Source organism: Triticum aestivum, chromosome 6B, assembly GCF_018294505.1.
Source record: "Triticum aestivum cultivar Chinese Spring chromosome 6B, IWGSC CS RefSeq v2.1, whole genome shotgun sequence".
NCBI classification, from domain to species: Eukaryota; Viridiplantae; Streptophyta; class Magnoliopsida; order Poales; family Poaceae; genus Triticum; species Triticum aestivum.
The window spans coordinates 495,671,179-495,743,120 of record NC_057810.1 but is presented as its reverse complement, the minus strand read 5'-3'; the positions used below and the strand labels follow the sequence as shown (position 1 = coordinate 495,743,120).

The window sequence follows — 71,942 nt, the reverse complement described above, 5'->3', positions numbered from 1 at the left end:
TGTTCATCTCCACCATCGACCTCCTCCATCCTCCACGGGCTACCGTCGACCTCCTCCAGCCTCCACGGGCTCCTGTTCATCCAGCCTCCACCGCGCGCTACTCCACCGGCTACTGTTCAACCACCCCTCCACGGGCACCCCTCCACCATCTACTGTTCATCCAACCCTCCACACCACGGGGTCCTGTTCAACCACCCCTCCACGGCCACCCCTCCACTGTCTACTGTTCATCCAGCCCTCCACACCACGGGGTCCTGTTCATCCAGAGGCAACGCCACCGCTCACTTTTCATCCAAACCCCCCCGCAACGCTCACTGTTCATCCAATTGATCGGCTTCAGTTAGCAGCAGTAGTGAAGGAGTCGCTCCATCGGGTTCAGTTAACAGCCATCGATCGATCGCTCAGGTTTAGTAATGCGTAGCCTGCAGTGAAATCACTCGGGTTCAGTTAGAGCCCAACGCCTCGCTCGGGTTCAGTTAGAGCCAACGCCTCGCACACACGCGTGTACGTGTACGAGAGAAACGCGCATCGCTCGGCCCCCGACCTCCCACCGTAAACGGCAACTCCCCGAAATTTTCCTCCCCCTCGCTTCTACCATGGTTTTTTCCGGCATGGACGGCCCAAAGAATGTCATGCAGCTGCGTCTCCGGCCCGCCCAGGACGAAAAGCCCATTTTCTGTCATGATTTTTTGTCATAGAAGTAGGAGCCCACCACATCTATGATGATACCGGGTTTTGTCACAATTATCGTCATAGAAGTGTCATATGTATGACAGAAAAAATTTCGTTCGGCCCAAAATGTCACGGATGTGTCTTTTTTGTAGTGGCCCCAAGTAGGATTCCTCCTACTTGGGCGCCCCCTTGGTTTCCCCCTCTCCCTCCCACCTATATATATGAGGGGGGAGGCGCCTAGAACACACACCAACGATTGTTAGCCGTGTGCGGCACCCCCCTCCATAGTTTATGCCTCCGGTCATATTCACGTAGTGCTTAGGCGAAACCCTACGCGGATAACTTCACCATCGCCGTCACCACTCCGTCATGCTGACGGAACTCTTCTACTTCCTCGACACTCTGCTGGAATAAGAGTTCGAGGGACGTCATCGAGATGAACGTGTGCAGAACTTGGAGGTGTCGTACGTTCGGTCCTTGATCGGTCGGAACAAGAAGAATTTTGACTACATCAACCGCATTGGCAAACGCTTCCACTTTCGGTCTATGGGGGTACGTGGACACGCTCTCCCCCTCTCATTTATATGCATATCCTAGATAGATCTTGCGTGAGCGTAGGATTTTTTTTTTGAAATTGCATGCTCCGTTTCCCAACAGAATTATTATATGAACGATGCGGTATGAATGCACCAGACAGTCTTATTCCACATCAAACCCCATGAAGATACGCCTAAGGGGTCTACTCCATTCTGGTAAGGACCTCGTATCAAGGCAACCCGCTCAGTCAATAGTATATGCTCAGAACTGTCAGCATTGAATACCTAAGTCTGTCAAGTCAAACCGCAGGACGGCTCGACATTTTGACCTCAACAACCGTGCTAAAGCATCGCACGGCCCATTTTTCCCATGCATATTCCGGCAGAAAGAAGAATCATAGTATTAAATCACAAGCCTCAAAGCATGTGCTCTCACATATGGGAATTGATTAAAGAATAGCCTCCCATGAACGGGATTCCTTGCCAAGATCACCGCCGGTCTAGTCTGAAAATGTTATCATCAGGAGATGGTGCATTTTTCTATCAGTCACGTCAAGCGATAGTTAAACCTTTGGTACAGGTTGGATACTCAAGATAGTGATGTCAGTCAAGATAAGTCAGAAACTCCTGTGAGACATCAGGATCTGTTAGAAGAACATGTATGATTCACATCACTGTTTTGAACCCAGACGGCATGCATATATTCGAGGAACCCGATGCCTGGATAGAAGAGAGTCCTTGTTCCACGAGAAGATGTGTTCCCAACTCCATGGAATATTCTTGGTACTCGATACGAGAATAACATCTCCAGCTCGGATCCATATCGAGAAGAACGCGTATGTCAGTGATGAAAGTCTGCCAGACCTCAGCTATGCCGGCAAATATGGAAGCAGATTTGAGCCAATTTAAAGACATTATAACTGTACACCTTAGGAGCTCTCTCAAGCCATTAGCACTCACAGCCGTCAGATCTTCAATTTTAGATGTTTTCAGCCGTCCGATAAAAATCTCACGCGACACTTCCCGCGACTGAACTTGGCAGCCGCTCCAGCAACAAAATTGGAGCCACCTGGTTGATTGGACCCTCGCCTGCACGAAGGCCTTCGTGGGCCGGAAGCGAAGAGTCGAGGACCCCTCAAGAAAAAAAAAAGTGAAGCAAGGAAAACCACCTCCTCCCCTCCCCTTCCCCACCTTCGCGTCTCTCTCCCAGTCTCCCACGATGCGTCCCATCGTGCGCTGCAAAATTCCAGTAGTGGGAAGGAAGGAGAGTATGCAATTCGGCAGCGCATCTAGTTATCCTGTCGTTGCCCCCTTACTTACGCTCTCGCGGAGACGATGAAGTGAGGCGCATGCGGCCTGGGCGGGCGCTCTCCTCGACGAGACCTCCTCCCTGATCTCTCCTCTCCACCGACCGGTGTACATGTGGTGCGCTGCCGCCGTCGCGGCGATTAGGCCAGAGAGATCCACGTCTTACCTCCCTACGCGGCCCCGATTCCTTGTGCCGCCACAGACGACCAGCACCTCCTCCGGGTCTTCATGCCACACACAAGCTGGGTGGTCCCCCTCGAGGCCTGGAAGCCCCCTTGGATGGTTGGATCCCATCGTCTCGACTCTACTCCACGACCACATCACTGTTGGATTAGAGGCTTAAGGTCAGATTGGATTTTATGGATTACTTTGGAAACTAATGTATAGTCGTGTATACTTTCATCCTAGAGGTAGATCGAGTGCCTCAAGCTGCACATTGATAATGATGGACATCTTATCATGTTATTTAGAAATATTGTCACACATCAAAGAGATTTTGAGGGTTAGTCAGTACATCAAAGAGATTTTGTATTCTCTTGTACACCATATAGCAAATTTCATAATGTGTACTGGCTGTAAGAAGGCTTGAATTTCTTAATTTGTCCTGGCTGCAGGATGGCTTCTTGATGATGGTCTAACTGAAAGTTATGCCCTTTCAAGATGAAAAGGATACTGGAAGGCTGACGCATTTTCATCTGTAGGAACAATGCCATACAAGGTGAAATCATCACCCCTACTTCCTTTATTTAGAAGAGGTCATCTCGGTTGCTGCTACCTAAGATGTATTAATTGCACCTCCATCGTCAAAGAACCACATGCTCACTCTCATTTATAGCATTCATTCATGTAAATGCAGATGAAAGGCAAAGTCAAGGACCCTTCCACGAGTGCCATAGATCAGCTGAGCTTCATTTCTTTAAATAATTATGACGGTCACTATTGTGTAACAATGACACTGATCAGGCGTCATCCATTCTGACTTTGAGGTAGGGAAGCAAAAAGAAAAAAAACCTATGCCAAGAGGTGTAAGATGGATCATGGTGAGAAGAACATTTCCTCACTAAAGCCAAAGGTGGATAAAGGACGGGGAACATGAGAATGCAGCGAACCTTTTACATAAGGAGCAGGTAATATTCTAAGCATATGGTCAATCATGATAGAGACCAAGATACTACTTTTTAGTAACTTGACTTTTACCTTCGATTTGTGACTGGATTTGAGAGGCTTCGGCAGTTGCCGCTGGTGTGATACAAGAATAAAGTTTGTAGTTGATGAGCAAGGAGCGACACTTTGTCTCTGCTTTGCCGAGGTGTCGGTGTATCTACTTCAGTATGTATCTAATTACATTTGTCGTGGATTTGTTAGTGTACTTGTACAACTTGGTTCATGATTATTTTGTTCTCTATGTTGTTGACATGGCATGTTTGTTCGTAGGTTTTAATGCTTTATGCAGATTAGAGCCTAAATAATATGGTTGGAAGTGCTTATTATGTTAGCACTTTGATATGTTGCCCCTGGATTTCTCCATAGATGCTAGCACAGAAGCTAATCCCTGGAGTATATATGTAACTGTACATATCCTCCGTTGCGTGGTAGCATCGTTTTTTGCGCACATGAGGACTCAGGCACCCTGTTCTGTTCTCAAAGCTGACCCCAGTTATAAGGAATAACATTGCCCTTCTCTGACAGAAGCAGTGGATTTTGTAAGTGCTTTCTATGCAAAGATTCACATAGAAGGATGCCCGCAGCTTAAACTTTAAATGAGTTTCGATCTATCTATATGGATCTAGCTTAAACTTATGGCGTTATTAGTATCACATATGTTCTTTAGGTCACCCATGGATCAGAAATATAATAACTTAAAAATGCCATTGGTTATATTCTGTCTTATCAAAGCTTAAACTCCTTCATCATTATGTAAAGATGCTTTGATGGTTTGGAATGATGAAATTTGTTCTATTTTTTCTTCTGTTGTTCCACAGAGAAGATATATGATGTTGCTTCTTCAAGTTTGAAATTGCATCCTTTTATCTGGCAATATTTGTCTCTACTGGCGAATGGTTGTGCCATAACCTTCCTATTTTCATAAATGGTTAATTAGTTTCATTTCCATGTGTCTCATAGAACACTTGATCAAAATTATTGCATATGCTTACAATCTTCATAACTATTTATTTGGGAGCCTACGTTTTTGTACCTTTGATTATAAGTATCCAAACAGAATGCTTAGACAGCTCTCAAACTCTGATCTATCTAGGAATCAATTTATTTGCACTTCAAAGTGGCACCCTCAAATATTTCTTTTGACATATGTGAGTGATTACTTTAGTTCTTATTATCTGCAAGTTGCAGCTATTGATGTATGATATTTTTTTGATAGGCTTTGTTGATCTAGACTGTTGGGCCTTTTTTATCTGAAAATGCAACATTCTACATTGGAACTTGATAGAAATGGATGTATATTTGGTGCATTAAGACGGTGTGGCTGTTGATGTATGATATTTCTTGATAGGATTTGTTGACCTGGACTGTTTATAAGCCTTTTTATCTGAAAATGTAGTGTGCTTCATTGGAAATTGATAGAAATGGATGTATATTTGCTGCATTGAGAACGTGTGGCCATAAGTTAACAGGAATCTGCATAGACTGCCCCTGTGGAGCCAACTTTTTACACAACACGACACACATCATGTGTTCCGTTTTACCTTGAAATAAGTTTGTGCAAATTTAACATATATGTTTCATGTCTCCAAATGTCAATTGTCAAATAGATGGGTGCAGCAACGCACGCCTTCAATGATCTAGTATGAACATGACCATATGAGGTAAGTCCTGTCATAATGTCAGGTACGGTGAAGCAAACCACCCCAGATCAAGGCAGGCAGTCAGATCCAATTTAGTGGGAACATTATATGAGAGTAAATAAGAGAAACCCGAGTTGGAAACGGTTTCTTCAAGTCAGAATATTTACTAGTTCCCTGAGCCACCAAATCTCGAGGATGAGATTTCTTTAAGGGGGGAAGGTTTGTAACACCCTGGATTTTGCCCTTTTCTTTTTGTGATGATTTTCTTGGATTTACTGAGTTGAATTGTTTTTCTGTTGCTATGTGGTTCTGAGACTTGGGAAGATCATGTCTTCCTAGGTTTTATAGTGGCTTGTCATCCTCATCATCATCCCAGGATCATGTCACCTTCATCCTTGTCCAAATCAAATATTCTTTTTCTAGGTAATATTCCTTTTCTGTTAAAGGAATAACCCTTTAAACCCTAGGTTGTGAAGCAACCTATCTTTCTGCCACTCCATAAATCCCCAAACAATTCTCATAAATTGTTTGGGTCATATCTTCTCAAATATGGAAAACCCCTTCATTTCCATGTTCAAAGATCATCCACCAATAATTCTTTTCCTATTCTGCCCTAAATGGCACTTTGCAAAGCAAGTGCTATTTATCTTTGCATGATTGCCTCCAAACTTTTTAGACATCTTTTCCTGTCCATATCATGGCCTCGTGCAAATTTTCATACTCATTTGCCTAGTAATTATTTTTCAGCAATTTTTCAAAGTTTTTGTCCAGAAAGGAACTTTGTGAAGGAGGTATATTCTAGGCATGTCCAAATGAGTTGAAACTTTGCCACATCCTTCATTTGATCAAATCATGACTCTGGACCAAATTTGAGCTCATGTAACCTTTCCATGTGAGCCCAGCTCGAAATCATGGTTTATGGTCAGATTTTCAGTTTGTGAAGCAACCATATTTCATATTGCTTTATTTAAGCTAAAATTTTACCAGGACATTCTCCTATCTATATCAACTCTCTCCACCAAGTTTTGGCTCAATTCATCAAACCATTTGCCATGTGCAATTTTTCCAAGATTATGTCCAAAGAGATGCTTTATGAAGCAAGTGTTGTTTTGGCAAGTCCAAATGGCATGCAACTTTTTGAGCATCTTCATTTCTCAAAACCATTGGGCCATGCTACTTCATAATTCCCTAATCTAGCCATCATGGCACTTTCTACAGCAAGTATCATTTTTATCCATCCTAATGAGCTGCAAATTCTCAGAGAGGATCATCTTAGTGATTGATCATGTTGTGCCAAAGCCCTGAGTCTAGATCCACTCATGTGAACCACAGCAGGCATCAAACAGGTTGTTGTGCAACTACAAACCTGCTACCTGGGATCAGATCCATGGCCATTGTGCTTGTTTCTCTCCTCCTTGGCACTCAGCGTTGAATGGTGTACCTCCCAGACATGATGTGGCCGATCACCTGGCACCGCGTATGCCAGTTCACCGATGACCACTGGGTGAATCAGCCAAAACTCATGCTCTAGCACGTTGTCGCCCCTGTTGTCGTCGTTTCTCTCTGCCTCTCATCGCCTCACCTTGTCTAGGAGCTCCCCCATGCTCGTCTGCACCGCCCTGCATCGTTGCCCACCCTGAATCACTGTGGTGTGGTCGCCATCGCCGCGCTCATGCCACAAGAGGCTCATGTCCTCCATTAGAGCCATGTTGGAGCTCGCCCGTGAGCTCTAGAGGCTTCCTCCTCGGCTATAAGTAGCTGCCCCGGATCCTTCCACACCTGACCCACTCCTCCTTCGCCTCATTTGCTCACTAGAAGTGCCCAATCCTGCTGTTTCTTCGCCGCTCCTCCTCGGCCATCGTCGTAGTCAAGATAGTCCAGCCGCCTCTGGCCTCCTCTCGCATCCCCTCCACCTCCACTGAGTCCCCCTCCTCCTCGCGGCTCGCCCCGCTCCTTTCCCCTCGCTGGAGTGGCCTGCATTGTCGGCAACCACCATCGCCTACCAGCCTCTGTCTTTGGTCGCTGCACTCACCCCGCTCCTCCCTGGCGCCCTCTTCCCTCTTGGACGAGCGCCGGAGACCTCCACGAGCCCGCCGGTGGTCTCCACCTAGCCGGAGATCGCCAGAGTCGCCTGCTCCATCGCCGGCCGGCCTCCTCTGTTCCTTCCCTGCTTCCCATCGGGGGGGACAAGAAGAGGAAGACGACGTCGTGCCTGCCCCTGGGTCCTGATACGTCTCCAATGTATCTATAATTTTTGATTGTTCCATGCTATTATATTACCCCTTTTGGATGTTTATGGGTTTTATTTTACACATTTATATCATTTTTGGGACTAACCTACTAACCAGAGGCCCAGCCCATATTGTTGTTTTATTGCCTGTTTCGGTATTTCGAGGAAAAGGAATATCAAACGGAGTCCAAACGCAATGAAACCTTCGGCAGCGTTATTTTTGGGAAGAATATGATCCTGGAGACTTGGAGATCAAGTCAGAAGATCCTCGAGGACTCCACGAGATAGGAGGGCGCCCCCCTGTAGGGTGCACCCCCTGTCTCGTGGGCCCCTCGAGCACCTCCCGACCGACTTCTTTCACCTATATATACCTACGTACCCTAAAACCATCAGATCTCAAGATAGATCGGGAGTTCCGCCACCGCAAGCCTCTGTAGCCACCAAAAACCTCTCGGGAGCCCATTCCGGCACCCTGCCGGAGGGGGAATCCATCACCGGTGGCCATCTTCATCATCCCGGCGCTCTCCATGACAAGGAGGGAGTAGTTAACCCTCGGGGCTGAGGGTATGTACCAGTAGCTATGTGTTTGATCTCTCTCTCTCGTGTTCTCTCTCATGTTCCCTCTATGGCACGATCTTGATGTACCCCGAGCTTTGCTATTGTAGTTGGATTTTATGATGTTCCTCCCCCTCTACTCTCTTATGATGAATTGAGTTTCCCCTTTGAAGTTATCTTATTGGATTGAGTCTTTATGATGAGAACACTTGATGTATGTCTTGCCGTGCTTATCTGTGGTGACAATGGGATTTCACGTGCCACTTGATGTATGTTTTGGTGACCAACTTGCGGGTTCTGCCCATGAACCTATGCATAGGGGTTGGCACACGTTCTTGACTCTCCGGTAGAAACTTTGGGGCACTCTTTGAAGTACTTTTATGTTGGTTGGATGAATCTGAGATTGTGTGATGCATATCATATAATCATGCCCACGGATACTAGAGGTGACAATGGAGTATCTAGGTGACATTAGGGTTTTGGTTGATTTGTGTCTTAAGGTGTTATTCTAGTACGAACTCTTTTATAGATCGATTCGAAAGAATAACTTTGTTCTCCGCTATTAGTGGCTTTGGAGTGACTCTTTGTTGCATGTTGAGGGCTTGTTATATGATCTATCTATGTTATTATTGTTGAGAGAACTTGCACTAGTGAAAGTATGTACCCTAGGCCTTGTTTCCTATCATTGCAATACCGTTTACGCTCACTTTTATCGTTAGTTACCTTGCTGTTTTTATTATTTCTCAGATTACAAAAACCTATATCTACTATCTATTTTGCACTTGTATCACTATCTCTTCGCCGAACTAGTGCACCTATACAATTTACCATTGTATTGGGTGTGTTGGGGACACAAGAGACTCTTTGTTATTTGGTTGCAGGGTTGTTTGAGAGATACCATCTTCATCCTACGCCTCCCACGGATTGATAAACCTTAGGTCATCCACTTGAGGGAAATTTGCTACTATCCTACAAACCTGTGCACTTGCAGGTCCAACAACGTCTACAAGAAGAAGGTTGGGTAGTAGACATCAGGTCCCGCCTGTAAGTGGCCTAAGGCCCTACCAACTCAGCGTAAGTGGAAGCATATTCCCAGGAATACGTATTCCCTTCTCTGAAAACACATTTCTCTTTAATACGTTTCTGTCATATCCACTCAGGGACTGTTTTGGTGGATATTACACCTCGTATCTCCGCGACCGTAACTCCGTTTGAGATGAAACCAACGCCCACTTATTCTTCTCCTCGAGATCTTCCTGTTGGTTCCATTTTCACTAGGTGGTCCCACTATGAATGACCTTTATACCCTTGCTTCTAATCAGCCCCCTTCGAGAGAGAAGAACGTTCGGCAAATCATTCCGCGGCTTCACCGCACTTCTTCCCGGAGTCTCCATCACCCCCAGGCAAGCCACAACAGCCACTTGCATGATAGCCATGCAGTAGCCATGGTTTATACTTGAATATTTAATAAATGTTTGCCCGTTTACTACCTGCTTATTTGCTGCCACTGTCGTTGTTTCGGTTATGCTCGTGGATTCATGTTCGCCTTCATGCTATGTTCCGATGTCTCTTATTATCTTGTACTACTTGCTAGTATTATTGTCACATGTTATGCTTGGTGGTAGTAGTACATGCTGGTAGTAGTGGTGTTAATCCTGATGGATGCTCACCGTCTGTTATCCAGTACCGTTGTTGTGCATGTTCCTTTGCATCTAGTGGTCACATGTTTACTTGGTAGTATTCTAGTTATGTTCTTGCAGGGTATTTGTTTCTTATGCTAGTGGTCATGCTATGCTCATGTGTAGTGTTATGATTATGCTCATTAGTATGCCATGCTCCTTTGGATAAATGATTCATTGTTGTTATGCATGATGATTATGTTGCACCTACATGCTTATGATTTTATCATGCTCATGCATTGTAGTTGCATCATGTTAATCTGTTATGGCTCGGCTTATTGCATTCAATTATAACCGGATAATAATCAAACTTGAACAATTGTTATCTGAGTCATGGTGCCACCAAATCGAGATAACCAGTGCAGCCGCATTTTCCTTTTATGGGAAGGCCCTAATGCGGCCTATTGTCATGCCTCTTGCTGGTGCCTCCAACGAGGGAAGGTCATCTGCGCGCGGTACCCTGATAAGGTAAGCGACCATAAGCCTTGTGTGCCCATTGTTGTTATAAGGTACCTTGTCCCCATTTGGGACCGTTTATGTTTGCTGCGACAATGGCCATTGGGTGTCACGAGGTGACACGGGGCCACCCATGACTTAGCCCAAAGCGGAGTTTGTCGGAGTGGCTGGGAGAGTGTGATGGCAATAGACCGTTTTTGTCGAAACACCGTTGGTCCACCCTAATGGGAGTTCGAGGCCATGGGTTCTGTGGTGTGGGGACAATGTACTAACCTCTGCAGAGTGTGTGTTAAATCTATCGATAGTCGCGCCCATGGATATGGGTCCAGTTTGTAGTAGGTCACACTATGAGCCAACTATAATAATAACTTGATTAATAATAACCTCGTTTCGATGATGAGAAATAGGTTGGTTGTGATCGAGAGAGGATCACTGAGGTATTGTGGATACCGAAGGTTGTTGATTTTTATGTGATCATAAGAGGATCACGACGGTATCATGGATACCGAGGTTGGTAAGTTGATGCATGAGATGGTTACGAGGTAACCGCCGAGCAAGAGTAAGTTGGTGCATTAGAATGTTAACCTGTTGCATGTAGTATCATCATTTTCATATGCTCATGCCATGCTAATGTTAATCTAGTCGTATCATGTTCACCTTGTGCATGCCATGTTATCCTAATAGTATCATGTCCATGATTGCTTTAACCTATTAATGCCATGTTGTTGTTTGTCTTGACTGCTTTTGGTTATTCTGAGCTTGCAAGTACATTCAATATATTGACCTGGCGTGTCATGCCAGTCTGCAGGTCGTGCCTGGATTGCTTGCTTGTTTGGTGTGGTTCTCGTGTTTGCGAGCTAGGATAGACGTTCCAGCCAGAGTCCCTTTGGATTAGAGTCAATCATCGTCGTTCATTGTTCCGCTGCCAGTAGAGGTTCCGCTGCCTTGAGTTGTTGTGCCGCTTGCATCAAAACAGATAGCGCGAGGACGGGCGGGATGCGCGCCCTTGTCCTCCCCTGGCCCTCCCGTCGGGTACACAACACGCCCACTTTCCCTCCCTTTCCAAAAACTCTCCCGCGCCCTCCGCCCCCATCCCTCCTCCATGGCCGGCGACGTGAAGGAACCCGACCACCACCACGCTCCCCATGGCAAAGAAAAAGGGCCTGAAAGGCCCGAAGAAGCCGTGGTTGGAGTTCACGTCGACGGAGCTCGTGCATCTCGACCATGAATCGGCCAAGAGGAGGGTCCGGCGGATCATTGCGGCGGAGAAGAAAGACGCTGCCGACTTCACCGTCGAGGCCGCCGCACCCACACAGCACAAGGCCGACTTCGAGGACAAGCAGGCCACCGTCGCCAAGGCACACGCCCTCCTCATGCTAGGGCTGTGCTGACCTGCGTCGCTGGCCATTCTCTTGGTCGCTGTCATGGTCGCGGCTAGCATAGGCTCATCGGTCATTCTCTCTCTGAAGTGCCCATCGCCCAGCTCCTCCATAACACCGGAGACGGTCGGTTTTCATCCGCCAAGGTACCATGCTCAGACCCGGATCTCCACGTGGTCGGACGGCAACGTGATCGCGTTGGTCACCCAACGGCGTCGTGCCTGTCATCGAACTCATCGTCACGCCAAGGTCCAGTGGCGTCGGCCAGTCATCCGCCGGGGAGCAAAGGAAGTAGCCCCGGCCGACTCCTACGACCAACCTTCCCGAGGGCCGCGACCTGTTCGACGAAATGCCAATCCTTACACCGATGGCCGACGAACCCGACTAAATCGCGTTCATGGAGAACGTCATCTACGAGGGATGTGGCAAGGCCTTCCACACCGAGGGCCAAGACCAAGGCTACGATCCTGACGCGACACAAAGCCAAGAAGGCCGCGGCCAAGATGGTGTCAACGAAGTAGAAGAGGCCGACGACCATGGCATGAAGATGAGCACATCTATTGCGAAGATGAGCAAGAAGAGGGCGTCGACATTGCGGAGGAGCCATTGTTCATTGATGATCTCACCGAAAGAGCCGACGCACAAAGGAGAAGGCAAAGCATTCGCACAGGCTCATACACCAAAGATGAGGACATGTTGATTTGCGAGAGTTGGATGGAGATAGGGCAAGATCCCAAGACCGGCACCGTGCAGAAAAGGATATATTTTTTGGATAAGAGTTCATAAAACCTTTCATGAACGAAGGAAGTCTGCTCCCTACAAGTTTGCGAGCAACCGTGGCATCATTTCAATCCAAAAGAGATGGGGGTTCATTCAACAAGAATGCAATAAGTATTGTGCCGCACTTGAGAACTTTGAAGCACGTCTCGTGAGTGGCCTAGGCTTGGGAGACTTGGTATGATCTCTCATTTTTCGTTGTTGCGACATGTTTATGTTTGTTGTATCTTTTGTCCTTGGCTATTTCATTTGTCGCCACCTCTTTGATTGTGTAGGCATTCTGATCTTTGGAAGCCTTCAAGGTCCGGCATAAGAACAAGTCATTCACTCTCACACATTATTGGTCTCTCATCAAAGATTGCCGCAAGTTCAAAGGTCAATATGCCGCTCTAAAGAAGAAAGGAGGGAAGGCGGCCATGGATGTCGATGGAGGTATGGTGAAGAGGCCGAGGAGCAAGACCAATTCGAAGATTGATGAGAAGCGTGATGCGGCATCTTTCGCGTTGCAATCAACTTTGCAAGACATGATGACACAAAAGGATGTGAAGGACGAGAGGAAGCGCCTAGGAAAGAAGGAGCAAATGAAGATATGTTTGGGTCTCCAAACTAAGAAGCTCGGAGAAGAGGAAGCTCGACATGAAGGAGACAGCCAAGATGAGGAAGCTCGACATTGAGGAGGCCGCCCAAGCGAAGAAGCTCGCGATCGGGGCCACCAATGCTGACACCAAAGCAAAAGAGGTGGCGCTAGTAATCATGAGCGTGGACTTGACCAACATGTCGCCGAAGAGAAGAAGTTGGTTCGAGAGCCGGCAAAAGTAGATGTTCGATTGAGATGGCATGAACTAGGGCGGGCTTAGCCGTGGACTATGTCCGTTCTTTTTGAAGGCTAGCAAGTGTGTCTGTCGATGGATGTGTCGCCGGCGAGAAAACTTGGGTCTGCATTTTGAAGGCTGTCAAGGGTGCCGGCTGCTGGCTTTGTTGCTGGCGAGAGACTTGGGGGGTTGATCTTTCTGTAGGCTGGCATATGTATGTCGGCCACTGGTTTTGTTGTCGGCGTGAATGACGGTGGTGGTGATAATTTTTTCTAGACAATTCTAGACGGCGGACAAGATGCGTTCGCGTGTTGTGAGCACTGTCAACACATCCAAAAAAACGGCCGGACGCCGCCCCATTGCACTACCAAAGTTGGAGTCGGCCTAACCAGCCTCTAGCCTCATGCTGTCCTACTCGCGCTCTACAGAACCAAAGAAATAGTACGAGCTACAGTAGTACTCCACCCTGGCCCGTGAGCTAGACGCCTCGACCTCTGTCTTCGCCCTCCATTTTACGGTACTCGATACAACCTGGCCCTTGCACAGGTGTAGTAGTAACTCTCTGCAGTCTGCACCACGCGTTGCTTCTGCCGGTAGCCAAACCGTAGGTAGGCAGGCAGCGGAAGCCAGTACGGCAGGTAGAAAAGAAAAGAAAAGAGTGGGCTATGGCTTTGCAGCGGGTCTCGTTTTGCTCGGCGCCCCTGCTGCGTGCGCGCCGATCGGCCTCCGCCTACCCATTCGAGCCCCAACTCTGTCTCCTCGCCATGTCTTGTTCATCCTGCTACGGATATCTCTAGCAGAGCCGAGTTATGCATATGCATGCATGCATGCTACGTGCGCTTTGTCCTCCTGCGCGAGCGTGTTGCATGCATGACCTTCAGCTTCAGGGGGCATTTAGTAAAAAAGAGACCTGCGCGAGCTTGTTGCGACCATCGACGAGCAAGCATACAGACAGAGGTGCACTCCATCAAGGGAGTATCTCACAGCGCGCGCGCACACAGACACACTGCTATACTGGGCAATGCTACAGTACATATATGTGACCTATGCATGGAGTAGAAAGTAGTTTGTTTCCTTTGTTAGTTCGATATAATCCTGGCCGGTTGATAGCTTTGTTAATTCAAAGCCGGGCTCTTCTTGAGTCTTCGTTCTAAAAAAAAAGAAAGTAAACTAGCACGTAGTATCTCTGTTGGCATTCGATTCAAATGCCAAGCAGCGTGCAGATCTTTCTAGGAGCTTGTAGAAAGGCCAACGCTAGGCGCCGGTCGACCGGCCCAATTTCAGCCGTCGCCACGCGTACGTTGGATTAAACGGCTTTGCATCGTCAGATTTTCTTCGCGTGTTTCCTCCGCATCTATTTGGTATGAACCTTCGATCTAAACGCACGCATATAAAGGATACTCCGCGCAGCTCGCCGGCACTGGCCCGCCACCGGCGTCCGTCCAGAACCACCCAAGCCACCCATGTAGCATGCGCACGCGCATGCGCCTATGTGCAAAGCTAACTTGCTAGCAGGCAAGCAGCTTAATTGATCTAGAGTAGTTAACTTGCAAGCAAGCAGAAAAGCATCTTAATTGATTTACAACCATACGTACGTGCACACGCTGAACTTGATGACCTGAGCTAGCTTAAACTTAGTCGACCTCGACAGAAATTCCCATAGAGTTGCCGTCGGCGAGCTATGGTAAACAGGCCTGGACTAGCTGCATCAAAATCACCAATTCCAGCAAATCGATTCTCTGGTTAAAAATTTTCTTCTCACCGGTTCCAGCAAAAAAAGCAAATATGCAGCTTCTTCATCTGGGCCACGCCCTGGTCGACGGTCGCAAGCTTTTTCTGTCGCCGGCCGGTTGCTGGTTGAAGCTTTTTCCATATAAGTTTGAAGCTTTCTCTGTCAATAGTTGCAACCTTTCTCTGGTTGTGGTTGCACAGTGTCTGGTTGAAGCTTTCTCTCTCGTTGGTTGAAGCTTTCTCTGTCAACAGTTGTAACCTTTCTCTGGTTGTGGTTGCACAGTGTCTGGTTAGAGCTTTCTCTCTCGTTGGTTGAAGCTTTTTCTATCTACAGTCGAAGCTTTTTAATAAACAGTTGCAACTTTTTTCATTTGAGCAGCACTGGTTAAAGCTTTCTCTATCGTCTTGTTGAAGCTTTATTCATCTAAGGTTGGAGCATTTTCTGTCAACGGTTGTAACTTTTGGCAGTGCCGGTTGAAGCTTTCTCAAAAGTCAGTTGAAGCTTTTCCATCTAGGGTTGAAGCTATTTTTTACAGTAGTTGCAACACTGGGGTATGCAGTGGTTCCAGCCTTGCCTCTGTCTAGCCGCACACCAATGCTCGCGCCATCTATATTTGCCGCTTCCTCCTCGGAGGTTGCAGCATCGTCGTCTGGTCGCGCCCTTCAACTCCGGCCGTCGCCGATTGCCGTATCCATCATCTTCCAGTTCCAGCTCCCGGTGCGGATGGTTCAAGCAAGCCGTGGTGCTGGTCGTAGCACGCAACACCGACGGGTTGCATCATTTGGCCTTCGAGCTCCGACTAAATATGCCGCCGGTGGCCGCCCTAGCCTGTTGCATCTCGTTGTGCCAGTTGTAGCAGTACTGCTTATACTGGTTCCAACAAAAAAAACTCGCCACAGCGAAATCGCAGCACCACCGTGCCACTGCCATAGCACGTCCATCACAGCACCACTATGCCACCGGCCGCATCTCTCAGTGTCACCACACACCCGTTGAAGCTCTTTTCGCATCAGTTGAAGCTTTTTCCCATGCTGGTCGAAACTTTTTTCCATCGTTGACGCTCGCTGCACAGGGTTGCATGATCGAGGGCCACCAGCAATCACCATTAAAATGGATGTATCAAAAAAACTCGTTGGTTGTAGCAAAAGACAATGGCGGTTGCAGCAAAAACAATCGTCGCCGTTGTCCCGGGTTGCATCACTGCCATGAATTTTATGTAGCAAATTTTCTCGTCGGTTGTAGCAAAATCCAACAACAGTTGCAACAAAAATCGTTGTCCTCGCTGTAGCGTTGTAGCTCCACTTTGAGTCGATGCAGCAAAAATTGTCACTGGTTCCAGCACGCCGCGACGTTGGTTGCAGCACACAATCGCCGTGGCCGCAACATGCAGCACCCCCGCCGACCCTCGAGCTCACAGCGCCGTGATGGTGTGGGCATGGTCATGGTCGGCACGATCACAACATAGCCGACAAACGGATGTGGCTTCATCGGCTGCGGTTGCAGCTCGTTCCCCAACCCGCCTCTGAGCTTCAGCAAGCAGTTGGTGAAGGTAAAGCTTTGAAGACAACCTGGGTGCGCTCCTCGTGTGAAGAAGAAGATAAAAGGAAGGCCGCTAAAAAAAAGAGATAAGAGCAAGGCTGAACGAGCGGCCGTGGTGGGCCAAGAGCACGTGATGGGCCAAGTAACGGAAAACCAACGATGCAAACGTGGATTGCTTTTTTTTTTTTTTTTTGAGAATCAAACGTGGATTGCTGAGGGGTGGAATCAAGCGAAATCAAGGCCGGTCCGTCGGTACGCAACGTTTCCCTTGTAGAAATGTAGCGTCCACATTTGTACAAGAGAAAACAAGCCTGTCACTCTGCAGCCCAATAATAAAGGAGGAGCTGTCACCCGCGTGTAAAGACCGTGGAGCAAACCGAAGACACTGCTGTTTATTCTGCCGAGGTAGGATTCGCGATCAGCGTATCCGCAGAGAACTAAAGTTTGCAGTAAATGGGGATGATACAACATACTCCAATTCGCAGAGAACTAAAGGTATGCATGGAGTACAAGCACACGGCAAGAGTTTGGACTTTGGCCTTTATGTGTCTTTTAGTTAACGATGAACTTTGGGCTTTGTTTAGAAAAAAAGAGCAGAACCAATTCGATGATAGTCTTCTTCTCTTTAATTACTGCAAAAATGTTGATCAGGCCGAACGGGTTGGACAAGTGCTATAAGTAGATGATTTCCAACTCAAAGGTTCTTTTGTTGGCCAAAAAAAGCCTCAAAATACGAACATTTCGAACCCGCTGCATGGAAACGGATGGAACCGCAAAGTGCTGTCGATCAGCGCGCATGTCATCATGACTTGATCTGCACGAGACGACGACGGACAACGCGTCTCCATGCATGCATGCACACACGTACGCACGCAGCGGCATATACTCCGACTTGCACTACGTACTACTCCACGCAATGATGTCGAATCCACACAGCACAGGCGCGCCGCGCCGTCCACGGACAAGACGTGCAGTGCGTTTCTTGTCCCCGCTAGCTTTCGACATCATCGGCGGCTACTCCTCCGCCCGAGCCTACCAGATTCTGTTTCTGCTACTTGATCGCATGCGCTGCTCGGCATCGATCTCCCTACTCTACTTCGCAATGCGCGCGGTAGGCCAATAGCTCTGCTCCCCTGGCCGTAGTCACGCGGCGCGCGCCCTGCGATATATAACACGAGCCGGCAAGGGCAAGCCAGCCACAGCCAACACCCCACAGGCCACAGCAACTTCACCCAGGATTCGAGCGAGCAAGAGATGGCGAGGAAGGAGGCATGGAGGAGGAGCGGCTTGGTGAGGCAATACACCAGGTCCAGCGTGCCGAGGATGAGGTGGACGGCCGAGCTCGAGAGCAGCTTCATGGGAGCCGTCGAGCGCCTCGGCGGCCGAGACAGCGCCAGTACGTTCTCGGCTCCCCTTCGACTCCCTTCCCTCCCCTCTCTATCGCTTTTGCCCCCTGCCTTTCGTGATCTTGGTGTGATGCCAAACTGCAGAGGTGACTCCGAAGCGCATTCTTGAGCTGATGGATGTCCCAGGGCTCACCATATCCCACGTCAAGAGCCACCTTCAGGTCAGTTTCAGTTTTCCTCCTTCCTAGTACTAGCTTCGATGCTTCTGGGTTCTCTTGCTTGATGCTTCAGTTCACACCGTAGCAAGCTAGCTGGTCGATCTCTGGGATAATCATGGCTTGATTGCCTCTGTCGTATGTTCTCTTCAAACTAATCAAGAAAGTGCCGAGTATGTATGCAATGTAACTCTTTTTTGTTGTTGTTGTTGTTTACACAGATGTACAGATGCACACCGCATGGCAATGGAAAGAAAGGTGACGGAGGTGCCAAAAATCCCTCTGCCTTTCTTCCTGGTATGTACAGTTTCTTAGTGAAATCTTCTTGTAATCCTTCAGTTTCTTAGTTGGTAGTAGTACTTTCTTTCTTGGGAACTAGTAGTGAGTACTATAATAAGACTGAAATTTGTTGATGATGATTGACTGTAATGTAAGACAGCCCTGCCTTGTGGTTTTGGGTTAGCTCGCTTTGCGGCCGCGGGGGGTTCTGATTCTGCCTGCACATGCACGTACACATGATGCTAAAGCAAAGCCAAACCGCTTTCTCCTTTCCTCCTTTTGCATGTTCCCGCCAGAGACGCAGCCACAACTTGGCCTCGAGAATCATCCGTTTGCCACCGACGAGCGAGGCTCCGAAGGACTCACATTCCTACCCATGAAAAGGTTTTTTACTCCAACTTTCCTACGCCCAAAACTACTCGACTTTCATGTAAAAAACAGACACTGATAACACATTTTTCACGTCCATTTTTCTCCCTCTCTTTTCTTGGGTTCTCGGGTGAACAGGGCCAAGGCAGGGACAGAGGTTGCAGCCTCATGCAAGAGCATGCAAGGGAACAGTGGTATGAGGATGGTGATGATTCCTGGCAACCGGTGCTGCATTGATGATTACGTGCAACTGCAAGCAAGGTCGTTCATGGACAGGATGAGGACCGTAAACGAGGGCCTCCGACGGCACAGCGCTGCTGCTGCAAGCCTCCAGGAATTACGACCTTGGGTGGAAGGCCCAGAGGCCTCTAAGTCTAAGGTACGCCATGTAAAAGAAACGCTTAAAAAAACGTCGTGCAAAAGCTTATGAAAAGAAGATATATCCCTCTTGTCTTAACTGCTTTCCCGCCACTGGATCCTTCCTTTCACATGCCTCTCTAGTCTTGTAGGAGTAGTATAGTTAGTTACTACTCCCTCCGTTCCTAAATATTTGTCTTTTTAGATATTTCAAATGGACTATCACATACGGATGTATGTAGACATATTTTAGAGTGTAGATTCACTCATTTTGCTCCGTTGTAATCACTTGTTAAAATGTCTAGAAAGACAAATATTTAGGAACGGAGGGAGTACTATCAAGACTAGCTTACACTCCTGCTGGCCCTGGCATGCATATGGTTGAGGTAACATTGATTGAACCCACATCGTTTCTGATGATGTTCTTGGTAATAGAATTCTACTACTAGCATACTACTGTCCACTATACTCCAGATGTGCTCCCACCATCGTATCTTTCGGTAATTGTCTTTGGCTCCTAGGTGCATATGCACTCATTGTCGAAATACACATTTCAAAAAGTTGAAAAATTCGGAACAAAAATTCCGCGTGTATATCCGGACATTTTATGTGCGTGCACAAGGTTTCAGTGAAAAACGACGCTTTTTGTGGCTTGTGTAAAAAAGACAATTTCTGATGCTTCATTCTAACTATTCACGAGGCATTTCTTTATTTTTTTACACAAGCTACAAAAAACATCGTTTTTCACCGAAACCTCGTGAACGCACATAAAATATCCGCATATACACGTGGGATTTTTGTTTCAAATTTTTCAACTTTTCAAAATGTGTATTTAGACAATGGGTGCATATGCACCTAGGAGCCAAAATGCCGCTCTCCGTGTCTTTGACCTATGTTTCTCAGTTTGCGCCATGCCATGAATCAGCATGGGGGAACCTCTAGTGATCTGACTGGCAGGGTCTGATACTGGCTTTAAATGGGCATGCAAGTCCCAGCTAGCTATCAATGGCTGTCGTATTTCAAAACAACAATGTGGCGTGGTGTGGTGTATGTAGACTGGTAATGGTACGTACTACTACTAGACTAGACTGGTAGTAGTGCTGCACGCTAGTATAAGACGCTGCCAGAAATGGCTCTCGAAAACCCTCCCTATCCTATACGGTGTAGCTTTGCCCCAGGCAGGCACATGCCTCAGCTCGTCGACAATGATGTGCCAAAAGGAGCGGCTTTTGCAGCGCTCGCTCGGCTTCAACCCTCGCCGCAGTCGAAGCAGCAGTTTTCATCATGGCCATGGGATCCATCGAATTCGAAACTAAGGCCAACTCCAGCGCACGACCCCAAACGGACGTCCGTTTGTGTCCATTGAACGTCCCCGCTTGGGATGTGATTTGGCGGATGTCTGAGGGACGGACAGGCGCCTGGAGCAACCGCGCCCAACGCGCACGAGCTGTCCCAACCCTAAACAGACGCACGCCGCCCCGATCTCCTCCGTCACGTTCGGGAGGCAGTCTCATTGATTCATGGGCCAGCGGGTGGACGCAGCGGACGATGAGACCGTCCGCCTGTGTCTGCCGAGACTCATTTGTTGCGCAAAGTTGGGCCAGGTTTGGGGTTGAGCCGGATTTAAGACGGACATGTGCGGACGATTTTGTCTGTTTGCGGGTTAGCGTTGGACCAAGTTTTATCCCAAACGGACGTCTCCGGACGATTTGGGGTCCCGCGGTGGAGTTGGCCTAAGAACACCTCTCATGCTGTGGCTATGCTAGCTCCGGTTGCACACAAAAGTTGACCAGCAGTAGTATCTAGCTCTATGTGATCTTTTTTCTTCGGATGCACGTCAATACTGTACCTTCCTATCCTGCCATAACACCGGCTAGGACCAAGCTGATAGTACATGCAGTTCATCTCCTCACGTAGTAGTATCACATCTCACCCGATTCTCTATCTTGCCACGCATAAGGTAGAAAGCTACAGTACCCTGCCTTTGCCCCACAGCCGTTGGATCAGGGGGACGGTTCAGATCGGATGAAACGGTGTAGCACGCTACTGTAGCACATGTATTGTTCCATCAAATCTGGTCGGTCCATTCGCAATCCAACGAACGAAAGAGGGGAAAGGCATGGTTACTGTAGCTCTCTACCTTGCCCCATGGCAAGGTAGAGATTCTGCAGCCCTCACCCACACGAGCTAGCTGCGTCCCAAAGAAAATTAATCAGGCACTAACGGCAGGAGAATCAATACTACTCCCTCCATTCACAAATATATGTTTTGATTATTTCAATATGGACTATACTGAAATGAGTGAATAATAAACACACTAAAACATGTCTGTACATGCGAACCAACCTGTGGTTGAGATGGTTAGGTAGACAGTGGTATCCCAACCTACCAGGGTTCAAATCCTGGTGCTCGCATTATTCCTGGATTTATTTCAGGATTTTCGGCGATGCGCTTTCAGTGGGAGGAGACGTTCCCGTCGACGTGCCTACGGTTGCTTTGTAAATCTCAAGATGATATGCCGGGGTAGGGTGTGCGTGTGTGCCTTCATAAGGATGAGTGTATGCGCGTGTATATGAGCGCTTGTGTTTGTACTGATGCTTGAAAAAAAAAACATGTCTATACATATCCGATTTTAGAAAAAAAAAATCAGAACATCCTATATTTGTGAACGGTGAAAGTACCTTTTTGCTATGCTTTTTTCAGTTAATAAATTGGAATTTCTTCAGCAAGTTGATAAATTCGCTATAGAAGTTTGATCTTTCTGTTTTTTTTTATAAATAAAGTTCTAACGTCTCCTGCATATATTGGTTTCACAGGAAAGCAAGCCGGAAGCAGTCCGTCGTCTGAACCATACGGCGAGGCAGTTATCTTCCATCGAGAGCTATGAGCGTGGGTGCTTCCTATTCGGCAGTGCAACGAGCGGAGAATATGAGCCGGCGGCTTACTTGGGGGCCAGCGGATGCTCGCCGTCGCCATGGTTCGCCGGGGAGCAGAGAGCCGTGAAAGATGTCTCTTCCTGGCCCAGCCAGAGCAGCTGTGCGCTCTCGCCGTCTTCGAGGAGCTTCAGCGACTGCTCGGGGCCTCCGGGCTGCAGCTTTTCTGGGCAGGGGATTAACCTGGAACTTTCCCTGTCGATACCTGGATTGTAGTTTAGAAGTTACGCATGCTAGCTGTTTTTGTAGACCGGTTTCAGCGTTGGGTTCTCATGTTTGTTTCAGCTGATCATGTTGTTTTTGTTGGTGTGGTTCTCCAAGAATGCCGCAAATGGGTAGTGATTAGGCGCTTTTTCGATTTTCCGAAAAGGAGGGAAGACCCCTGGACTCTGCTAGTTTTTTCGAAACGGAGGCAAAATATTTGCCTCACCGATTAATTAAAAAGAAAAAGATTGTGCAGTTAATTTAAAAAAAAACGGGGGAAAACCGTCTGGACTCTGCTAGTGAGTAGTCGCTTTAAGAGACACCTTGAATATAAGGCAGTATGACAAGGGATGTAATTATTTGAGTATTAACAGTCTTGGTAAACTATGAAGGGTCTTAGGACTGTTAATTTCCCTTTTGTCTGTGGCAAGGCTATCAGTAATATTAGGATCACAAATTGACATAAAACCTACATAACTGGATCAGTATCAGGTATTCGGAAGTACTTTTACCATTGTGATTATGGTTTATAACTATTGAGAAAATATCGTAAACTAAATCTATATATTTTTTCCGAAACGGAGGCAAAAGATTTGCCTCATCAATTAATTAAGAAGAAGAGAGTTGCCCAGTTAATTAATGGAAAACCGGCAAAAACCAATACAAACAAATCACATGCGGACTACTCCCAAAGTCTAAAACCCCAAGATCGCACTGTCGACCCTACAGACATTTCCAGCAAGCAACAGACCCAAGCCCACACGCATCTACATCGCAAAGGAATCCCCAAAAAGAACACATCGGATGTAGACAAATGACCCCCCAAAAAGTCAGTCTGGCTAGACCCCTAGCAAGCCCATCTCCTTCGGAATCGCCACCGAAAGAGGTGGAGTGGACTCCTCACATAGCACTGTCAACTCAGGCATAATCTGTAGAATTGGAGCCACAACCTCAACAATCACTTCACCCCCAACGTCAGTCGACACCATAGAGCAGGGCCTAGCACGAGGAGAGAACCCTCCATAGAGGTCGACTTCCTCTCCATCTGCAGAACCAACCTGAAGCTCGGGAAGTAGAGACCCAATCGGCACAACCTGAAGTTTACCAAGAGCAACCTCCGCCCTTGCCAAGACACTCTCATCACGCACAAGACATTCGCGAAGCTCAACGCAAAGTAGCTCAGCCTGCTGCTCAAGGACTGGTTGTAATGGCACATCAGCTTGAATGACGGATGCAGGCGGTGGAGCAACACATGGTTGCGGCATAGCCTCGTCGACGGGTTGCTTCGCACGACAAAAGCGAGCAATGTGGCCGAAACGGAGGCAATTCCTGCAACGGATTGGATCCCTGCAAGAGTGTGCTCGATGACCCCGACACAAACACTGGAAACATCTATCTCTCAGCCATGTCGGAGGAGACAGCCGTGCATTGAAGGTAGGGCGATGAAAAGCCGGAGGAGGCGCCGAACGACGCCCCTTCGAGACGAGCTGCCAGCCCCCCAGCTCATCCCCGCGCGGAGCGGCCGCACAACACCCAACGGTAGGTGCGTCATCCCGACGAAAGCATCCACGCCAATCCCCCCAACCAGGGCGCACAGGCGGGATGAATCGGTCGCCTCCAGCAATGATCTGCGACGCAGGAGCAGTGGGCGCAGCGTCCGAGGATGTCGTTGCCTTCCGCCCCCCAATGGTCGGGTCTGACCTGCGGGAAGCAAGGGCAGTCGCAGCCAGCACAGCAGCGATGGGTGGCAGTGCCGAAGAATCCGCAGTCGCAAGCTCGGGGGAGAGCGAGTGTGGCGGCGACGGACGCGGGATTTGTGGCGCAGATTGTTGGAGAAGGGCCGGTGCCATCGCCGGGACGACGTTGCCAACGGCAGTCGCGTGGACACACGGAAGAGACTCTGACGTGGACTCCAGTTCCAGAATGGATGCTTCACTTGATGGAATGCTGCTGGAGAAGCCGAACGGGGTCGAACCTCGGGGGACGACGGCGGGCGGCGGCCGCAGCTTCACCATGAGCTTGGAGGTGGCTGGAGGGGCGGTGTCCGACGGGGCCGCAGGGGCTGTTGCCGGCGCGGGGGACCGCCTGGTCGCGGGCATCGGCTTGGCCAAGGAAGCATCCTCTGCCCATTGGTATCCGCGCCCAGCGCGGCCGGAGCAGCAGCCGGTGCCGGTGACGACGGGGGTGCCGAGCATGGTGGAGCGCAGGAGGCCGGGAGGGAGGCGGATGGGGCTGGGGAGGCCGCGGCTGCCGCCGCCGACGGTGGCGCAGAAGCCGGCTTCGGGCGTGGAGGAGGAGCCATAGCGGAGGGAGCCACCGCGGGAGAAGAGCAGCCGCCAAGAGAGGACGTAGAGGGGATCCCGGATCTGGTCGCAGCTGCTGAAGGGGAGGTCGGAGAAGGGAGATCGGGGCAGCGCCGCCGCGCGCTCGCCCGTCTTCCGCGAGGTCGCCCGCCATTCACCTGGGTGGAATCGAGATATGACTAAAGGTAAACTAAATATATGGTCATAGATAAACTTGGACAATCAAAATCCATCTTACATATCAGAACGGTGAAGTACTTACAAAGAAAAGTAGCATATTTTTCACAAGTGCCCTTTGCATTTAATTCATTTTGCTCTGGTTTCATTGTGTTAGCGTCAAAGGAAATGTACTATCCGCTAGAGATGTATTTCATCAATAGCAGCTTTGATACCCCAGTCGCTAGAAGAAAAGGTTGCTCTCCTCCTTCTTTTACGATCGGATTCCCTCACCTCCGCTCTGGTGGCCTATGTGGCGCCGGGAGGTGGATAAATCTGGATCTCTTGCTAGCCTAGGCCTCTTTTCTAAAGAAAGCCTCGGGACACTCAGAGACTTTTGAAGATGAACAAAGCACGTGTTTTCAAGTATGCTCGGCTCAACTGATTGCATGCACTAGAGATGCAAGAACTGTCCTACAACATGGCATAGACAGTACGAAGGACGTAAGAAGGCCACCATCATTTTTGAAGTTGTGACCGATTAGGAGACATAAATTTGGCATGCCTAGATCTTGCAATGATATCAATGTGCTCCAGCGAACACCACCCTTTTCACGGTTAGCCAATGAGGAATCACCATCGGTGCAGTTTCAAGCAAATTCAAAACAGACTGCCAACTGCCGATAGACTCCGCGACTGGGGCAGCCAGCATGATGACAAATGCTCCCTCCGTGATCAGATTATAGAATCCGCGGCTCACCTCTTCTGTCAATGCCGTTTCGCTGCTGAAGTGTGGTACAACCTTGGTACTTCGATTCCTGCTACCCGCCATGTAACCATCAACTCCTTCCACTCCATTGACAAATGGTGGCAACACCTCGCCGACGGGCCAAAGCAGACGGCTGTTATGGGAGCATACTTCGCGTGGCACATTTTGAATGAGAGGAACAGGCGAATCACTAATACGGCATCTTGCCCAGCCTCTGTTGTAGGTGGCTTGATCAATGACCTGCAGCTGATTAGACTGAATGCAGGAGAACCTTAGTTGATCAAGCATGTATATGCAGCGCCTAGGGTGACTGCACCTTGTTTTTCGTTTGACCCTTCCTCATGTTCTCTCTCCAACTTGTTTCTCCTTGTACAACCCTAATCTATAATGCAAAGTCAGAGCACCTGCATTTTACCCTAAAAGCAAAATGGGCTACTACCTGGCAGATGGGATATATCTGAAGTGGACTACTTTTGTGAAACCAATTTAAAGCCCCCAAAGTAAGAAAGAACTTTAATTCCATAATGCTCAAGCAACTGCTAGGAAAGATGTGATGAGGGCATTTGAGATTTTATATAAGGCCGTTTTGCTACTGTGCAGGATCAGCTAGGTTTTAGGATCATGACAACCGCCGTGACCATGCACAACATGATCATGGAGTATGAACGTGGGCAAGATTTGGGTTACTCCTATGAATTGATGAGAAAGCCGGTGGAGTCGCGTAGAAGAGAAGGCCGCATCCGAAACTTTCTTGAGCTTTACCATGACTTCTGATATTCAGATACTCACGAAGATCTTCAAAGAGACCTCATCGAGGAGTGGTGGACATGGAATGGGTGAAGACCGCTAGTTTTATCTCTATGTTTCATTTCATGTGTGATGCACCATGTGTTATGTCTGATGAACAAATTGTCTTGAATTTGATGTTGTCAATTGATGAACTATGTAATAAGTACTACTCCCTCCATTCGCTTTTGTAAGTCATTTCAGACAACTTAATATAGGTTGTTTTGCACATCATCTGAAATGTCTTCGAGGTCTTATAAAAGTGAATAGAGGGAGTATTTCCGTTCCATTTGTTTTGATATTATCTCTCTCTCTCTCTCCCTCTCCCTCCCTCCCCCTCTCTCTCTCCCTCTCTCCCTCCCTCCCTCCCTCCCTCCTATTTTAGGGCATCAACTTCTTACACCGTTTGTTGGACATGCTCTAAGGCCAACTCCACCGCATGACCCATTTCGACCCCAAACGGACGTCCTCTTCTGTCCGTTTTGGGTGTGATTTGGCGGACGTCCGAGGGCGGACAGACGGACGAAAGTCTCTGTGCCCAACGCGCAGGATGCATCCTGACCCCAAACGGGCATGCCCCGCCCGCGCCGAGCTCCTCCACCTTGCCGTCGCGCCCTGCCTCGCCGGAGCACGCCCGCCCCGAGCTCCTGGGCTACCCCACGCTTGGCGGAGCGCGCCCGCCGTGCAGCCCCACCCCGAGCTCCCGGGCCGCCCCGTGCTCGCCGAAGCGCGCCAGCCCCGCCCCGAGCTCCCCACCCGCCGCAACGCCGCCAGAGCGCGCCGCCCCGAGCTCCCCAGCACGTGCGCCTGCCCTTTCCTCTGCCGTCGCCGCCGCGGCCCAGGGAGCACGCGCCGCCCTGTGCGGCGGGGGCGCGTCGGCGCAGTGCGCGCGCGGGCGGGCTCGCGTGGCGGGCAGGCGGCCGGCACGTGGCGGGCGGCGGAGCGCGCGTGCTGAGCAGCGGCAGGGGCGCGGACGGGGAGGGGGGGCAGGCGGCGGGCGGGCGGGCGACGGGCGGGGGCGCGACAGGCGGCGGACGGCGGAGCGTGCGCGCGGAGCAGCGGCGGGGCTGGCGAGCAGCGGGGCGGCGGCGGGGCCCGTCCAGCTTCTCGGTCTCACTGATTTGTGGGCTAGAGGTAAGACACAGGCGGACAGGAGCGGACGAGAGGGACGAGAAGAGTGTCCATTTTCTGTCCGTTCGGGGGCATTCTTGGACCAAGTTTGCTCCAGGTTTGGGGTTGGGCCGGACAAAAAAGGCGTCCATAGAACAACTCTGTCCGTTTGGGTATTACCGCTGGGTCATGTTTTACCCCAAACGGTACGCGCGGTGGAGTTGGCCTAACACCAAAGAAAAAGAGGTATCTGATCCCATCATGTTAACTCACATGGTGCACAGTACATGTGCAGGCGTCGGCCTCAGCATGCAGCAGGTCAAACAGTAGAGATGCTGCTTAAATTCAGGTCGGTATTCACCAAGCCATGGTGTTACTCTCTCTCCCTCCCTCTCTCTCCAAGAACAGAAACAGAATGATGAAAACATCAGTCACCTCGTGTTCGTGTGCGTGCGCGTGTTGTCTGTTTCGAGCTAGCGGTTGGTCACACAAAAAACGCACGAGAGCCTTCACTTCACACCTGTCACGCTGATTTTTGCTGGCTAAAAGATTGACAGATCAAATCCCTCGCTTCCCCAGAGCCAGAGGCCCGAAGAAAAACGGTCTAAAAAGCTGGTTAGAATATACTCCTAGTCGTCAGTTTCTGTGTTTGCCTTTGACGCTGCCGATGGCATCATCTTTTGTCAAAATCAGAGCGTATGATACCCCACACACATCACACATCTCATCCAAGAGGGCCTCGTCAAGATACACCGGCATTATTGTCATCACTTCTCCCCAATAGGCAAGTATACATTGTTAGTTTACTGAATTGCCCATAATAATAATACTACATAAAGTCTAGAGAAACAGTACAATACAATCATATCCAGCAAGTTGGTTAAGCTTTGACGCTGTAGCACGCTAGAAAAACGATAAGATGCTAACCTCAAAGAACGGGACGAGCACTGCAGCTTACAAATTGACATACTCAGAGCCAGGCAAGACAGCTGCGATGCCGTTTCTTTGTTTGTGGAATGCTCAAGCTGCGGCATGGCTGACATGAGCATGCCCAACAAGATCGTTTCCTCCATATATTGCCGTTACAGGTGCTCTGACTGGTTGCAGCCGAATTGGCGCATCACTTGTTCTTTGTTTTTGTATCAGACACCAAAGCCTTGACACAAAGACGGGGTTTAGCCGAGACGAGTTCAGCTGGGAGAACAGACACCCCGGCGACTGAAGATCCAACAGGCACCCCAGAAATGGGGAGCACCTCCACTAGTACTGCCACCTGGACATTAGAAATACAGTCCTACTGTAAGCAGTGAGCAAGATTAATGAAGGACGTCGTTACAAACAAACTTTCAACTTGGCATACTCTGCAGATTACCTTAAATATAATATAGTGTTCTACTTGACATATCGCGATAAATTATCGTAAAGTCTAATTGTCCTCCATATATGTAAGATGTTTGATAACAATATTAGTTCGCTATAGTCAAAAGGAAGTGAAACATGGTGAAATTAAACGTGCTCAAACTACTGTGTCAGGTAAGGTACCAATACCTGACCAGACCTATATCAATTGTCATCATGATGGAATGGAAGACAAGGCCTTACTTCCACTAGTCAACATTCAACGCAGCTGTTCTAAAATTTTCAGTCCTTGGATTATGCTGCTTTGAGTTTCTACTTTAGATAGCTGACCAGTAAATTCGCTAAACTATAACAAATTACTGAAGGATTTGTTCAAAGATACCTCAGGAGACTTGAGATCCACAATTGCGTCCTTAGCAACTGACTTGACAGCAGCAGCAACAACCTTGAAACATTGTTGCCTATCCATTAAACCTTGTTGAATTGAGCTGTTATTGTCATTCTTCTGCGTCTTATTCACCGTTTCATCAATGCCTCTCCTACTGTACCCAACTGCGAACTTTATCATAGGTTAAATGTATACTCAACTCAATAAGAACAATGAAATACGGATAATCTTGTGGTCAATATATTTCCATGAGATATTATTGCTGGTAATGAAGTAACTTCATTCTTCAAAATAAATGCAAGATTTAGTCAGCCCCTATGTTATGTGGGTTACTTGTAACAGCGCCATCCACAACATGGCCAGATGCCAGATGGCGAAGTCCTCAAGAAGTAGCAGAAGAAGTCTAGCAATGCCTTAGCTCACTACGTATCTTAGTTAGCAGCAGATTGGTATCTAATCCAGTACATACCCTAGTTAGCAGAAGATTTCCATCTAATCTAATACATGTCCTAGTTCCAAGAGGTCAATAGAAGTCCGGCATGTTTGGACTGGTTGATGATGACTCCTATATACAACAGGAATGGCAAGTTACTGAGTAACCTATCAACCCAGAAGATAGTCTTCCCTAACATCCTCTCTTCGCCGCCGATAACCGCTTATGAGGCTGAGAGCTCCCACGCCACGGCTTAGCCCTAAGATCACAGAGCTCTACCATGGTACCACCCAAGGATGTAATTATTTTTTATGGCTAATAACTAAGGATGACGGGCATGGGGAACAGAACAATTGTAAATTGCACACACCATCATACCATAAAACTAAATAAAATGCAGGGATCAATTTTAATCAGCATATCCAATCAGTATACAAGACCAGCAATACTAAATATATTTTAAAAAGGGCTAGATAAAATACTGGAACAAACTATTCGATGAATTTAACTGAAGTTGCAATTTAATCTCACAGTACAACTGGTATGAACCTCTCTATATAAGGAGAGGAGATGTATCAATCTAATCAAGCAAGAAGCAATAATATTTGCTCGGCTTCCTTAGGGAGCCGGGAGACCTAACCCTAGACGCCGCCCTGCTCTCTCTCTCTCTCGCGCGCGCAAGCAACGACGGCGCCACAGCGCCGGCGACCATGCCTTCCTCCACGCCATCCCTCCTTCTCCTTATATAGAGAGGTTTACTTGACTCCCAAGCAAGCGACCCTTATCTCTAATTAACCCTAAGACTAACGGGCTATACCGCCAGCCCAGGCCCATTAGGCCATTACGTACTCTAACACTACACCCCACCTGGACATGCAGCTTGTCCCCAAGTCGGAAGCGGTGACGGCGACGGCGGGAACTTGATCTGCTGGATGGGGACGCCCTAGGACGGCGGCGGCGCTGATGGGAACGAGGTCGTCGCAGTCCCGTCGTAGGGCATCCCATACTGGTACGAGATGACCGGCACCGTGGTCGCCGCCGAGGGCGGCGGCGGCAGGGGGTAGCCGTTGTTGGTGTGGCGGTGGAGGAGGTGGCTGCTGGGGATGCGGCTGGGGCGCATAGGGCCCGACGAGGAAGGCCCTGATGCCCGCCACCGCCTGTCGTAATTCCAAGATTGCGGCTGTCATCTGCTCCAGGGTGAGGACGAGGGCGGACGGCGCCGGGGCAGAGGGTGCAATCGCCCTTGAGGACGCCAGCACACCCACTGCCGGCGCGCCTGCTGTGTGGGGCAGCAGCGCTGACAAAGACGCTGGTGGCGGCGGGTAGGTGTGCGGCAGCGGCGGGTGGGAAGAACTCGATGGAGGGCTGGACATGATCGAACCCGGGAAAGCTGATACCAAATTGTTATGAACCGGATCCCTACCAGGGCGTTGTCTCAGGCTGTAGAGGTGACGTGGAGGAAGGTGTGGTCGGCGGCGCCATCGGAGAGAGAGAGAGAGAGAGAGAGAGAGAGAGAGAGAGAGAGAGAGAGAGGGAGGGAGGGAGGGAGGGAGGGAGGGAGGGAGGGAGGGAGGGAGAGAGAGAGAGAGAGAGAGAGAGAGCCCTAAGACTAACGGGCTATACCGCCAGCCCAGGCCCATTAGGCCATTACGTACTCCAACAACAACAGTATAAGTAGTGCAATTTTATCCACCTTGATAGGCTCATCTTGATCTTTCTTATTGCTGAAGAAGTCCAGGAACAACTTTGACACAGTGGCATGTAGTTCGGTTTCTGACAGAACACAAGTTTCCTGAATAGGGAATATGCGATGACACCACCTGTCCATTCAGAGTAATGATTTAGAAAAAGGTGCAACCTTAGATTTTCAGGACAAGATTACTGGGAGATATTACATCAGTTAAAGAAAATAGTACTGCAAGTCTGCAACTAGAGCTTAACTATATGAAACGACCTAGGAACATTAGCTTCACTGTATGACATACTCACTACTACCTCCATTTCTTGAATAAAATAGTGGCAGAAAGGTTGTATTTATATAAAATATAATCTACGATTACATCTAGCAAAGAGGAGATGGTGCATTATGCCTTTCTAATGCTCTGGCCCACACTACAGATATGTTTATGTATGAAAGTACAAGCCAGCTCCCAGTTATAGAATAACATCCCAACTCTCTCACTAGTTTATCTTTCAAATTAGGAAGGTATCTTTCAGCTTCGGCTTTAAGACAATTAGAAATAAGATCTGTGATTGTTACCAGGATTGGATAGGTAGGCCTCTATATAAAGAGGGCCCCTTTTGAGGAATCAAGCAAGAATTACTTGCCTTCAGGGGCAAGAGCCTCTCCCTGACCCTAGTACGCAATGTATTATACAGCATATATACAGAAGAGGCAAGCAAACAGGGATATGATACACAGCCACTACACAGGATTGAGATTAAAAAAATGATGAGGTATAAGACTGAATCAAGGTTGTCAATACTGTCAAGAAAATAGTATAGAAGAATTGTCATAAGCATTTTTCCATCATACTCTGGTCCACAGTGCATATCATTCAGCATATAGCCGGAAGAGGCAGGGGATGAGGGTATAGTACTCATAATAACAAAATAGGAATGAAATCAATAATATTTCAGTATAAAACTGAATAAGGCTGTCAATACTGTAGAAGAAGTATCATAAGCTAGCATTTCTTCAGTTCATCAGTGAACAAAATGCAAAGCTTTCACATTTGCCAAGAAAAAACATTTCTTTGGTTCAAGGGAATCTAAAAAAAGATGAGTAGGTGGAATCATTGATCCACTAGCTAAAATGACGTCTTCGTTCTAGCAGTATGACTAAATAGATGAGTTCATTCAATGAAGTTGAAAACTTACTGTGGAGATTTAAGCTTCCCAGATTTCAGTGAACGAAAAACTTCGGTAAGCATCTGAACAACATGAACGCCTCCAGTAGGGAAAGAGAAGAAAAGCAAACCACTCATTGATAGCTTAATCAATGAGAGATTTGAAGTCCTGTCAGGATTTCCACTTGTATCGGAGTGAAGTGAATTTGTTTCTACCTCAATGCTGCCTATTATGATGCAAGAAATGCACAAAATCAGAAAAATACAGTTAAGTGAACCACCCACAATGATAATTGACATTGACACCTCTAGATCTAGCATGGCCAAAAAGTTATCAAGCAGAATTTATACTAACCAGTGGGTTCTGGCGCATCACCCTTCCCATTTGTTACTGCATCTTCTGAATGTTCAATTTTGGATGCCTCGGAGAATATTTTTCTTTTCTTTGATGCCACTTCCATAACACATGATTCCAAGTTTTCAGAACTATGGCTGCTTGCATCGCTAATATACTGTAAAAAATGCTTTTATGTCAACATATTTCCATATAAGTTGCAGAAATGTAGAGTATGTCCTAGTACACTGTAAGTTCACAGCATGAGAGAGGTGCACCACATGGTGAATACAAATCCAAGTGCAGCATCATGAAGATAACCAAATTCAAAGTAGCCGTACATTGCAGGCCTAGAATTATCAACTGCAGAAGAAAACTGTATAAGTAGCAAGATTAACCTCTCCAAGAATTGAAATGGCTTCCTTGGTTGCACTTTTCTCTCGTTCTGTAAAATGACAATCGCATCAAAAGAATTGCAACAGTGGATAGAAACTAAGTGTACAAGTAAAACTTTGCCACAACTAAGATGCATTTAAAATATGTTCTTGGTAATAATAAGTTTCTAAATGGTACTGCAAGTCACATACAGTGAATCATATCATACATCCTTGTCTTTTATTTTTTGTCTTCTAATCTACCTTGAACTATATTAAGTCCTCTTATCATACAACAGCTGCAGCTCATCCACCTACTAAATATTACTTTGCTAACATTTGAAATCCTGATTCATTTGACAGTAGCTTATGTAATAGTATACCCATTGCTGAAATCATGGAAAATACTAATTGTTCAATGTATGTCCAGTAGTGTCACGCTTTGTGTACTTCGCGATTTGGGTAGAAGATGGCAGTGCAAAATATATAATTTTCCATTTAGTTCCACGACATAACACTCATAACACTAGCTAGAAAATGGAACCACAACTAAACGGTACTGGTACTTAGTGTGTCGTGATAAAAGAACTCGTATAAATCTAGGAACAGATAGTCAGATATATCGCACTGATGAAGTTTCTAGTCCCCCTGCCCTAGGTATCTTTCAAATTGACCAGGCGCGGGGGAATAACGCAAGAGAATATATCATGAAGGAGGGCACGCACTGATGGGGCAGGTGATGAGGAAGCCGGAGTGCGAGCGGAGGAGGAGGGAACCCGAAGCGCGGTAGTCGTAGCGCGGGAGATTGATCACCGCAGCGTGCTGCTCCCATGGCTGCAGCTCCCGGCCGGCGGCGGCTTCGGCTACTGGCTCCGGCGGCTGCTCGCCGGAGGGTGCTGGGGTTTCTGTCTCGTGCTTGGGCTCTGGCGCCGCCATGGGGGTTGATCTGTTGAGTCCAAGCCTCGAAGGGCAGTGGGAATTTGGGGGCGCCGGAGCTCCCGGTCGACTGGTCGCGTTTTGGATGCCCTACCAACGAATGCACGTAAACCGACTTCGAAGGCGTATCACCACTTTTTCCGTAAACAAAGTGTAGAGGCGCCCCATTGTTGGATGCTTAAGTAAGGCGCTTAGAGCATCTCCAACAGCCGCGGTAAGCGCCGCGGGCAAAAATCCTGTTTGCCGCGCGCGCTTCGGCTGGTTTAGCGCGGCCGTCAGCGCTGGCTCCAGCAACCGCGTTATAATGCAGCACGCGCACGCCGCTCCAGCAGAACGCAAAAATACAGCGCGCGCGCGCCGCACAAACCACATATGCATTTCAAAGAAGAAGAGCAAAAATGATCAAACAAACAAAATAAATCAACAATAAATAGCTCAATTTTGTTATCATTACAACTCAAACAAATAGTTTATCGTTCAGTACAACAAATAATGCAATAAACACAACAAATAATGCAGAAATCATGATGCTCTTTGTCGTCCATACCATGTCCACCACTCTTCAATCAGATCATTCTGAAGTTCATTGTGCGTTGCGGGACGCCGAATGGCATGATAGGAGGCAATAAAACGGGCTACCCTTTCAGCCCTCCATCGCACTCGCACGGGATGTCCCAAGAGTTCATACTGTGAGTAGTCTAAATTTTGACCACGCTCATCCTCGATGATCATGTTGTGCATGATCACACAAGCGTGCATGATGTACCAAAGCATTTGTTGATCCCAAAATTTAGCCGGTCCTCTCACAATAGCAAATTGTGCTTGCAAAATCCCAAATGCTCTCTCCACATCTTTTCTAGCCGCCGTCTGAGCATTGTGGAAATCAAGATATTTCTTACCTTCCTGCTTTTTCAACGGCTTCACGAAGGTTTGCCACTTTGGATAGATGCCATCTGCTAGATAATAGCCATAATTGTACGTACGGCCATTTGCTACAAACTGCACAGGTGGCAACTCACCGTTTGCAATCTTATTCGTCAGTGGTGACCGGTTGACAACATTTATGTCATTCAAAGATCCAGGCATTCCAAAGAATGCATGCCAAATCCAAGTCTCCTGATCGGCCACCGCTTCAAGGATTATAGTGGAACCCTTTTTTTAGCCATGGAATTGCCCATGCCATGCCTTTGGACAATTCTTCCAACTTCAATGCATACAATCTATTGAGCCAAGCATGCCAGGAAAGCCGCGCGCTTTGTTCATCGCCAATAGCCTTGCGGCGTCTTCAGCAGTGGGAGATCTCAAATACTCCTCGCCAAACACTTGCACAATTCCTACTGCAAAGCGCTTGACACATATGATGGCTTGGCTCTCACCCATAGCTAAGTGATCATCAACTAGATCAGCCGGGATACCGTATGCCAACATACGCAAAGCGGCTGTCACCTTCAGAAAGGTGCTATGCCCGAGCTCTCCGGCGGCATTCCTCCTTTGCTGGAAAAACCGGTCATGGCTCGCTAGTTTCTCTGCAATGCGCTTGAACAAGTCGGTGTTCATCCTAAAACGGCGACGAAAATACGACTTCGGGTATGTGGAATTCTCCATGAAATAGTTCTTCATCAATCTGTTATGGGCATCAATCCTATCTCTCCAAATTTTCTCTCGACCCATAACCGAACCACGGTGCTTCGGTTTTTTATTGATATGCATAGCTAGGATCATTGCAAGATCCTCCTCCTCTTCCATATCAAATTCTTCTTCGGAAGAATCAAACGACGAACTCATCTACAATGTTCAATACTATACTATAAAAACTACAATTCAAAACATGCCCCGAATTCATGAAGTTTGAGCAATACATACCTTGTAGGCGTTTTGTCGACACCTTGCGGGCACGGCGCGGCAGCGAGCGCTCGGGCGCTGTTCCTCGGACGACGGAGGCGCGCGAGCGCCGGCGGGACTAGGAGGGGATGGGGCGGAAGCGCGGCGGCACGGGGATAGGCCGGGGAAGCGCCTGAACGATCGTCGGGGGGGCGCGGGCGGCGGAGGCGGCGCGCCCGGATGGGGGTGGAAGCGGGAGAGGAAGTGCGAGAGCGAGCGCTCGAGTGTGCCGCGCGCTGCAGCGGGCGCCCGAAATACACCGCGCGGGGCAGTGTTTCCGACAGCGCGCCCAACTCGTTTTAGCGCACGCGCGGTTTTTGCGCGCCCGCTGAAGCGACCCGCCGCGTTGCGCGCGCGCTAAAACCGACTAATTTGCAGCGCGACGCTAGTATAGTGCGGCTGTTGGAGATGCTCTTATGAACACATAAAATACAGGAAAAAAAAGATATGACTCGCCCGATTGTATATGCGTCGACCGCCTCTGTGCCCGTGGGATCCGATTTTGATCGGACGACACGGGAGCAACCTCTAACCCATAGCCTAGGCTTGCAACTTAGAACATTGTTGCAATCCTTTTCGCTTGCAACAAGGGGTCTATTGCAAACCGACCAGGCGTTAGGGAGGCCGACAACAGCTAGATCCCGCAACGGCAGCGACACATGTCTATATGGGGGACAACCGCGACGGATCCTATGGTGACGACGACGACACAGCTCCCCGCCACTGGCAACCTCCTCGGCTTGGTTAGGTAATTATCCACCGCCCCCATTGATTTTTTGTAGAAATGTTTCTCAAATCATTGGTCTTAGATGGTACGAACACTGGCATCTCCCTTTATCAACAAATCAAAAGAATTTTGTGAACATAGGCCTTATTTTGATTGGTCAAGATGTTTATTGGAACCGGAGCTACCACGGTGCTACAAGCGCGACAATGAAGGCGTTGCGGGACTCCAGCGGTGGATATTGCGACGATGAAACGACTACCTGAGAATGAGGACAACGAAATTGCGTTGATGCTGCCGTGAGACTACGACAGTGGGGCAGCGAGGGGCGGTGACAATGAGCCGATGCATTTACAAGGTTAACTGTGAGGCCTCATGCTAGAACGGGCGCGGGAAGGGAGGAGGTGCCGCAAGCTCCAAGGAGCGATGTTCTCGAGCGCGGGACGCAGTTCAGCGATGGCAGTGAGAGACGGCGAGCCGCTGGGGCTTCAAGGCCGGTCGCCTCGCGCGTCCATTGCGGGGGTCGGCGAGGCTCGCTGCTGCTCTCTCATGTACACGCTTTTTTTTTTGAAAGGACTCTCTCATGTACACGCTGGTTTGATTTAGGAGGCAAAAGCAACGACGCCAGTGGAAGATAGCGCGAGCCTGATCTGACGGCTAGGAAACCACTAGTCGAATGGCACGGGACGTGACCGGTCAGGGGCTGGCGCCGGCCCACCGGCGCCTAGCACTTCCCCTTTCCGCCGGAAGTTTTGTTTTCTGAGACTCGCCAACAGTACTGGGCTTCGCGTCAGACGTGACCAGCCCACAATCACAAGTATCACAAGTAGAACGAGGTCGCAGCGAGTTCGATCCAAAACCTCGAACCCCTTTCTCGACCAAAAAAGCAAAACAATGGAGGCCAAGGCCGACGTCGCCGCCGACCTCTCGACCATGCGCGAGCAGTGCCGGAGCATGGAGGAGGTCATCTCCTTCCGCCGCGAGGCGCAGCTAGGCCTCGTCGGCTCCCTCCAGCACCTCGTCCCGGACCTGGTCCCCTCCCTCGACCGTTCCCTCCGCCTCATCGCCGCCTTCAACGACCGCCCCTTCACCCCTACCCCAAATCCCAACGCCGGCGACCCCCAGAACCCCAGCCTGAAGTCCCACCACCGCCGCGCCATCCCCGACCCGGCCCGCTCCACCCGCCGCAAGACCTCTCCGGGGTCCTCCCCGGCCTCCGCCGCTGTGGGAGGCGCTGCCCCCGGCGGTCTCGACGCGGTACGCACCATGGTGGCCGTATTCCTCCTTGAGCTTATCCCCTTCGCCGAGATCGACGCCGCCGTACTCGCGCGCCGCCTGCAGGCTGAATCCTCCTCAGCCAGCGATGCGGAGCGGGCGGCTCTCGCCGACCTAGCGACGGAGCTCGGCGGCTCCGTTCCCGCCGCTGTAGCTCTCGCCCTCCGACGCATAGCTGAGGACAGCGGCGGCGTGCAGATCGAGGAGGCCATGATTGGAGGCAAGCAGATGATGATGGTCTGGGCCATCGACCGTAGCAAGCTCCTCAAAGAGCTACCAGAATCCGCCACATTGTTGTCACCCCAACCTCCACCCTTACCACAGGCGACCGAGACCGACACTAACAGTGCAATCATACCAAGACCACCACCACCACATCAGCAGCAACAGCCGGATATGTGGGCGCACTCAATGCCACCGATGTTCCCACGGCCCAGGGGCATGACAATGCCGGGGATGCAGAGGATGATGCCAGGGTTGATGCCGCTTCAGCGCCCGTTCATGGCTCCAAGCTCGGGGCCTAGTCCTACCCAGCAGAACCAGAGGACCGAGGAGGAGGACCTGAAGGACCTTGAGGTGCTGCTGAGTAAGAAGACATACAAGGAGAAGCAGAACACAAAAACCGGGGAGGAGCTGCTGGATCTCATTCACCGGCCAACGGCAAAGGAGACGGCTGTTGCAGCAAAGGTTTGTTCCTATTCACCCTCCAACGGCAAAAAAGGTGTTAGTTGGCAGTGCCATTGTTCTGTGTAGTTTGAGATGACTAGTGCCTTGTTATATTGTTGGAATGTTGGGCAGTGTCTAAGCAAACTATGCAAATACACCTATGGTGAAGTCTTTGTAGAATGACCACAAAATCATAAGAGAATGGCTATACATAGGTAAACTGTTCACAAAATATTATAATGGGCCATTAAAAAGAACGGGAGTGCTACAAAGATGAGGAGGAAGAAGTCCTAAAAAGGGTGCTCATGTATGTTGGGGATTAAGGAATTGAGACTTTGGTGAGCTAAGACAATAGGCACAACACAAATATGTTGGCTTGGTAATAAGTAGACACTGGCAAGGAAAACATGTGTGTGTGTGTGGGGGGGGGGGGGGTTAATTTCGTATTAACAGATCATTCCATTCTCTGAACCAAAACGGTCTCAGAAGCTATTGTTCTGGTACCGGCTTAAGCAGACTATTTCGGTAAAAAATACCATGCAGTTCATACTGGTATCGGTGGACAAACAACAATTTGTGCTCTGCTGTATCAGCTCAGCCTGGTTCTCGTATTAACAGATCATTCCATTCTCTGAACCAAAACGGTCTCAGAAGCTATTGTTCTGGTACCGGCTTAAGCAGACTATTTCGGTAAAAAATACCATGCAGTTCATACTGGTATCGGTGGACAAACAACAATTTGTGCTCTGCTGTATCAGCTCAGCGTGGTTCTCTTACCTGTCTCCACGATGTGTCCATAATGTTGGGCAGATGCTTTTCTTTTCCAAACATTGAACATATAATACATCTAATCCTTGCAAGTATGGGTTGACTTGCTCTGGCTGGAAGCAATACAGGCCTGACCGCAACTAGCCTCTTTTGTCCATTTATATTTTATATTTTTTTGCTTTTCTGTATGCGCCTTTGAATGTATACACATATAAAACGATTGAACATTAATTATTGAAAGCCGGAATGGTACACGGGAGTGCCCCGGTGCCAAAACGTTCTGTTTTAAACACCATCTGGAAAGGTGACTGGAATGGAATTAGTAAGTATGCTCCAAGGCCCTCCACCACTGCTGTTAGTCTTGTAATGGTAAATGAACTGGTTTGCTTAGCCACTGTATGGTCTACTGCACTAAGGATAAATGTGCAAGATAAGCAACAGTGTTTATGTTACACATTTCCAGCATGATCTTCCTGTTGTCAACTTTACAAACCCAATAACAGTAATTTTCACATATTACATGTGTGTTAATTTGTTTTATGATTCACAATGGATCATTCGGTCTGGTTGGCATCTTCCGCCGTTTGGTTATCATCGATTTTTAGTTTTTACTAACCTTGATTTTGTATCTGGCAGTTCAAAACAAAGGGTGGTTCCCAGCTGAAGGAGTATTGCACCAATTTAACTAAAGAAGATTGCAGACGCCAATCTGGTTCCTTTGTTTCCTGTGCTAAGGTCAATGTTATTACACTCATTTTGCCTACTCAATGTATACTTCCTCGCATTTGTTTTTATTGTCTATTTGTCTGAACCAACATAGTGGGTAACTGGCCTTCAGACTGCTTCTTTTTAGCAAATATCTATCTGGTATAGTTAATGTAATCTCTTCTTTACATTTTCAGGTTGCATTTTGTCTATATAATACATAAAGTGCTAGGCCACAATTATTCTTCCTCTAAGATAGAATTATATGAAACATATTATGTGAAAATTACCCTTTTTAGCTTTCATCTACAACAACAACAAAGCCTTTAGTCCCAAACAAGTTGGGGTAGGCTAGAGGTGAAACCCATAAGATCTCGTGATCAACTCATGGCTCTGGCACATGGATAGCAAGCTTCCACGCACCCCTGTCCATAGCTAGTTCTTTGGTGATACTCCAATCCTTCAGGTCTCTCTTAACGGACTCCTCCCATGTCAAATTCGGTCTACCCCGACCTCTCTTGACATTCTCCGCACGCTTTAGCCGTAAGCTATGCACTGGAGCTCCTGGAGGCCTGCGCTGAATATGCCCAAACCATCTCAGACGATGTTGGACAAGCTTCTCTTCAATTGATGCTACCCCAACTCTATCTCGTATATCATCATTTCGGACTCGATCCTTCCTCGTGTGGCCACACATCCATCTCAACATATGCATCTCCGCCACATCTAACTGTTGAACATGTCGCCTTATAGTTGGCCAACACTCAGTGCAATACAACATTGCGGGTCGAACCGCCGTCCTGTAGAACTTGCCTTTAAGCCTTTGTGGCACTCTCTTGTCACAGAGAATGCCAGAAGCTTGGCGCCACTTCATCCATCCGGCTTTGATTCGATGGTTCACATCTTCATCACCCCATCCTCCTGCAGCATTGACCCCAAATATCTTGAGGCACCACCTGCGCATCAAGGCTAACCTCCTCCACCTCACACCTAGTAGTACTGAAACCACACATCATATACTCGGTTTTAGTTCTACTAAGCCTAAACCCTTTCGATTCCAAGGTTTGTCTCCATAACTCTAACTTCCTATTTACCCCCGTCCGACTATCGTCAACTAGCACAACATCATCCGCAAAGAGCATACACCATGGGATATCTCCTTGTATATCCCTTGTGACCTCATCCATCACCAAGGCAAAAAGATATGGGCTCAAATCTCACCCTTGATGCAGTCCTATCTTAATCGGGAAGTCATCAGTGTCGACATCACTTGTTCGAACACTTGTCACAACATTATCGTACATGTCCTTGATGAGGGTAATGTACTTTGCTGGGACTTTGTGTTTCTCCAAGGCCCACCACATGACATTCCGTAGTATCTTATCATAGGCCTTCTCCAGGCCAATGAACACCATATGCAAGTCCTTCTTTTGCTCCCCGTATCTCTCCATAAGTTGTCATACCAAGAAAATGGCTTCCATGGTCGACCTCCCAAGCATGAAACCAAACTGATTTTTGGTCACGCTTGTCATTCTTGTTAAGCGGTGCTCAATGACTCTCCCATAGCTTCAATGTATGGTTCATCAGCTTAATTCCACGGTAATTAGTACAATTATGAACACCCCCCTTGTTCTTGAAGATTGGTACTAATATACTCCGTTTCCATTCTTCTGGCATCTTGTTTGCCCGAAAAATGAGGTTGAAAAGCTTGGTTAGCCATACTGTTGCTATGTCCCCGAGGCCTTTCCACACCTCAATGGGGATACAATCAGGGCCCATCGCCTTGCCTCCTTTCATCCTTTTTAAAGCCTCCTTGACCTCAGACCCCTGGATTCGCCGCACCAAACGCATGCTGGTCTCATCAAAGGAGTCGTCCTGTTCAATGGCAGAACTCTCATTCTCCCCATTGAACAGCTTGTCGAAGTACTCCCGTCATCTATGCTTAATCTCCTCGTCCTTCACCAGGAGTTGGTCTGCTTCGTCCTTGATGCATTTGACTTGGCCAATATCCCTCGTCTTCCTCTCTCGGATCTTGGCCATCTTATAGATGTCCCTTTCGCCTTCCTTCGTGCTTAACCGTTGGTAGAGGTCCTCATACGCCTGACCCCTTGCTTCACTGACAGCTCGCTTTGTGGCCTTCTTCGCCATCTTGTACTTCTCTATGTTGTCTGCACTCCTATTCAGGCTCTGGTGCACTAAATTGAAACTGAACTGGCGTGGGTATAATCGTAGTTGCCATTCATTGCTCCAAATCTATGTCAGGACTCAAGGGTATTCTTTCTCCAGTTTTTGGATAATGATTTATAGAAGCAATTTTAATTAATATATGTGATGAAGCGAGTCTAAGAGTCATTATTTGACACATGGCTTTGAACTGAAAATAATATAGTTGTTAAATGTTTATTCAGTTGAGATATGCCAATATAATACCATATGGTTTTTTCAGTTTAAGATCTTCATATAAATTTTCTTAATACTATGCTTGAAAACTGTACTGGTTTCAGTAGACATTTTTAGCTATTAATGATCATTAGTGTCCAACATTTTCTTTCATTTGGAGCAGGTTCACTTTCGCCGAATTATTGCTCCACATACTGATACAAATCTAGGAGATTGCTCTTTTCTGGACACCTGCCGCCACACTAAGGTTGGCCATAGAGGCATAAACCCTTTTATGTTAATCTCTTCCTGTGCATCTGTTTTTATCTTACACGCATTCTACAATTGTAGACTTGCAAGTATGTCCACTATGAGCTTGATCAAACACCAGATATAGCTCCAATGATGGCTGGCACCCTTGCTCCCCCTAGGCAAATAAAGCCCCATAGAGCTGAATATTGTTCAGAAATAGAGCTTGGAGAGTCACAATGGATAAACTGTGACATTCGGAACTTCAGAATGGACATCTTAGGGCAATTTGGGGTAATTATGGCTGATCCCCCGTGGGATATTCATATGGAACTGCCATATGGCACAATGGCTGACGATGAAATGAGGACTCTTAATGTGCCTGCTTTACAAACGGATGGCTTGATTTTCTTATGGGTCACCGGCCGTGCGATGGAACTTGGCCGGGAGTGGTATGTTTCCAAACCTTTAAATTTTCTTCAGAAAAAATGCTAGGAGTGAAATATATTGCCATTTGGCTAGATTTTCTTCATCCTTCATATTTGTAACATCTCTCTGACAATGTTTTTCACTCCAATGAAATCTATTTCCATTGGTTAGCTTTTTGTGGCCCTTTACCTGTAACTCAACAGATGATAGTTGCCCAATTTGATATTATGCATTATATACATTCATTCCTTACTCTTAGTGTCCACTTTGAAGGGCGCAATGTTATTTATTTATTTCCTGTTAAACATTTGTTTTGGAAAATAGTTGTTTTCATTGATCCACTGTACCTCCTTTTTATTCTTCAGTTTGGAGCTCTGGGGATACAAGCGTGTTGAGGAAATTATTTGGGTGAAGACCAATCAACTTCAACGCATTATTCGAACTGGCCGCACTGGCCATTGGTTGAACCACAGTAAAGAACATTGTCTTGTTGGAATTAAAGGGAGTCCCCTAGTGAACAGGAATATAGACACTGATGTTATTGTTGCTGAAGTGCGTGAAACAAGCAGAAAACCTGACGAGGTAATATATCGGCTTCAATTGGTCATACTAGCTGCTTCAGAACAAGTGATGCCTCTTTACTTGTTTCTGTGTAGTTAGATGACTTGCAATAGCTTTGCCAGATTGTTCTTTCTACCTAGAGATCCGTACACCGATTTGGATCCCATATATTAAAACATGCATGTACTAACTTGACATCTAATACAAACCACACAGCTGAAAACCTGCATTCTTTTAATTTCTTCTGATAGTTTTTGTTTCAAAAACGCTGCTTCAAATCTGTTTTGCTGTACAGATGTACGCCATGTTAGAGCGGATAAGCCCAAGGACAAGGAAGCTCGAACTGTTTGCTAGAATGCATAACACGCAAGCTGGGTGTGCATCTTTCCCGTCTTATATTTCTTCTGCATACCAGATACTATCCATGTACTTACCTTTTTGTATTTATTTATTTTTTCTGTTTAGATGGCTCTCTCTTGGCAACCAGGTAAGCGGAACAAGGCTTGTGGATGAAGGGCTGAGGGCAACGTACAAAGCTGCTTATCCGGACTTCGAGGTGCAGCCGCCATCGCCTCCCAGAGCAAGCGCGCCTATGGATGTTGATCAGAGTACTCCATCACAGAAGCCTGTTGCATCAGATGGTGAGCGGCCAACCTGATTTTGGCACCCTCTGAGCACATTAGACCGCTCTTGCAGGGATCTACTGTTGTTTCACTACATAGTTCTTGTCACCTGTTACCTTGTTGTACTTGTAAAATTGGATGGTGAAGGAGCGAGTGTAAGCCTTCACTGATATATCGGCAATATGCTTTGCCCGTCTAAGCCCATCAGTACACTCGATTTGTCAGTTCATTATAGAATGACCAAATGTGTGGTGACTTTCAGTTTCGTCCTTCTGTTCTTTGAGGAGATCAATTTATGTTCCCTCGTAATGGCTGAGGGGTTCCCTGTGCAAAGATGTGCGAGCTTGGTTGGCCGCGAAGCAAAATGAATGAATTTATACTTTAAAAACGTCTATATACATCCGAATCTAATCTTTTTAGTGGAATCTCTATAAAAAATGTTTATATATATCCGAATGTAATTTTTATAGTGAAATCTCTAGAAGAACTTATATTTAGGAACGGAGGGAGTATATGGGATTTTTTTAAAGGTCATTGTTGCTGGATTATCGATAATCGAATGTTGTTTAATATATGGTAATAGTTATATTGTCCACAAATAAAATTGATAAAAACTAAGTATGTTTGGTAGGGTGCATGAGGGCAAAAGTTCTCAATCCGACCCACTTTTGCTTATTTGGTAGGGTGCATGGGTTCACGTGGGCTATGCCCATCTGATGCAAAAAATGGCCCTCAGCCATGCCCATCTCATGCAAAAAAGGATCAAAATTTTATATTTAACAAAAAAAAATCATAATTAAAAAAATAATTTTTCAAAAATATTCAGAATTTTATTTTTTATTTTTTTAAAAAAAATATTCGGAATTTCCAATTTTGTTTAAATTTTCAAAAAAATTAGAAATTTCAATTTTTTAGAAAATGTTCAAAATTTCAAATTTTGTTTGAAGTTAAAAAAATAGAATTAAAAAAAATCAAAAAATGTTCAAAATTTCAAATTTTGTTTTGATTTTTAAAAAATGTTCGGAATTTCAATTTTTCTTTACATTTAAAAAAATCAGAATTTCAAATTTTATTTAAATCTTTTAAAAATTTATAATTTATTTTTTTTAAAAAATTCAATAAAATTTTAGAATTTCAAAATATGTTTAAATTTTTGTTCACATTTTTTCAATTTTGTTTACCATTCAAAAACAATATTCAAAATTCAAAATTGTTCACCATGTCTAACATGCAAGCTGCCAAATAAAGTCCTGGCTCAGCATGTCTCAGCGCATAAACCGCTGCCAAACAACAGCAAATGCATGGACTCAGCATGTCTACACTCAACATGTATCAGAGGAAAACAATTAGGCTAGGTCCATACATGTTACCAAACACACCCAGTTCATCCATGTGTCGTGTTGTGTTATGCCTCCTCAGCCTCTCTTTTGGTTGATCCTTGCGTTGTCTTGTGCATGTTTTTTTCCCTTCAAAAAAAGGTCGTGGTTTTTTGTGTTTTCTCTGTTACTCCGTATTCTTAAAGCAACTTTAGCAGACACCGTATACTCGCAGCCCTCTGATACATTTCCAACGTATCTATAATTTTTGATTGTTCCATTCTATTATATTATCTGTTTTGGTTGTTTTATATGCATTAATATACTATTTTATATTATTTTGGGACTAACCTATTAACCTAGAGCCCAGTGCCAGTTTCTGTTGTTTCCCCTTATTTTTGAGATCTACAGAAAGAGTCAAAATATTCAGAAGCGAGGTCCAAGAATGAAGAAGGGGTAGAATTACTGAATGAATACGAGCTGTGGCTAATACCCGAGGCATAAAAGACGCATTTTCTACGGGATCCCGAAACCACCAGCCACCCCGACCTAATTCATGATGAGCCCACCAACTTCCTAGCGAGATGCCTACGGTTAAAAACAACCGACATGTCAAGATCCAAATTCGAATTGGTTCCTGGTCCTGGTCAGAGACCATCGTGTTCTCGTATCAAACGGAGTTCAAATAGAATGAAACTTTACGATGATTTTTCTTGGACCAGAAGACACCTACGAGACTTGGAGATGAAGTCAGAAGACCCACAAGGCGATGACAAGCCGTAGAGGCGCGCCCTAGGGGGGCGTCCCTGGCTTGTGGCCCCCTCGGAGGTCTCCTAACCCTAATCTTGGGCCTATATATTCCCAAATATTCCCAAACCATCAGAAGCATCCACAAAAATACATTTCCGTCGCTGCAAGCCTCTATTCCCGTGAGATCCCATCCAGGGGCCTTTTCCGGCAATCTGCCGAAGGGGGAATCGATCACGGATGGCATCTACATCAACTCTATTGCCCTTCCGATGAAGCGTGAGTAGTTTACCACAGACCTACGGGCCCATAGCTAGTAGCTAGATGGTTTCTTCTCTCTCTTTGATCTCCAATACAATGTTCTCATTGATGTTCTTCGAGATCCATCCGATGTAATCTTCTTTTGCGGTGTGCTTGTCGAGATTCGATGAATTGTGGATTTATGATCAGCTTATCTATGAATATTATTTGAATCTTCTTTAAATTCTTATATGCATGATTTGATATCTTTGTATTTCTCTTTGAATTATCAGTTTGGTTTTTCTTGCAATGAGAGAGGTGCTCAGTTTTGGGTTCAATCTTGCGTGATTTCACCCATTGACAAAGTAGGGGTAGCGAGACACGTATTGCATTGTTGCCATCAAGGATAACAAGATGGAGTTTTCATCATATTGCTTGAGTTTATCCCGCTACATCATGTCATCTTACTTAATGCGTTACTCTGTTCTTATGAACTTAATACTCTAGATGTAGGCAGGAGTCGGCCGATGTGTGGAGTAATAGTAGTAGATGCAGAATCATTTCGGTCTACTTGACACAGACGTGATGCTATATGCATAATCATTGCCTTGGATATCATCATAACTTTGCGCTTCTCTATCAATTGCTCGACAATAATTTGTTCACCCACCGTATTATTTTCCTTCAAGAGAGAAGCCTCTAGTGAAAGCTATGCCCCCCCGGGTCTATTTTCCATCATATATTTTCAGATCTATAACCAAAGAACCCAAAAATACCTTGCTGCAATTTATTTACTTTTATTTTATTTTACATTTTAGCTATCTCGTATATCTATCTCTATCAGATCTCACCACTGCAATTGACCGTGAAGGGATTGACAATCCCTTTATCGCGTTGGGTGCAAGTGTTTGATTGTTTGTGTAGGTGCATAGATTGGACACCTGCTTGTGCCTCCTACTGGATTGATACCTTGGTTCTCTAACTGAGGGAAATACTTATCTCTACTTTGTTGCATCACCCTTTCCTCTTCAAGGAAAGACCAACGCGAGCTCAAGAAGTACCAGGAAGAATTTCTGGCGCAGTTGCCGGGGAGGTTCTACATCAAGCCTACCAAGTACCCACCATAAACACCCATCTCTCGCATTACATTATTTGCCATTTGCCTCTCCCCCACTTTTAAAACGATTTTCAAAAAAACATAAAAGATTTGCCTTTTTATTCGCCCTTCTTTCATTCGTCTTTTCATTTGCTTTTGTTTGCTTGTGTGTTAGATTGCTTGCTTTGTCACAATGACTCAAGAGAATACCAAATTGCGTGACTTTTCCAACACTAATAATAAAGTACTTCGATTGCTCATGCCACTAGTGCGGAATCTTATAAAATTAATGCCGCTTTGCTTAATCTTGTTATGAAAGAACAATTTTCCAGCCTTCCTAGTGAAGATGTCGCATCCCATCTAAATACTTTCGTTGAATTATGTGATATGCTGATGTGGCTAATGATATTGTTAAATTGAAGCTTTTCATTCTCACTGCAATATCGTGCTAAAACTTGGTTTTCATCTTTGCCTAAAAAAGTATTGATTCATGGATTAAGTGTAAAGATGCTTTTATTTCCAAGTACTTTCCGCCCACTAAGATCATCTCCCTTGGGAACGATATTATGAATTTTAAGCAACTTGATCATGCACATGTTGCACAATCTTTGGAGAGGATGAAATTGATGATACGAAATTGACCTACTCATGGTTTAAATTTGTGGATGATCATACAAATTTTTTATGCCGAACTGAATTTTGCTTCTAAAAATCTTTTAGATTCGACCGCGGGAGGTACTTTTATGGAAATTACATTCGGAGAAGCTAGTAAACTCCTAGATAATATTATGGCTAATTATTCTCAATGGCATACCGAAAGATCTTCTAATAGTAAAAAAGTGCATGCGATTGAAGAGATTAATGTTTTGAGTGGAAAGATGGATGAACTTATGAAATTGTTTGCTAATAAGAGTTATCCCATTGATCCCAATGATATTCCATTGTCTACTTTGATTGAGAATAATAATGAATCTATGGATGTGAATTTTGTTGGTAGGAACAATTTCGGTAATAACGCGTATAGAGGTAATTTTAATCCTGGGTCGTTTCCTAGTAATTCTCTAATAATTATAGTAATTCCTACAACAATTCTTATGGAAATTATAATAAGATGCGCAATGTTCTTGAGAACAATATTAAAGAATTTATTAGTTCTCAAAAGAATTTCAACGCTTTGGTTGAAGAAAAAATGCTTAAGATCGATGATTTAGCTAGGAATGTGGATAGAATTTCTCTTGAGATTGATTCTTTGAAAATTAGATCTATTCCACCCAAGCATGATATTAATGAATCTCTTATATCTATGAGAATTTCTATTGATGAGTGCAAAGAAAGAACCGCTAAGATGCGTGATAAGCGAGGTTGGTTTGTAAAAGTGTGTTCTTCTAGTTTTCGTGAAAATAATGATGAAGGTCTTAAAGTGATTGATGTGACTCCTATTGAATCTTTATTTTCTAATATAAATCTTGATAAATATGGGACTGGAGATGAGTCAACTTTAGTTAAAAATCGTCCCAATGATTTGGAGTTTATAAATCTAGATGCAAAAATTGATAAAAGTGGGATTGGAGAGGTCAAAACTTTAAGTAACAATGAACCCACTCTTTTGGATTTCAAGGACTTTAATTATGACAATTGCTCTTTGATAGATTGTATTTCCTTGTTGCAATCCATGTTGAATTCTCCTCATGCTTATAATCAAAATAAAGCTTTTAATAAACACATCGTTGATGCTATGATGAAGTATTTTGAAGAAAATCTTGAATTGGAAGTTATATTCCTAGAAAACTCTATGATGAGTGGGAACCTACCATTAAGATTAAGATTAAATATTATGAGTGCCATACTTTGTGTGATTTGGGTGTTAGCGTTTCCATGATTCCAAAAGCTTTATGTGATGTGTTAGGTTTCCGTGAATTTGATTATTGTTCTTTAAATTTGCATCTAGCGGATTCCACTATAAAGAAACCTATGGAAAGAATTAATGATGCTCTTATTGTTGCAAATAGGAATTATGTGCCCGTAGATTTCATTGTTCTTGACATAGATTGCAATCCTACATGTCCTATTATTCTTGGTAGACTTTCCTTAGAACGATTGGTGCAATTATTGATATGAAAGAATGAAACACTAAATTTAAATTTATGATAAGGAAGGCATGGAAAACTTTTCAAGAAATAAAATTAAGTTTTCTTATGAATCTATTATGAGGGCTACTTATGTATTGCATACCAAAGATGACAATATCCAGATCTATCTTTTATGCCTAGCTAAAAGAGCTTTAAAGAAAAGCGCTTGTTGGGAGACAACCCAATATTTATCCTTGCTTTTTTTTCAATAAATTTATCATCTAGACTCTGGTTAGATGTATTTTGGTGTTTTAATTAGTGTTTGAACCAAGTAAGACCTTTGGGATGGCTTACAGTGATAGTTGATTTGATCTTGCTGAAAACAGAAACTTTTGCGCCCAGTAAAATAATTTTCATAAATCACAGAAGCGTGATTTTTCTCTTAATATTTTACACAAGATTTATATACAAATTTTCCAGGATGTCCTAATTTTTCAGAATTTTTGGAGTTACAAAAGTATACGAAGTTTCCTGATTACTACAGACTGTTCTGTTTTTGACAGATTCTGTTTTCTATGTGTTTTTTGCTTATTTTGATGAATCTATGGGTAGTATCGGGGGTATGAACCATGGATAAGTTGGAATATAGTAGATATTACGCTAGTATAAATAAATAATGAGTTCACAACAATATCAAAAGTGGTGATTTATTTTCTTATACTAACGGATCTCATGAGTTTTCTGTTGAGCTTTGTGTTGAAGTTTTCAAGTTTTGGGTAAAGATTTGATGGACTATGGAATAAGGAGTGGCAAGAGACTAAGCTTGGGGATGCCCAAGGCACCCCAAGGTAATATTCAAGGACAACCAAGAGCCTAAGCTTAGGGATGCCCCAGAAGGTATCCCCTCTTTCGTCTTCAATCCATCGGTAAATTTACTTGAGGCAATATTTTTATTCACCACATGATATGTGTTTTGCTCGAAGCGTCTTGTATGATATGAGTCTTTGCTTTTTAGTTTTCCACAATCATCCTTGCTGTACACACCTTTTGATAGGGACACACATGAATCGTTAATTTATTAGAATACTCTATGTGCTTCACTTATATCTTTTGAGCTAGACAATATGCTCTAGTACTCCACTCATATCTTTTTAGAGCACGGTGGTGGTTTTATTTTATAGAAATTGTTGAACTCTCTTGCTCCACTTATATTATTTTGAGAGTCTCTAAATAGCATGGTAATTTTCTTTGGTTATGAATTTAGTCCTAATATGATGGGCAATTAAGAGGGATATAATAAAAACTTTCATATAAAGTGCTCTGAATACTATGAGAAGTTTGATTCCTTATGATTGTTTTGAGATATAAAGTGAAGGAAATATGCCCTAGAGGAAATAATAAAGTTGTTATTTTATATTTCCTTGTTTCATGATAAATGTTTATTATTCATGCTATAATTGTATTAACCGGAAACTTGATACATGTGTGGATACATAGACAAAACACTGTGTCCCTAGTATGCCTCTACTTGACTAGTTCGTTAATCAAAGATGGTTAAGTTTCCTAACCATAGACATGTGTTGTCATTTGATGAACGGGATCACATCATTAGGAGAATGATGTGATGGACAAGACCATTCATTAGCTTAGCATTATGATCGTTCAGTTTTATTGCTATTGCTTTCTTGATGTCAAATACATATTCCTCCGACTATGAGACTATGCCACTCCTGGATACCGGAGTAATGGCTTGTGTGCTATCAAACGTCACAACATAACTAGGTGATTATAAAGATGATCTACAGGTATCTCCAAAGGTGTTTGTTGGGTTGTCATAGATCGAGATTAGGATTTGTCACTCCGAGTATCGGAGAGGTATCTCTGGGCCCTCTCGGTAATACACATCATAAGAAGCCTTGCAAGCAAAGTGACTAATGAGTTAGTTGCAGGATGATGCATTATGGAACGAGTAAAGAGACTTGCGGTAACAAGATTGAACTAGGTATGAAGATACCGACGATCGAATTTCGGGCAGGTAACATACCGATGACAAAGGGAATAACGTATGTTGTCATAACGGTTCGACTGATAAAGATCTTTGTAGAATGTGTGAGCCAATATGAGCATCCAAGTTCCACTGTTTTTTATTGACCGAGAGTTGTCTCGGTCATGTCTACATAGTTCTCGAACCCATAGGGTCCGCACGCTTAACGTTCGATGATGATTTTGTATTATATGAGTTATGTGATTTGGTGACCGAATGTTGTTCGGAGTCCCGGATGAGATCACGGACATGAAGAGGAGTCTCGAAATGGTCGAGAGGTAAATATTGATATACATGATGATTGTATTCGGACACCGGAAGTGTTTTGGAATGTGTCGGGTACATATCGGAGTACCGGGAGGGGGGGGGGTTACCGGAACCCCCCGGGGGAAGATATGGGCCATGGGAGGGGAGCACACCAGCCCACAAGGGGTGGCACGTGATACGTCTCCAACGTATCTATATTTTTTTATTGTTCCATGCTATTATATTACCCGTTTTGGATGTTTATGGGCTTTATAATACACTTTTATATTATTTTTGGGACTAATCTATTAACCGGAGGCCCAGCCCAAATTGCTGTTTTTTTGCCTATTTCAGTCTTTCGCAGAAAAGGAATATCAAACGGAGTCCAAACGGAATGAAACCTTTGGGAGAGTTATTTTTGGAACAAACGCAATCCAGGAGACTTGGAGTAGACGTCAGGGAAGCAACGAGGTGTCCACGAGGGTCCAGAGCGCGCCCTACCCCCTAGGCACGCCCCCACCCTCGTGGGCCCCTCGTGGCTCCCCTGACCGACTTCTTTTGCCTATATATATCCATATACCCCGAAAACATCCAGGAGCACAATAGATCGGGGGTTCCGCCGCCGCAAACCTCTGTAGCCACCAAAAACAAATTGGGACCCTGTTCTGGCACCCTGTCGGAGGGGGGATCCCTCACCGGTGGCCATCTTCATCATCCCGGCACTCTCCATGATGAGGAGGGAGTAGTTCACCCTCGGGGCTGAGGGTATGTACCAGTAGCTACGTGTTTGATCTCTCTCTCTCTCTCTCGTGTTCTTGATATGGTACGATCTTGATGTACCACGAGCTTTGCTACTAGTTGGATCTTATGATGTTTCTCCCCCTCTACCTTCTTGTAATGTATTGAGTTTTCCCTTTAAAGTTATCTTATCGGATTGAGTCTTTAAGGATTTGAGAACACTTGATGTATGTCTTGCATGGGATACCCGTGGTGACAATCGGGTATTCTATTGATTCACTTGATGTATGTTTTGGTGATCAACTTGCGGGTTCCGTGACCTTGGGAATCTATGCATAGGGGTTGGCACACATTTTTGTCTTGACTCTCTGGTAGAAACTTTGGGGCACTCTTTGAAGTACTTTGTGTTGGTTGAATAGATGAATCTGAGATTGTGTGATGCATATCGTATAATCATACCCACGGATACTTGAGGTGACATTCGAGTATCTAGGTGACATTAGGGTTTTGGTTGATTTGTGTCTTAAGGTGTTAGTCTAGTATGAACTCTTGAATAGATCGATCAGAAATGACAACTTTGAGGTGGTTTTGTACCCTACAATAATCTCTTCGTTTGTTCTCCGCTATTAGTGACTTTGGAGTCTCTTTGTTGCATGTTGAGGGATTGTTATATGATCTAATTATGTTATTATTGTTGAGAGAACTTAGACTAGTGAAAGTATGGACCCTAAGCCTTGTTTCCTAGCATTGCAATACCTTTTGTGCTCACTTTTGTCATTAGTTACCTTGCTGTTTTTCTATTTTCAGATTACAAAAACCTATATCTACCATACATATTGCACTTGTATCACCATCTCTTCGCCGAACTAGTGCACCTATACAATTTTCCATTGTATTGGGTGTGTTGGGGACACAAGAGACTCTTTGTTATTTGGTTGCAGGGTTGCTTGAGAGAGACCATCTTGATCCTACGCCTCCCACGGATTGATAAACCTTAGGTCATCCACTTGAGGGAAATTTTCTATTGTGCTACAAACCTCTGCACTTGGAGGCCCAACAACGTCTACAAGAAGAAGGTTGCGTAGTAGACATCAAGCTCTTTTCTGGCGCCGTTGCCGGGGAGGTGAGTGCTTGAAGGTATATCTTTAGATCTTGCAATCAAATATTTTAGTTTCTTGTTTTATCACTAGTTTAGTTTATAAAAGGAAACTACAAAAAAATGGAATTGAGTTTGCCTCGTACGCTTCATCTTTTTAATGTCTTCCGTGAAAATGATGGGAAGGAAAATTGTGCTCAAGTACTAGAGGAAGAATTACATAGAATGCTTGGCATAAAATACGTGAATGATGAGCATGGTTGCAATGTTGTTAGTATGAATTCTTTGAATACCCATGATGCTAATGATATGCAAAGCTACAAGCTTGGGGAAGCTATGTTTGATAAAGATGATATTTTTTGTCCCCCAAGTTTTGATGAGCAAATTTATTATGATGAAAGCATGCCTCCTATTTATGATGAATATTGTGATGATTTGTATGCTATTAAGAATATTGATAACCATGAAACTTGTTATCATGATTTTAGTTTTCAATTGGATTATGCCTCACATGATAATTATTTTGTTGAGTTTGCTCCCACTACTATTCATGAGAAGAAATTTGCTTATGTGGAGAGTAGTAAATTTTCTATGCTTGTAGATCATGAAAATAATGCTGTATGTGATGGTTATATTGTTGAATTCATTCATGATGCTACTGAAAATTATTATGAGGGAGGAATATATGCTTGTAGGAATTGCAATAATATCAAGTTTCCTCTCTATGTGTTGAAAATCTTGAAGTTATGCTTGCTTTGCCTTCCTATGCTAGTTGATTATTGTCCCCCATAAGTTGTTTGCTCACAAAATCCCTATGCATAGGAAGTGGGTTAGACTTAAATGTGCTAGTCATATTCTTCATGATGCTCTCTTTATGTTTCTAAAGAAAAGCGCTTGTTGGGAGACAACCCAATATTTACCTTTACTATTTTTGTGTGTTCACATGATTAAGCTACTGTAGTAATCATGTTTTATAGATTTTTTTAATAAAGTGCCAAGTAAGACCTTTAGGATAGCTTACGGTGATAGTTGTGTTGATCCTGCTGAAAATCAGAAACTTTTGCACCCAGTAAATTAGTTTTGATAATTCACAGAAACATGCTTTGGATCTGATTCTTTTTGCTCTGGATTGGTACACAAATTGCTCAGGTTTTCCTAATTTGGTAGAAGGTTTGGAGTTACAGATTACTACAGAATGTTCTATTTTTGACAGATTCTATTTTCTATGAGTTGTTTGCTTATTTTGATGAATCTAGGAGTAGTATCGAAGGGTATGAACCATAGAGAAGTTGGAATATAGTAGATATTACACCAATATGAATTTAGAATGATTTCACAACAGTGCCTAAGTGGTGATTTATTTTCTTATACTAATGAAGCTTATGAGTTTTCTGTTGAGTTTTGTGTTATGACGTTTCAAGTTTTGGGTAAAGATTCGATGGACTATGGAATAAGGAGTGGAAAGAGCCTAAGCTTGGGGATGCCCAAGGCACCCCAAGGTAATATTAAAGGACAACCAAGAGCCTAAGCTTGGGGATGCCCCGGATGGCATCCCCTCTTTTGTCTTCGTTCATCAGTAACTTTACTTGGAGCTATATTTTTATTCACCACATGATATGTGTTTTGCTTGGAGCATCATTTTCTTTTTTTAGTATTTGCTTGATGTTATTTAGAATAATGTTTTTCATCTGTATTTTCAATAAAAATGTCAAGGATAGCCTTTACCATGCTTATTTTGCAAGTATACATGTTGCTGTTTCAAATCAGAAAGTTTACCACTCTTGCAAAAATTCTCTAGAAAAGTCAGAATATGATAAATTGTTGAAACTTTTTGCAAAATAAGCTCTGATAAATTTTCTACAGTGTATTATTTTTCTCCTAATTTTTGGAGTTAGGGAAGTGTGATGAATCTTGCATTCTTTACAGACTGTACTGTTTTGGCAGATTGCTGTTATGTTTGCATTGTTTGCATATATTTGCTTGTTTAATGATTCTATTTGAGGATAGGAGTATTAAATATGCAGAGACATTTACTCTGAAATGTTTAATAATAATTTTTGTGATTTGTTACAGTAGAAAATGATAAGGTTTTTTCATTGGTTTGTACTAACTTATCTCACGAGTTCTTTTTGAGTTTGGTGTGGATGAAGCTTTCGAGATTTAGGAAACCGAGATATAAAAGGAATTAAGCAGACACAAAAGCTCAAGCTTGGGGATGCCCAAGGCACCCCAAGATAATATTTCAAGAAGTCTCAAGCATCTAAGGTTGGGGATGCCCCGGTAGGCATCTGATGACCCACGGGGATCTATCGTAGTCCTTTCAATAAGTAAGAGTGTCGAACCCAACGAGGAGCAGAAGGAAATGATAAGCGGTTTTCAGTAAGGTTTTCTTTGCAAGCATTGAAATTGTAGGTAATAGATAGTTTTGTGATAAGATAAATGGTAACGAGCAAAAAGTAAATAAAGTAAATAAAGTGCAGCAAGGTGGCCCAATCCTTTATGTAGCAAAGGATAAGCCTGGAAAATTTCTAATAATGAAGAAGGAGCTCCCGAGGACACATTGGGAATTATCGTCAAGCTAGTTTTCATCACGTTCATAAGATTCGCATTCGGTACTTTGATAATTTGATATGTGGGTGGACCGGTACTTGGGTACTGCCCTAACTTGGACAAGCATCCCACTTATGATTAACCCCTATTGCAAGCATCCGCAACTACAAAAAGGAGTATTAAGGTAAACCTAACCACAACATTAAACATATGGGTACATATCAACCCCTAACGAAGTAACACATAAACTAGGGTTTAAGCTTCTGTCACTCTAGCAACCCATCATCTATTTATTACTTCCCCATGCCTTTTTCTAGGCCCAAATAATGGTGAAGTGTCATGTAGTCGACGTTCACATAAAACCACTAGAGGAAAAGACAACATACATCTCATCAAAATATCGAACGAATACCAAATTCACATGACTACTAATAGCAAGACTTCACCCATGTCCTCAGGAACAAACATAACTACTCACAAAGCATATTCATGTTCATAATCAGAGGAGTAATAATATGCGTAAAGGATCTGAACATATGATCTTCCACCAAGTAAACCAATTAGCATCAACTACAAGGAGTAATCAACACTACTAGCAACCCACAGGTACCAATTTGTGGTTTTGATACAAGATTGGATACAAGAGATGAACTAGGGTTTTGAGAGGAGATGGTGCTGGTGAAGATGTTGATGGAGATTGACCCCCTCCCGATGAGAGGATCGTTGGTGATGACGCTGGTGATGATTTCCCCTCCCGGAGGGAAGTGTCCCCGGTAGAACAGCTCCGCTAGAGCACTAGATTGATTCCGCCAAGGTTCCGCCTCGTGGCGGCGGAGTTTCGTCTCGGAAGTTTGCCCATGATTTTTCCAGGGTAAAAGTGATGATATAGCAGAAGATGGATGCCAGAGGCCCACCAGGGGGCCCAAGAGATAGGGGGCCGCGCCCTATAGGGGGGCGCCCCCTGTCTCCTGGACAGGGTGTGCCCCCCCTAGCCTATTTCTTTCGCTCATAAATTCTTATTAAATCCAAAAAGTTGTCTCGTGGAGTTTCAGGACTTTTGGAGTTGTGCAGAGTAGGTTTCCAACGTTTGCTCCTTTTCCAGCCAGAATTCCAGCTGCCGGCATTCCCCCTCTTCATGGTAAACCTTGTAAAATAAGAGAGAATAGCCATAAGTATTGAGATATAAAGTGTAATAACAGCCCATAATGCAATAAATAATGATATAAAAGCATGATGCAAAATGGACATATCAACTCCCCCATGCTTAGACCTCGCTTGTCCTCAAGCGGAAGCCGAAATCGAAAAATATGTCCACATGTTTAGAGATAGAGGTGTCGATAAAAAATAAAATATGGACATGAGGGCATCATGATCATTCTAATAACAACAACATAAATAGATTTTGTCATATAATTTCCTATGCTCAAGTAATAAGCAATTCACAATGTCAAGTATGATTCAAAAACTTCATTGAGAACTAACAAACTATAATCTCAGTCATTGAAGCAATTGCAATTTATCGTAAAATCAAAAAGAGTCAATAATAGAGCTTTTCAGCAAGCTCACATACTCAACTATCTCGTAGTCTCCTATAATTGTTAACACTCCGCAATACTTGTGGTTATAGAGTTTCAGCCGGACACTGAGAAAGATAGGGGCTTATTGTGTTGCCTCCCAACATATTCACCTTTAGGTGATGTCAACAATAATAGCCTATGCCAACTTACATCCAATTGGATATATATATATCATGATCTTTCAAACATGAGGAGCTTGCCAAAGGATAAAAATAAAAAGGGAAAGGTGAGGATCACCTTGACTCAAGCATAAAGTAAAAACATAAAGTAAAAGATAGGCCCTTCGCAGAGGGAAGCAGAGATTGTCATGCGCTTTTAGGGTTGGATACACAAAATCTTAATGCAAAAGAACGTCACTTTATATTGCCCCTTGTATGTGGACCTTTATTATGCAGTCCGTTGCTTTTATTACTTCCACAACAAGTTCGTACAAAGCATATTTTCTCTGCACTAATAAGTCATGCATATTTAGAGAGCAATTTTTATTGTTTGCACTGATGACAACTTACTTGAAGGATCTTACTCAATCCATAGGTAGGTATGGTGGACTCTCATGGCAAAACTGGGTTTAAGGATAATTGGAAGCATAAGTAGTATCTCTACTTGGTGCAAGGAATTTGGCTAGCAAGAGGGGGGAAGGCAAGCTCAACATGTTTGGAAGGTCAATGACAATATACTTTAACTGAGATGTCGGAAAACATGAATCATTACGTTGTCTTCCTTGTCCAACATCAACTCTTTTAGCATGTCATACTTAATGAGTGCTTCACAATCATAAAATATGTCCAAGATAATATATTTATATGTGAACCCCTCTTTCCTTATCACTTCCTATTAATTGCAACGATGACCAAGGCTATGTTCATCAACTCTCAACAATTTTTATGCCTCATACTTTCTATGTGTGAAGTTATTGCTATCCATAAGATCAATATGAACTCTTTTATTCTTTCTGCTTTCTCAAGATTATAGCAACAAAGCAAAGCCCTTGACTCAACACTAATCTTTATTATAGATAGCACACTGACTCGATTACATAAAGAGATCACAATGCAAAACTCAAAACTACTTGATATCAAAACTTCAAACTACTAGATCAAGATACTACTTAAAAGGATCGAACTAAATAAAGCGGTAAAGATAGGAGTGTGATGGTGATACGATACCGGGGCACCTCCCCCAAGCTTGGCAGTTGCCAAGGGGAGTGCCCATACCAATGGGATTATTTCTCCTTCTTCACGGTTGGTGTTATGATCTTCTTGGCGATGATGCCCTTCAGAATACGGTTCTCCTCCTCGAGCTTATTGACTTGTTGTTTGAGGTCCATATTTTCTTTACGGAGCTTGCCCGTAACGGACAAAGCTCCTTTTACCCAAGGATGCTGCATAGCGTCTGGAGAACAAGTGAAACTCTTTTTCATATTTTCATAAGAAAGAAATCTAGAGTTGGAAGGAGTGACCGAAGTAGGGACAACCAGGCTAGGTAGTTCCCCCATAGTGAATTCTGCTCGGAGACGAGAGGTAACTTCTTGATCCTCCTCCATGGCATCTATCCTTTTCAAATCAGCCTCCATCTCATCCTCCGTTGATGGTCCAAAGTGATAGGCATCGCTATTTGCTCCTGGACCTGGCGTTGGGTGAGACACCCGGCTCTCCCCAACTGACTCCTGAGAAGACATCTTGCTTTATTTTGCAACAGGAACAGCTCGAAACGAAAACGGAGGATATTTGCATGATACGGTGGTCAAAACCTTCGGGAGTATATATAATGAATTTTTACCGACCAAAATACGTAACATACAAGAAAACGGAGTCCGGGAGGCACACGATGTGCCCACGAGACAGGGGGCGCACCCTACAGGGGGGGCCTCCTCTCTCGTGGGAGCCACGTGTCCTTTTCAGACTAATTCTTTCTTCCTAAAATTCTTAAATAATCCAAAACTGATAAAAAATGCCATTAGAGTGGTTTTGGAGTCGGTTTACTTACCGTACCACGTACCTATACCTTTTCGGAGTCTGGAATGTTCTGGAAAGTGTCTCTTATGTATTCCTTAGGGGTTATGGTTTCAATAATATTAGTTTCAACATTGATAGGATTACCTAAAATATAATGTTTAATTCTTTGACCGTTTACCACCCTCGGGTTTGTGCCTTCGAAGTTGTTGATTTTTATAGCACCAGAACGATAGACCTCCTCGATAACATAGGGACTTTCCCATTTTGAGAGAAGTTTTCCTGCAAAAAATCTTAAACGAGAGTTGAATAATAACACATAATCTCCTACGTTAAACTCACGCTTCTGTATCCTCTTATCATGCCAACGTTTGACTTTTTCTTTGAAAAGCTTGGCATTCTCATATGCTTGGGTTCTCCATTCATCAAGTGAGCTAATATCAAACAACCTCTTCTCACCGGCAAGTTTGAAGTCATAATTGAGTTCTTTAATAGCCCAATATGCTTTATGTTCAAGTTCAAGAGGTAAATGACACGCTTTTCCATAAACCATCTTATAAGGAGACATACCCATAGGATTTTTGTATGCAGTTCTATAGGCCCATAATGCATCATCAAGTTTTTTGGACCAATTCTTTCTAGATCTATTCACAATCTTTTGCAAAATTAATTTGAGCTCTCTATTGCTCAACTCTACTTGACCACTAGACTACGGGTGATAAGGAGATGCGATTCTATGATTGACATCATACTTAGCAAGCATCTTACAGAAAGCACCATGAATAAAATGTGAACCACCATCAGTCATAAGATATCTAGGGATTCCAAACCTTGGAAAAATAACTTCTTTACGCATTTTAGTAGAAGTGTTATGATCAGCACTACTAGTTGGAATAGCTTCTACCCACTTAGTAATGTAATCAACAACAACTAAAATATGTGTATAACCATTGGAGGCAGGAAAAGGTCCCATATAATCAAAGCCCCAAACATCAAACGGTTCAATAACAAGAGAATAATTCATAGGCATTTCATGACGTCTACTAATGTTACCTATTCTTTGACATTCATTACAAGATATGACAAACTTACGAGCATCTTTGAAGAGAGTAGGCCAATAAAAACCAGATTGTAGTACCTTGCGTGCAGTTCTATCTCCAGCGTGGTGTCCTCCATAGGATTCAGAGTGACACTTGCGTAGGATCTGTTCCTATTCATGCTCAGGCACACAATGTCTAATAACACCATCTACTCCTTCTTTATAAAGATGTGGGTCATCCCAGAAATAGTGTCTTAAATCATAAAAGAACTTTTTCTTTTGCTGGTAGGTGAAACTACGCGGTATATATTTAGCAACAATGTAATTATCATAGTCAACATACCAAGGAGCAGTACGAGAAGCATTGACGACCGCTAATTGTTCATCAGGAAAGCTATCATTAATAGGCAGTGGGTCATCAAGAACATTCTCTAACCTAGACAAGTTATCTGCAACGGGGTTCTCAGCTCCCTTTCTATCAATAATATGCAAGTCAAATTCTTGGAGAAGGAGAACCCATCTAATGAGTCTAGGCTTAACATCTTTCTTTTCCATAAGATATTTAATAGCAGCATGATCAGTGTGAATAGTAACTTTGGAATCAACAATATAAGGTCTAAACTTATCACATGCAAACACAACTGCTAAGAACTCTTTTTCAGTAGTAGCATAATTTCTCTGGGCAGTATCAAGAGTCTTACTAGCATACTGGATAACATTCAATTTCTTATCGACTCTTTGCCCTAAAACAGCACCTACAGCATAATCACTAGCATCGCACATAATTTCAGAAGGTAAATTCCAATCAGGCGGCTGAACAATAGGTGCAGTGATCAAAACTTTCTTAAGTGTTTCAAATGCTTCTACACAATCATCATCAAAGACAAAAGGAATATCTTTTTGCAATAAATTGGTCAGAGTCCTAGAGATTTTAGAAAAGTCCTTAATGAACCTCCTATAAAAGCCGGCGTGACCAAGGAAACTTCTTATACCTTTTATGTCCTTGGGACATGGCATCTTTTCAATCGCATCAACTTTGGCTTTATCAACTTCAATACCTCTCTCGGAGATCTTGTGCCCCAAGACAATGCCTTCATTAACCATAAAGTGACACTTTTCCCAATTCAGGACGAGACTAGTGTCTTCGCATCTCTGCAAAACTCGATCAAGGTTGCTCAAACAATCATCAAAAGAGGATCCATAGACGGAGAAGTCGTCCATGAATACCTCACAAATCTTTTCACAAAAATCAGAAAATATAGCCGTCATGCATCTTTGAAAGGTAGCAGGTGCATTACATAAACCAAAAGGCATACGTCTATAAGCAAAAGTACCAAAAGGGCAAGTAAAAGTGGTTTTAGATTGATCCTTCACTAACACAGGTATTTGAGAGAAGCCAGAATAACCATCTAGAAAGCAAAAATGTGTGTGTTTGGAAAGTCTTTCTAGCATTTGATCATTAAAAGGTAAAGGGTAATGATCTTTCTTAGTAGCTTTATTTAACTTACGGAAATCAATTACCATCCTATAACCTGTAATAATTCTTTGCGGGATCAATTCATCTTTATCATTAGGAACAACGGTAATACCTCCCTTTTTAGGGACACAATGGACAGGGCTTACCCATTCACTATTAGCAACGGGATAAATAATACCTGCCTCAAGGAGCTTTAGAATCTCCTTTCTTACCACTTCCTTCATTTTGGGATTTAATCGTCTTTGAGGATCTCTAACTGGTTTGGCATCTTTCTCCACTGAAATTTTGTGTTGACATAATGTGGGACTAATGCCCTTAAGATCATCCAGAGTATATCCAATAGCAGCTCGGTGCTTCTTCAGAGTTTTCAATAATATTTCTTCTTCTTTCTCTGAAAGGTTAGCGCTAATAATAACATGATATATTTCTTTTTCATCAAGATAAGCATACTTAAGATTATCAGGTAATGGTTTGAGTTCAAACACGGGATCACCCTTGGGTGGAGGGGGATCCCCAAGAATTTCAACGGGAAGGTTATGTTTCAGCATAGGTTCCTGTTTAAGGAACACTTCATCTATTTCTTCCCTTTCCTTCATAAACATATCATTTTCATGGTCTAGCAAATATTGTTCTAACGGATCAGTTGGAGGAACAACAATGGAAGCAAGACCAATAATTTCATTCTTACTAGATGGTTCCCTTTCACGAGGTTGTCTACTAAACTTGGCAAAATTAAACTCATGAGACATACCATCTATGCCAACAGTGACAATATTCTTTTCACAATTAATCTTAGCACTAGCAGTATTCAAGAAGGGTCTACCAAAAATAATGGGACAAAAATCATCTTGTGGGGAAGCAAGAACAAGAAAATCAGCAGGGTATTTAACCTTCCCACACAAAACTTCAACATCTCTAACAATCCCAATAGGTTTAATGGTATCCCTATTAGCAAGCTTAATAGTAACATCAATGTCTTCTAATTCAATAGGTGCAATATCGCGCATAATTCCTTTATAAAGATCATAAGGTATCGCACTAGCACTAGCACCCATATCACATAAGCCATGATAACAATGATCTCCTATTTTAACAGAAATAACAGGCATGCCTACAACAGGTCTACGTGTCTTAGTATCAGGTCTAGCAATATTAGCAGTCTCACCCAAGAAAGAAATAACATGCCCATCTAAATCCTCATCCAAGAGATCTTTAACCATAGCAATACTAGGTTCAACATTAATTTGCTCAGGGGGTGTATAGGTCCTAGTATTACTCTTATGAACAACAGTCGAAGCTTTAGCATGATCTTTTATCCTAACAGGAAAAGGAGGTTTTTCAACATAAGCAGTAGGAACAATAGGATCACTATAGGTAATAATCTTTTCTTCGACTGTAATAGGTGCAACTACTTTTACATCAACAGGAGGATTATATTTAAACCACTTCTCCTTAGGGAGATCAACGTGAGTAGAAAAAGATTCACAAAAAGTAGCTACTATCTCAGAGTCAAGTCCATACTTAGAGCTAAATCCACGGAAAGCATCAGTATCCATAAAAGATTTAACACAATCGAACTTAGGTGTCATACCTGACTCCTTACCATCGTCGGAACCCCAATCTTCAGAGTTGCGTTTAATTATTTCCAATAAGTCCCATTTGAAATCAATAGTCTTCAGCATATAAGAACCAGCACAGGAAGTATCGAGCAGGTTGCGATTATCAAGAGAAAACCGAGCATAAAAATTCTGAATAATCATTTCCCGAGAGAGCTCATGATTGGGGCATGAATACAACATTGACTTAAGCCTCCCCCAAGCTTGAGCGATGCTTTCTCCTTCGCGAGGCCAGAAATTATATATGTAATTACGATCACGATGAACAAGATGCATAGGATAGAACTTCTGGTGAAATTCCAACTTCAATCGCTTATAATTCCAAGATCTCGTATCATCACATAGCCTATACCATGTCATTGCATCTCCCTTCAAAGATAAAGGGAAGACCTTCCTTTTGACAACATCATCGGGAATACCTGCAAGCTTAAATAATCCACAAACTTCATCCACAAAGATAAGGTGTAAATCGGGATGCAATGTTCCGTCTCCTGCAAAAGGATTAGCTAACAGTTTTTCTATCATACCCGAAGGAATCTCAAAGTGAATATTTTCATAAAGTTCAGTAGGTTGAGGAGAATCTCTTTGCTCTTCTGGTTGGGGTGAAGATACCCCAAACAAGCCCCTCAAAGGATTAGTTTCCATAGTGACAAGTAACAGAAAATTTCAGCACACTATATAAATGTTTCCTTACCAAGTTCCACTCACCAAAAGCGCTACACTCCCCGGCAACGGCGCCAGAAAAGAGTCTTGATGACCCACAAGTGTAGGGGATCTATCGTAGTCCTTTCGATAAGTAAGAGTGTCGAACCCAACGAGGAGCAGAAGGAAATGATAAGCGGTTTTCAGTAAGGTTTTCTCTGCAAGCTCTGAAATTGTAGGTAATAGATAGTTTTGTGATAAGGTAAATGGTAACGAGCAGAAAGTAAATAAAGTAAATAAAGTGCAGCAAGGTGGCCCAATCCTTTATGTAGCAAAGGATAAGCCTGGACAATTTCTAATAATGAAGAAGGAGCTCCCAAGGACACATTGGGAATTATCGTCAAGCTAGTTTTCATCACGTTCATAAGATTCCCGTTCGGTACTTTGATAATTTGATATGTGGGTGGACCGGTACTTGGGTACTGCCCTAACTTGGACAAGCATCCCACTTATGATTAACCCCTATTGCAAGCATCTGCAACTACAAAAAGGAGTATTAAGGTAAACCTAACCACAACATTAAACATATGGGTCCATATCAACCCCTAACGAAGCAACGCATAAACTAGGGTTTAAGCTTCTGTCACTCTAGCAACCCATCATCTACTTATTACTTCCCCATGCCTTCCTCTAGGCCCAAATAATGGTGAAGTTTCATGTAGTCGACGTTCACATAACACCACTAGAGGAAAAGACAACATACATCTCATCAAAATATCGAACGAATACCAAATTCACATGACTACTAATAGCAAGACTTCACCCATGTCCTCAGGAACAAACGTAACTACTCACAAAGCATATTCATGTTCATAATCAGAGGAGTAATAATATGCATAAAGGATCTGAACATATGATCTTCCACCAAGTAAACCAATTAGCATCAACTACAAGGAGTAATCAACACTACTAGCAACCCACAGGTACCAATTTGTGGTTTTGATACAAGATTGGATACAAGAGATGAACTAGGGTTTTGAGAGGAGATGGTGCTGGTGAAGATGTTGATGGAGATTGACCCCCTCCCGATGAGAGGATCGTTGGTGATGACGTTGGTGATGATTTCCCCCTCCCGGAGGGAAGTGTCCCCGACAGAACAGCTCCGACAGAGCCCTAGATTGATTCCGCCAAGGTTCCGCCTCGTGGCGGCGGAGTTTCGTCCCGTAAGCTTGCTCACAATTTTTCCAGGGTAAAAGTGATGATATAGCAGAAGATGGACGCCGTAGGCTCACCAGGGGGCCCAGGAGATAGGGGGCCCCGACCTATAGGGGGGGGGGGCGCCCCCCTGTTTCCTGGATAGGGTGTGGGCGCCCTGGCCTATCTCTTTCGCTCATAAATTCTTATTAAATCCAAAAAGTTGTTTCGTGGAGTTTCAGGACTTTTGGAGTTGTGCAGAATAGGTTTCCAACGTTTGCTCCTTTTCCAGCCAGAATTCCAGCTGCCGGCATTCCCCCTCTCCATGGTAAACCTTGTAAAATAAGAGAGAATAGCCATAAGTATTGAGATATAAAGTGTAATAACAGCCCATAATGCAATAAATATTGATATAAAAGCATGATGCAAAATGGACGTATCAGCATCCCACATTTCTTCTTCAACAAGTTAGTATCGGTTAGTATCGGTTGAACCTAAGTTTTTGCTTCTTCACATGATGTGTGCTATCCTTGAAATGTAATTTTATTTTGTTTTGCTTGCTGTTTGAATAAAATACCAAGATCTTAAATTCTTAAATGTTAGAGAGTCTTCACATAGTTGCACAATTATTTGACTACTCATTGATCTTCACTTATATCTTTTGGAGTAGTTTGTCTTTTGCTCTAGTGCTTCACTTATACCTTTTTAGAGCACGGTGGTGGTTTTATTTTGAAAAAATATATGAAATCTCATGCTTCACTTATATTATTTTGAGAGTTTTTAGAACAACATGGTAATTTTCTCTAGTTATGAATTTAGTCCTATTATGATGGTCATCCAAGAGGGATATAATAAAAACTTTCATATAAAGTGCATTGAATACTATGAGAAGTTTGATTCTTTATGATTGTTTTGAGATATGAAGATGGTGATATTTGAGTCATGCTAGTGGAGTAGTTGTGAATTTGAGAGATACTTGTGTTGAAGTTTGCGATTCCCATAGCATGCACGTATGGTGAACCGTTATGTGATGAAGTCGGAGCATGATTTATTTTTTGATTGTCATCCTTTGCGTGGAGGTCGGGATCACGCGATGGTTAACTCCTACCAACCCTTCCCCTAGGAGCATGCGCATAGTACTTTGTTTTGATGCCTTGTAGATTTTTGCAATAAGTATGTGAGTTCTTTATGACTAATGTTGAGTCCATGGATTATACGCACTCTCACCCTTCCACCATTGCTAGCCTCTCTAGTGTCGCGCAACTTTCGCCGGTACCATGCACCCACCATATACCTTCCTCAAAACAGCCACCATATACTTTCTCCAGACTATTATGGCATTTCCATAGCCATACCGAGATATATTGCCATGCAACTTTCCACCGTTCCGTTTATTATGACACGCTCCATCATTGTCATATTGCTTTGCATGATCATGTAGTTGACATTCTATTTGTGGCAAAGCCACCGTTCATAATTATTTCATACATGTCACTCTTGATTCATTGCACATCCCGGTACACCGCCAGAGGCATTCATATAGAGTCATATTTTGTTCTAAGTATCGAGTTGTAATTCTTGAGTTGTAAGTAAATAAAAGTGTGATGATCTTCATTATTAGAGCATTGTCCCATGTGAGGAAAGGATGATGGAAGCAATGATTCCCTCACAAGTTGGGACGAGTCTCCGGACTTTATGAAAAATAAAAGAGGCAAAGAAGCCCAAATAAAAAAAGAGGCCAAAGAAGCCCACAAAAAAAGATGAAAAAAAAATGATGAGAGAAAAAGAGAGAAGGGGCAATGCTACTATCCTTTTACCACACTTGTGCTTCAAAGTAGCACCATGATCTTCATGATAGATAGTCTCCTATTTTGTCACTTTCATATACTAGTGGGAATTTTTCATTATAGAACTTGGCTTGTATATTCCAATGATGGGCTTCCTCAAAGTGCCCGAGGTCTTCGTGAGCAAGCAAGTTGGATGCACACCCACTTAGTTTCTTTTGATGAGCTTTCATACACTTATAGCTCGAGTGCATCCGTTGCATGGCAATCCCTACTCACTCACATTGATATCTATTGATGGGCATCTCCATAGCCCGTTGATACGCCTAGTTGATGTGAGACAATCTCCTTCTTTTTGTCTTCTCCACAACCACCATATTCTATTCCACCTGTAGTGCTATATACATGCCTCACGCTCATGTATTGCGTGAAAGTTGAAAAAGTTTGAGAACATCAAAAGTATGAAACAATTGCTTGGCTTGTCATCGGGGTTGTGCAAGATTTAATACTTTGTATGATGAAGATGGAGCATAGCCAGACTATATGATTTTGTAGGGATAACTTTCTTTGGCCATGTTATTTTGAGAAGACATGATTGCTCTATTAGTATGCTTGAAGTATTATCGTTTCTATGTCAATATTAAACTTTTGTCTTGTATCTTCTGGATTTGAATATTCATACCACAATAAAGAAAATTACATGGATAAATATGTTAGGTAGCATTCCACATCAAAAATTCTGTTTTTATCATTTACCTACTCGAGGACGAGCAACAATTAAGCTTGGGGATGCTTAATACGTCTCCAACGTATCTATAATTTGTTATTGTTCCATGTATTATATTATCAGTTTTGGATGTTTTATATGCATTAATATGCTATTTTATATTATTTTTGGGACTAACTTATTAACCTAGATCCCAGTGCCAGTTTCTGTTTCCCCCTTGTTTTTGAGATCTATAGAAAAGGAATATCAAATGGAGTCCAAACGGAATGAAACTTTATGATGATTTTTCTTGGACCAGAAGAGGAAAGGGTGATGCAGCAAAGTAGAGATAAGTATTTCCCTCAGTTTGAGAACCAAGGTATCAATCTAGTAGGAGACAACGAACAAATCTCCGAATACCTTCACAAACAATCAAACAAACTTGCACCCAACGCGATAAAGGGGTTGTCAATCCCTTCACGATTACTTGCAAAAGTGAGATATGATAGAGATAGATAAAGAATAAAGTAAATATTTTTGGTATTTTTGATTTATAGATCGGGAAGTAAAAGATTGCAAGAATTGTAGATTGGAAACGTAGATTGTAGATCGGAAACTTATATGATGGAAAATAGACCCGAGGGCCATAGGTTTCACTAGAGGCTTCTCTCAAGATAGCAAATAATACGGTGGGTGAATAAATTACTGCCGAGCAATTGATAGAAACGCGCAAAGTTATGATGATATCTAAGGAAATGATCATGAATATAGGCATCACATCCATGTCAAGTAGACCAAAATGATTCTGCATCTACTACTATTACTCCAAACATCGACCGCTATCCAGCATGCATCTAGAGTATTAAGTTCATAAAGAACAGAGTAATGCATTAAGCAAGATGACATGATGTAGAGGAATTAACTCAAGCAATATGATGAAAACCCCACCTTTTTATCCTCGATGGCAACAATACAATACGTGCCTTGCTGCCCCTACTATCACTGGGAAAGGATACCGCAAGATTGAACCCAAAGCTAAGCACTTCTCCCATTGCAAGAAAACCCAATCTAGTTGGCCAAACCAAACTGATAGTTCAAAGAGAATTACAAAGATATCAAATCATGCATATAAGAATTCAAAGAAGATTCAAATAATATTCATAGATAAGCTGATCATAAATCCACAATTCATTGGATCTCGGCAAACACACCGCAAAAAAGTATTACATCAAATAGATCTCCAAGAACATCGAGGAGAACATGGTATTGAGCATCAAAGAGAGAGAAGAAGCCATCTAGCTACTAGCTATGGACATGTAGATCTGAGGTAAATTACTGATGCTTCATTGGAAGGGTAATAGAGTTGATGTAGAAGCCCTCCGTGATCGAATCCCCCTCCGGCAGGGTGCCAGAAAAGGTCCCTAGATGGGATCTCATGAGTACAGAAGATTGCGGCGGGGGAGAACTGTTTTCGTGGATGCCTCTGTTGGTTTGGGGATATGTGGGCATATATAGGCGAAAGAATTAGGTCAAGAGTTGCACGAGGGGCCCACAAGTGTGGGGGGCGCACCCTACCCCCCTTCTCTCTTTTTATCTCATTTTTTCTTTCTGTCTTTTTTTCTTTTTTTTTCTTTTGCTTCTTTGCTCTCTTTTTATTATTATTATTTCCTCACATGGGACAATGCTCTAATAATGATGATCATCACACTTCTATTTACTTACAACTCAAAAAAATTACAACTTAATACTTAGAACAAAAATATGACTCTATGTGAATACCTCTGGCGGTGTACCGGGATGTGCAATGAATCACGAGTGATATGTATGAAAGAATTATGAAAGGTGGCTTTACTACAAATACGATGTCAACTACAGGATCATGCAAAGCAATATGACAATGATGATGCGTGTCATAATAACGGAATGGTGGAAAGTTGCGTGGCAATATATCTTGGAATGGCTATGGAAATGCCATAATAGGTAGGTATGGTGGATTTTTTTGAGGAAGGTATATGGTGGGTGTATGGTACCGGCAAAAGTTGCACATCACAAGAGAGGCTAGCAATGGTGGAAGGGTGAGAGTGCGTATAAACCATGGACTCAACATTAGTCATAAAGAACTCACATACTTATTGCAAAAATCTATTAGTCATTGAAACAAAGTACTACACGCATGCTCCTAGGGGATAAGATTGGTAGGAAAAGACCATCGCTCGTCCCCGACCGCCACTCATAAGGAAGACAGTCAAAAAATATCTCATGCTCCAACTTCGTTACATAACGGTTTACCATACGTGCATGCTACGGGAATCAAAAACCTCAACACAAGTATTTATCAAATTCACAATTACTCCACTAGCATGACTCTAATATCATCATCTTCATATCTCAAAACAATCATAAGGAATCAAACTTCTCATAGTATTCAGTGCACTTTATATGAAAGCTTTTATTATATCCCTCTTGGTTGCCCATCATATTAGGACTAAATTCATAACCAAAGAAAATTACCATGCTGTTTAGAGACTCTCAAAATAATGTAAGTGGAGCATGAGATTTCAACAATTTCTATAAAATAAAACCACCATTGTGCTCTAAAAAGATATAAGTGAAATACTAGAGCAAATTGCCTAGCTCAAAAGATATAAGTGAAGCACATAGAGTGTTCTAATAAATCGCGATTCATGCGTGTCCCTCTCAAAAGGTTTGTACATCAAGGATGATTGTGGCAAACTAAAAAGCAAAGACTCAAATCATACAAGACGCTCCAAGCAAAACACATATCATGTGGTGAATAAAAATATAGCCTCAAGTAAAGTTACCGATGGACGAAGACGAAAGAGGGGATGCCTTCCGGAGCATCCCCAAGCTTAGGCTCTTGGTTATCCTTGAATATTACCTTGGGGTGCCTTGGGCATCCCCAAGCTTAGGCTCTTGCCACTCTTTATTCCATAGTACATCAAATCCTTACCCAAAATTTGGAAACTTCACAATACAAAACTCAACAAAAAATCGCATAAGCTCCGTTAGTATAAGAAAATAAATCACCACTTTATGGTAATGTTGTGAACTCATTCTTTATTTATAGTGGTGTAATATCTACTGTATTCCAACTTTTTCATGGTTCATACCCACCTATACTACCCACATATTCATCAAAATAAGCAAACAACACATAGAAAACAAAATCTGTCAAAAACAGAACAGTCTGTAACAATCTGTAACTCTCGAATACTTCTGTAACTCCAACAATTCTGAAAAATTAGGACAACCTGGGAAATTTGTGTACCAATCCGTATAAAAAAGAATCAGATCAAAAGCACGCTTCTGTGAATTATGAAAATCATGTTCCTGGGTGCAAAAGTTTTTATTTCTCAGCAAGATTAAAACAACTTTCACTGTAATCTATCCCAAAGGTCTAACTTGGCACAAACACTTATTAAAACACAAAAACACATATAACCAGAGGCTAGATGAATTATTTACTGAAAAACAACAAGGATAAATAATGGGTTGTCTCCCAACAAGCACTTTTCTTTAAAGCCTTTTAGCTAGGCATTGAGATTTCAATGAT

At 44.2% G+C, this 71,942-nt stretch overlaps 3 protein-coding genes across 3 annotated transcripts; 2 read left to right on the top strand and 1 right to left on the bottom strand.

The window, feature by feature from the left end:
* The first annotated feature begins 17,599 nt into the window (after positions 1 to 17,599).
* LOC123134293 (myb family transcription factor MOF1-like) lies at positions 17,600 to 22,262 on the top strand. Its single transcript, XM_044553564.1, has 6 exons — positions 17,600 to 17,875; positions 17,970 to 18,046; positions 18,262 to 18,337; positions 18,616 to 18,703; positions 18,827 to 19,067; positions 21,862 to 22,262. Exons 1-6 carry the CDS (start codon positions 17,734 to 17,736, stop codon positions 22,192 to 22,194), a joined length of 957 nt encoding a protein of 318 aa, XP_044409499.1. The 5' UTR covers positions 17,600 to 17,733; the 3' UTR covers positions 22,195 to 22,262.
* Positions 22,263 to 28,048: 5,786 nt separating this feature from the next.
* LOC123137654 (uncharacterized) lies at positions 28,049 to 34,085 on the bottom strand. The gene is made up of 7 exons (XM_044557478.1): positions 33,769 to 34,085; positions 33,068 to 33,114; positions 32,691 to 32,847; positions 32,367 to 32,562; positions 31,180 to 31,306; positions 29,048 to 29,224; positions 28,049 to 28,579 (listed from the first exon to the last, which is right to left on the bottom strand). Exons 1-7 carry the CDS (start codon positions 33,977 to 33,979, stop codon positions 28,427 to 28,429), a joined length of 1,068 nt encoding a protein of 355 aa, XP_044413413.1. The 5' UTR covers positions 33,980 to 34,085; the 3' UTR covers positions 28,049 to 28,426.
* A 3,321-nt stretch (positions 34,086 to 37,406) lies between these two features.
* LOC123137653 (probable N6-adenosine-methyltransferase MT-A70-like) lies at positions 37,407 to 44,504 on the top strand. Its single transcript, XM_044557477.1, has 7 exons — positions 37,407 to 38,546; positions 39,930 to 40,028; positions 42,562 to 42,645; positions 42,729 to 43,078; positions 43,421 to 43,637; positions 43,912 to 43,991; positions 44,082 to 44,504. The coding sequence occupies exons 1-7, from the start codon at positions 37,479 to 37,481 to the stop codon at positions 44,272 to 44,274; spliced, it is 2,091 nt and encodes a 696-aa protein (XP_044413412.1). The 5' UTR covers positions 37,407 to 37,478; the 3' UTR covers positions 44,275 to 44,504.
* Positions 44,505 to 71,942: the final 27,438 nt, after the last annotated feature.

What these genes read in the sequence shown, in the direction of transcription:
- LOC123137654 (XM_044557478.1), bottom strand. Translation starts at nt 33,979, where the DNA reads ATGGCGGCGCCAGAGCCCAAGCACGAGACAGAAACCCCAGCACCCTCC. An exon ending in CCTCATCACCTGCCCCATCA is followed by an intron (nt 33,115 to 33,768) that starts GTGCGTGCCCTC and finishes GTCATTTTACAG; the next exon opens with AACGAGAGAAAAGTGCAACC. An exon ending in ATCAAGATGAGCCTATCAAG is followed by an intron (nt 29,225 to 31,179) that starts GTGGATAAAATT and finishes CCTATGATAAAG; the next exon opens with TTCGCAGTTGGGTACAGTAG.
- LOC123137653 (XM_044557477.1), top strand. Translation starts at nt 37,479, where the DNA reads ATGGAGGCCAAGGCCGACGTCGCCGCCGACCTCTCGACCATGCGCGAG. An exon ending in CCTTTGTTTCCTGTGCTAAG is followed by an intron (nt 40,029 to 42,561) that starts GTCAATGTTATT and finishes CATTTGGAGCAG; the next exon opens with GTTCACTTTCGCCGAATTAT. An exon ending in CAAGCAGAAAACCTGACGAG is followed by an intron (nt 43,638 to 43,911) that starts GTAATATATCGG and finishes TTTGCTGTACAG; the next exon opens with ATGTACGCCATGTTAGAGCG.
- LOC123134293 (XM_044553564.1), top strand. Translation starts at nt 17,734, where the DNA reads ATGGCGAGGAAGGAGGCATGGAGGAGGAGCGGCTTGGTGAGGCAATAC. An exon ending in CGGCGGCCGAGACAGCGCCA is followed by an intron (nt 17,876 to 17,969) that starts GTACGTTCTCGG and finishes GCCAAACTGCAG; the next exon opens with AGGTGACTCCGAAGCGCATT. An exon ending in ACGTCAAGAGCCACCTTCAG is followed by an intron (nt 18,047 to 18,261) that starts GTCAGTTTCAGT and finishes TTGTTTACACAG; the next exon opens with ATGTACAGATGCACACCGCA.